The following is a 60,948-nucleotide window of genomic DNA, read 5'->3' as shown; positions in this document are numbered from 1 at the left end:
TAGAGAATCCAGTGACTGCTCTGGTCTGTGTGCAGCTGGGGCCAGGTGTGTGGTTCCCTTCTCAACCTACTTCACTGAAAGTCTCTCATGGGCAGTTCTACCCGCATCTGCCAGAACTCTACGGATATCTTTCCAGTAAGCTTGTTTATGTGTGTTTCAGCTCTCTTTGATTATAAATTCCTTAAGTGCAGGGGTCCTAGTTTTCTCTTTGCTTTGTCCCCAGTTCTGAGGCACAGGAGCACTTCACAGAAATATGGCATTCTGAAAACTGAAAATTCTGAAGCATGAAATGGGCACAGGAGTTCTGCGTGGAGTGATCTCCTTGGATAGTTCTCTGCCCATCTGTTGTCTGAATTCTGGTACCTGGCCCCCCCAAAAAAATGCTGCTCGAAGGCATGAATTGAAGGATCTCAGGTTTTCCAAACATGGATCAGAGCTAAGGGTGTGTCAGATTTGTTTGGCTGCCCCCGTTGCCCAGGGGATGATGAGCTCCGAGCTTTGTGTGGAAGCCTTAGGAGGTCCCCTCCCTGCAATGGGGTCACAGGACTATGGTGGCTGGTGAGAGGGCCCTTGGGTTCTCAAGGTCACGACTTCATTAAATAAATAGTTAACGACTCAGTTCCTGTGTCATCCTTTGTGGGCCTAGCTGCCATGGTAACTGGGAAGTGATGAGAATCCTTCTTCAGAACCAAGAACAGTCTCTTCCCGCTGCACACCTCTCCGGGTTGATCTCCAGCTCTCATCTGCCTCCCAGCTCAGCTGGAGACACATCTTCCCCAGCTGGGAGTGAGACACTTTCATCAGAGCTCTTGGAAGCGATTCAGGGGGCCGGGTACTGATTTCAGATGGTCTGCTCGCCAGCACCTTCATTATTCACACTCCACATACTTGAAAGTGCTATCAGGTCACCCTCTACTCTCTGCAATTAACCACTGGCTTTGAACATCCAGCTGTGCTCAGCATCTCACTGGTGATTGCAGATTGTCAGGGGTGGGGGGAGGATGGAGGATGGAGGAAGAGAGATAGCTACAGAAAGATGAGTGACTGGATATTGGGGATAGGAGATAGGAGATAGGAGCAGAAGTGAAGGGGAGGGTAGGGGAGGGACAGGACAGGACTCACAGGGAGAATAATGGGGCAGGGAGGGAATGAGAGGTAAGTGTCAGGGATGTTTATGGAGTCCCAGAAACACAGCAAGGTCCTTCAAGTGTGCAGTCTTCCTCAGACGCACATGTACTCGGCACATTCATTCCTGACTTTACGAATGAGTGGCGGAGCTGGGGTTCAGGCCAGGTAGCCTGAACATCAAAGTGCTTGCATAGATGTCATAGGGGTGCAGGCTGGCTGTACTTGGAAGTAAGGAATGTGGCAGATGTGCTGGGGGCAGGAAGGGTGAACAGGGAAAGAAGGTGAGATCAAAGGAATTAAGGCTGTGAGCTCCAGATGACTTTGTGACTGATTGCTGAGAGCACATGGACCATTTTTGTGGATGGTATCAAGTGGGTCACAGTGCCTTCTAAAGACTAGGATGGAATCACAGCATAATTGCCCGGCCTTCTAGAGCTAATTCCTCATCTCAGGAATAGACAGAAGGTGGCTGGAGTGTGTGGAAAGTTAGTTTAAAGTGGAGACTTTGGTTAAACTATTCCTTCTCTGGCAACCTTGAAGTAGAAGCCTATCCCTAAAAGACAATGAAACTTGTTTGTTCATCCTTTATTCTGGGGAGCCCCACAGTTTTGTTTTGCCCAATCATGGAAAATCACAGCATTGTATTTGGCAGCTTTATGGTATATCTTTCACAAAAGGCACACAATTCACATGAACTCCATAACTACCAAGACACTAAAGAATAAAAGAGCAGGCCTGCTTATTGGTTGACATTTTGTAAAATGTAGCTGTGGCATTTATTTCTCTTGGCCAATAAGGTATTCTAGCACTTACTGAGAGCTAGGAAAAGTGCATCATCTACTGTCTTGGGAGACTGGATTGTGCCCGACCTCTCTTCAGCTTTGAGAAAGAGAACATATCCAGCTGGGGGAAGGGAGGAGGCTGGATGACTATGTTCCATCTGATGACCTTGAGAAAGCTGTTGTATCTAAAAATGGGCAGTACCTAGGGTGATGGTGAGGATGGGATGAGATCATGTTTAACTTGACATAAGCCCTCACTGTCTTCTCCCTCTCCCCTCTGCTCTACTGACAGTTTTCCTTCCCCTCCCCCTTCTTTCCCACTCCCATTCAGAAAAGCTCATGCCTGTAATCCTTGCTACTTAGGAGACTGAGATCTGAGGATCATGGTTCAAAGCCAGCCTGGGCATGAAAGTCCATGTGACACTTTGCTCCGATTTCAGGAAACCAGAGTGGTGCTGGGGCTTAAGTGAAGAGCTCAGGGACAGAGCCCAGACTCCAAGTTCAAGCTCCATGATAGACAAAAACAAAACAACAACAACCAAAAAAAAAAACCCCAAACCCCCAAACTCCTTCTCCTTCACACCCTCCTTGTCCTCCTCTTCTTTTTAAATTTTTTTGAGGCAAGGAATAGAGTCTTGCTATGTAGATTGATCTCAAACTCCAGGTCCCACTAGCTCAGTCTCCTGAGTCTAGGGTTAGAGTCCTGTGTCCCCACACCACCACACATCTATACCTAGCTGTCCTCTTCACCTTCCCTCCCCTCCCCTTCATTTCATTTCTTCCTCTTCCTGTATCCTTTCTCCTCCACCCTTCCTCTTTTACCCCTCCTTCTTTTCCTCCTCATCTTCTTCCTCCTCACTTTTTCCTTCTCCTTCTCCTTCTTCCTCTTCCTTTTCTTCTTACTAATTTTTTCCTCCCAATACAATCTCTTTTTTCACCTATATAATCTATTGTGAGAGAGTTTGATCAATGATATTCTATATCAAAGGCTGTTTGTTATAATAGTTGTAGTTCTAATCACGGCTGGTATCAATCAGTGTCTTGGCAGAAATGATGACATTATCCTATTAGGTAAATGGAGGAGGCATTGGGAAAGGTTTGGGAAGGGGATTGAGAAGCCACCAATCAGGAGTATGGCAAAACTCTGAAAGTTGTAGCAGTAGGTATTGGTAGTGTATGCAGCACTATCCATATCTGTGATATCTCAGCATCCTAGGAGTTGTTCTAACATTCAGTTCTCATGTGAGTTTCATGAGGACTGTAGGTTGTCTGTGATTCTGCTTGATTTTCCTGTTTGACAACCCCAGTGATGGTGGTCCCTTCTTACAATGGAGAGCACTAGTGAGAGAGGCAGAGCTGAACGATACAGAACACACTTCAAACTTTAGCTTCCCTAACCCTACTTGCCTTCCATGGACCAATGCAAGTCTAACGGGTACATGCAAAATCAGTGCAGTTGTATTCTGCCTTGACAGAGGATGAGAGCTTTTGTGACCCATACTGCAGTTTTGTGCCAATAGTCCCGTTGTCACAATAGGAGTGAGTACTGAGGCAGAGAGAAGGTTGCCTGACAGGAGCCACACTTGGTGCAAAGTAGAACAAGAGCCAGCCAGAGTATAAAGACTAGATCTGGAGAAAAATGACCTACATCTTCCCTCCAGGTAATCTCTGGTCAGATTTCTTTTCATTTCAGCTTTGGTACAAGCGAAACAAAGAGCTTATTCTGTGGTTCTTCCAAGCCAGTTTGCTGGGATGGGGAACGGGGTGACAAAGAGCATTAAATGGCTTCTGGAGAGGCAAATAGATGATGTAGTCATGAGCTGATTCACCATAAGGATATTAAAACTGCAGAAAATGTACCACAAAACATTTCTTAAAGACCAGCAACTCTTCATTCCTAAATGACCTAGGAAAAATTCCAGGCTGACTGTTCACAACGTTAAAATGGGGAAAATTAGGATGGTAATAAATCTTCCATGAGATCACACTATAAATCTAGGAAAAAACCCTTTTGGGTGACATAAGGCCTAACCTTTAACAGCTAATAGTCTTGAAACTGTTTGCATCTGACCGTAGTCTGTCCCTAAGTGGTTTCCATTCCAACATTGTCATTTATCTTGTGATATTTACTTTATTGTGGTAAGTTGCAGTGCTTTTTTTTTTTCTCAGTAAGTCTGTGATAAAATAAACTCACTAGAGTAAGATGAATGCCATTTATTAAGCAGCTTCCCTTAGGAAGGAGTGGAACTTGGTTGGCCCAGCAAGGGGTAGGCAAGTTTTGCATTTTTCATCCATCTGTAGAAGATGCTCATCTGGTGCATACGTTGAAGTATTGTTACAGCTAACCCGACAAAAGGCCTCCACATTCTGCAAGTCTTGAGAAAAATAGTGAAGAGAGGAAATGGAATGGTTCATTTTTTTCTGGTAACTTTTGTGTCTTTTTCCTTGGGTGCAGTACATTCATTTTGCTTTCAGTTGTTCAAGCATTTTATTTTTTTTTTATTTTTATTTTTGCCAGTCCTGGGCTTGAGCTCAGGGCCTGAGCACTGTCCTTGGACTTTCTCAAGGCTAGAGCTCTACCACTTGAGCCTCAGCACCACTTCCGACTTTTTTCTATATATGTGGTACCGAGGAATCGAACCCAGGTCTTCATGCATGCTAGGCAAGCACTTTAACCACTAGGCCAAACTCCCGGCCCCGTTCAAGCATCTTAGACTCTAGGATCTGGAGGTTTTTTTTTTTTTTTTTTTTTTTTGGCATGCATGCTTTACTGGGGAGGAACATGCTTTGTAAGCTATCTCCATATTTTCACTGTTGCACAGGCAGGAAGCAGAATTCTTCCAGTGCCTTCTCTGGGCATATGAGTGAAAGAGCTGACAAATCTGAATGCAGGAGACATTCATGTAACTCTCTCTGCTTTTTGTGCCCAGGCTGGGTTTGAACCTTGATCTTAATATCTCAGCCTCCTGAGTAGCTAGGTGCCTGGCTACACTTGAGCTTTCACAGCTACATTTGTACAGGGAGACTTGATTGTCCCATGATGACAATAACAAATAGCAAAAGCAGAAGGGCATAAAACCATACCCATAACATAATCCTGCCTTCCAAATCTCATGCATGGTCTAATGTTTGAAACCTACCACTCTAACCCTGCTGTAGAATCACAGCACCATGGTTCTTAATCTTATCTTAGGGTTCTGGAATAAACTCTTTCTACTGTGCTTTAACCATTGCCATTGAATACCTTTTTCTTAAACATTTTTCATCACTAGATTTTCATATGTTCCTCAGCTTGCTCCATTGAGACAGCTTGGAAGTCAATGGGACAACAGCTTAACTTCACATGTGATACTCCCAAGACTGGCAGACTGGTGGCCTAAACTTCTTAGGGAGTTATAGGCACTTCTCCCCACCCCGCCTCCCTTAGTGACAACCTACTTTGTTCAGAACCAGCCAGTACTATATGAAGGTGGCAAAGGCTTTGGGATCAATTGGCTGAGATAGGAAGAAGTGTCAGTACCAGCTGGTGCTGCTGCCCCACCTCTGCTCTGGCTTCTGAGCCTTGTGAGATGCTCTAATTGCCAGGAGGAGGGAGTCATTACATTACATCCAACAAACATTTACAGTGCATTGCTTAGATGTGGGCGTTAAGGTACTAGAACACATGGCTTTCGTCCTCAGGAAGCTCACAATGAGATGCACTAATAAGAGAGTTAAAGCCAGCTTAACCAGGCAATGTGAATTGAGTGAGAAAGAGAATGTACATCTTAAAGTCAGAGGAAGAACATTTGACTCATGTGCAGGGCTCAGGAAAGAGTTTACAGAACAAATAATGTTTAACTCTTAAAGGGGAAGCAGTTTACCAATTATAGTCTCTGAGGAAATCGCATCTGCATACAGTAAATCACAGCAGTTTGTGCTGCTGGAATAGTGGCTCTTGAGATGAGGTGTTGAAGATCTTTCCAGGACTTCATAAGGTCTTGCTCTCATTCCCTTAATAGAATTTTCCAAATGCTGTAGGAAGTGTGATAGTAGAGTGGATGAAATAAAGAGACAGATGAGAACCTAGCACTCTACAATTTAGCCAGACATTTAGGGGATTGGAACAATGGTAACATGATGTTATCTTTTCACTCTTCATGTATTTTTAATTTGGAAAATACAGCTACTTTTCATAAACCACATGCCATTAAGTTAACGTGTGATGGAGTTATTCTTGGTCATTTAATTTGCTGGAAATTAAACTTCTTAGTTCAGAATTTCTGCCTCAATAAAATAAATCAACAGACAATTCAAATAATCAATAGCTCTGTAGAATTCTCAATGAATTTGTTTTGCAAAAGAGTTTCTATTATATTGGCAAAGGGAATGGGTATGTACGGTGTACTATCTTGATAGGTTATAGATTGTATAGGTGGCCCCCAGGGCTCATACAAGAGGGACATAAGAGGGTCAAAGTCAGAGAAGAAATGAGGCAGTGGAACTGAAGTCAGAGTGATGTTCTTTGAAGTTGCACGAACAGTCTAGGAGGAAAGAATTTCAGGTGGCTTGGAGACACTGAAAAAGGTGACACAACAGCCTCTTGCTTGTAGCTTCGAAACCCCTTACCCCCCAAACCAGTTGTATGTATCTCCATTTTAGTCCATCTCCATTTTGACCTCCAGAGCTGTTGGATAAATACACTCGGGTTGTTTTAAATGACAAGGTTTCAGTAATTTGTTACAACGGCCCCTCATAGAAAACCAAACCAATGCACTTGTCTTCTAACAATCCTGTAGTTTCAGCCCAGAACTGAGTTGAATTTCTCTTAAGGAAATATACTACAGTAGGGCTGGAGGCAAGGCTCAAGTGGTAAAGTGCTTGATTAGCAATAACGAGGCCCTGGATTCAAACCTTAGTACTATATGAATTGTGTATATGCATATGGAATAGATATTGCATATGTATATGTATGTATCCACACATACTAGTTAGTCTCATCTGGTCTTTTCATAGAATCTAATGAGAATATGCATAAATTCAATATGATATCATTGTTGTTCTGTCCCCACAGTTACTTGCATTTCTCTTTTGAACTTCTCCAATTTTAATAATAGAGGAATGACCACGAATCCCATTTGTAGATTAATATGTACATTTATTTAACAGTTTATTGAACATTGAATAAATATCTCTGGTACTATTCAAGATACTTAGGCTAAATTAGGAGAAGCCCTTTGGGTTATAGTCTGGTAAGGAAAAGAAATACTGAATCAAATGAACTGGTGAATCAGTATACAAATCATGTTGTGTGAGATTCTGATGAGCTTCTGAGAAGGAATTGAGTATTGTGATGTGATTGGGGTGGGGATTGGGGCACCACTGTGATTAAGGTGGGCACGGGAGGCTTCTCAGTACAGGTTACATTTGCATCAAGATCTTCACACTGAAAAACTGTCAGTTACTTGAACTGAGGAGAGTTGGTATCAGTATTCCAGGCAGAGGGAACAAGTAAGGAAATCTGAGAGCTGGAAAAGAGACTACCATGGAAGAGTTAGTGAGGAAAAAGGAGCATGACTGAGCGAGAGAAGCAAGTGGCAATTGGATATGAAGGTCTTGGATAATATAAAGACCAAACCAGGAATTTGGATTTTCAAGGTAGTGAGGAGTTGCTGGAATTTTTCACACAAAAGAGAGAGATGATCTGAGCTTTTTTTTTTTTTTAAAATGTTCCCCTTGTGGCTGTGTGGAGAGCGAGTTATGGGAATGGAGGAATGGGAGCAGAGAGACTCATTCAACTTGTTTATTGTAGTCCAGGGAAAGATAATTGTGGTCAGCATCTGGAGAGATTGATATAAATTACCCACCTCATGACAGAGTTTGGAGAATGTGCTGATGGCTCTAGGTGACAAATTGAATGTGTGTAGGCAAAAGTTGTAGGAGAGTGAGAGAAAGAGAATGAACTGGGATGCCTCCTTGAGTTTTTGACATGTGGGGGGTTTCTTTTATTGAGATGGAGAGAGAACACATTTTTTAAAAGTCAAAGAGGAAATCATGGTCTCCCAGTTGGAAATTCTGAATTTGGAGTTGGCTGCAAGAGATACAAGTGGAGAGATGGAGAAACAGTTGGAGATGGAGGAACGACTCTGTAGCTCTGAGGGGAGGTCAGAGATAGAGAATAAATTTGGAAGACATGATGAAACTGTCATATAGAGTTTGGATGAAGAACTGGTTCGTCTCAGTCTACCTGGATCAGACCACCAATCCAGTGGTTGATAGTGTAGACAAAGAGGTGAGGCTATCATAAGCCTGGGTGTGATGATGTCACAGTTCAGACAGAGGTGCTGAAAATGTGCCAGCATCTGCTTATCATGCCTTATTTTTATCCAGGCATTTCTTTTCTCTTCCTCCTTCCCTCCCTCCCTCCCTTCTCTGTCTCTCTCTACCACAATTAGGTCATCCAGTCCAGAATTTTCAAGCATTTTCTCTTGCAAAAATGACGAGTCTCTTATGACTGACTGAATGTTCATGTTTGACAGCTGCTTCCTGGGACTTACTGTGAGAAGAAGGAATCAAGACAGGCCACTGTGGGAGAGAGTGCAGCATCTGACTAAGAACAAACTGCCTTATCCCTCCTGACAGAAGACTTGGCAGTAAACTTGTCTCCATGGAGGAGCAAATCCAGGAGCCTTGTTTCTTGAGGTATTTGGGGCATGCTGCCTTCTTCAGAATATTTGATTAGTCAAGTCACTGAGCTGACACCAATACAAGGCTCATTGTATTATGTGTTATAGATCAGGAAGGCAGGATCTCTGTCTTTCTATATATCACTTCAACTTTCTGCCAGCCAATCACAATGACACTCCTCAATTATAAATATGTAACTTTGCCCTTAGGCATATTCTACAGCTTAGACATGGAGCAAATCACCTTGAAATACACTGGAGCAGACTCTGTATGGCAATTTTTCCCTTCCAGGAGACCTATGTAGTGATTGCCTCAATATGCAAAGAATGGTGCTATCCATCAGGAAGTGGTTAGAGAACGGATGCTAACCTCCAGGAACATACTCCATTGTGGATGGAGTAAATACCAGATTTTCCCTACAGTCTCTTCTTTCCTTATGCAGAACATTAAAATTTTAACTTGTGGCCATTATTTTGTAACCACTTTAATGCAAAGATATATAAGTTTTATGGTTTCACATAGGGACCTTCTGAATTTCTTATTTTTTTCCAACAAATTCTGAACTCAAAAATACAATGGTTGGGTTCTAGGTTTTTCTGCTCATGCTAGTTGATGACCTTGGGCAAGTCCTGAACCTTTCTGAACTTCAGTTTCCTTATCAGCTAAACTCAAAAGCTATGTGCTTATGGCTACGTAGGATGAGGCTAAGAGAAATGAACTGTAGGATACGGAAACAAGAGGTTTATCTTTGTGGTTGCTGTTTTTAATGTACTATATGAAATTATTTCTTTTCTCTTTTTTCCCCTTATGGTTTATCCCCTGCTATTACTGTATCTGACTTTGATACCTGGTATATTGTATATACATTTATTTGTTTATTAGAAATAGGGCCAGGCATGGTGGCCCATTCCTATAATCCTAGCTACTCAGGAGGCTGAGATCTGAGGATCATGGTTCAAAGCCAGTTCAGGCCCTAAAGTCCCTGAGTCTCTTATCTCCAATTAACCTCTAGAAAACCAGAAGTGGCTCTGTGGATCAAGGCGTAGGGCTGTGGCCTTGAGCTGAAGAGCTCAGAGACAACACTCAGATCCAGAGTTCAAGTCCCATAACCAACAACAACAACAAAAAATAGAGATGGAAAGGGGAAAAACAAGTTGGTTTGGGAGGGAGTGATAGGAGGTGAAGTGAGAGAGAAGCATGGGAAGGTATTTCAATGTCCAAGAAGTAATGCACCCAGTACCTGATGAATGTAACTATAACCCCTCTGTATATCGCCCCCACAAGAGATAAAATAAAATAAAATAAATGGTAGGGGGCTAATGAAGGTAACATAAATGTTAGAAGATTCTAGAAAAATTTGTATACACAAATGAATAGATGATCTTTATAAAGAGAATGGGAAGTTTAGAGGTTGTACTGTTTTGGATTAATGGATCAAATATTCTATCAGTGAGTTGGTTTAGGTTATATATTATATATTGTCATTAGGAATAGCACATTAGTATATTTTTCCAAATGAGTTCCTTTAATTGAAATAATGGGAAAAGTGGAAAATTTAAAAAAGGAGTCATTCCTTACCCAAATCCTGAGTTTGTTCATGTTTTATTTTCATACATTCTTTTAAATTCCAGATAGAATAACAAAATTGGAGCACTGATTCCACAATGCTTATTGAAGACTTACTATGTGACAGTGTTCTAGGTATGAGAGAGCAGAAGGAAATTATGTTAGGCAAGGTTTCCACCTTCATAGGGATCAAGTCTGGTGGGAATTATGGTCAAGGAAAGAGGCAATCATGATAAAAGATGAAACATAAGCTTCCACAGAGGAAAGAAAAGGAAAACAAGCCACGGCCTCCTTGGGCTCACTGCCGTAGTCTGAGGCGCATGACAAAACGTCATAAACTCTACAGTCTAAACAGAGATTTTCTGACAGTAGAAATACAAGGTGCCAGCCAATTCAGTTGCTGTGGAGGATTCCATTCTTGACTTGTAGATGATGCCTACTAAAGGTGTTCTCACTTGGCAGACTGTAAGGTAGTTCTGATGTCCCTTCCAATAAGGGCACTGATCCCAACCCAGGGCCAGGACGCCATCCAATAACATCATTTGTCATGAATCACTCTCTAATGGCTCCACCTTCAAATGCCATCACATTAGGCAATAGCACTTCAACTGTAAATTCTGAGAAGGTTCAATTGAGACCATTGCCACAGGCTTCCAAAGGAAGTAATGTGAAATATAGGGAAGTAACAGGAATCTAGGTAGTGTGTTTAGGGAGTCCTGTCAATCCGTGTCTCTTCTGCTTATGATGAATGCAAGGCAGTTACTAAATACTTGCTGAATGAATAAGTACATAATTTGAAGACTGAAATTGGTCCTGGTTCTTAACCGAGAAATGGATTCTTCCAGGGCAAGAGAGAATCCTGTGGTATGTTTCTCTCTTCCTATCTCAGTTTGGACTGATTGTTCATAATATATTACCTGTCTTAAATAGTTACTGCCTGGGAATGAGACTCCCTGGTTTGCATTATTCCTCTCCATCCTGGTTTGCTGTGCTGGATGATTACCTCTGCAGGTGATGGATTCCATGTCTTTTTTTTTTTTTTTTGTGGGTCGTGGGGCTTGAACTCTGGGCCTGGGTGCTGTCCCTGAGCTCTACAGCTCATGGCTACTGCCCCTACCCTGGGCCTAGGTGTTGTCCCTGAGCTCTTCAGCTCCAAGCTACCGCCTTACCCTTGAGCCAAGCCTGTTTTCTACTGATTAATTGAAGAGTCTCACAGTCTTTAGTATCTTTAGTTGCCAGGGCTGGCTTTGAACCACGATCCTCAGATCTCAGCCTCCTGAGTAGCTAGGATTACAGGCGTGAGCCATTGTGCTCAGCTTGGATTTCACATCTTTTAGGAACTGCTACTCTCATTAATTCCTTCAAAAAACATGAAGGCAGGGCAGGGAGTTTGGCCTAGTGATAGAGTGCTTGCCTAGCATGCAGGAAGACCTGGGTTCAATTCCATGGTACCACATACATAGAAAATAAAGCTGAAAGTGGTGTTGAGGCTCAAGTGGTAGAATTCTAGCCTTGAGAAAAACGTCCAAGGACAGTGCTCAGGACCTGAGTTCAAGCTCCATGAGTGGCAAAAACAAAAACAATGCCCCCCCAAATAAAACAAAACAAAACAAAACATGAAGTCTTTGACAAAGGGCTTCTCTCTTGCCTGATCATAGAATTGACAAACCCAAATCTTCAGGGATCTTGACTGCCATACTGGAGAACCCACCTTCAATTAATCTCTCTCTCTCTCTCTCTCTCTCTCTCTCTCTCTCTCTCTCTCTCTCTCTCTCTCTCTCTCTCTCGGGCTTGATCTCTGGGCTAGGATGTTGTCTTTGAGCTTTTCAGCTCAAAGGCTAGCACCCTACCACTTGAGCCAGAGCACCACTTCTACCATGCTTAATTTCACAGACATCAACTCAGCACTCCAGTGGGTCAGTTCCTCATTTCCCCTCAGAGTCCACTGCCTATTGCCTGCTGCCTAGCTGAAAAGTAGACCAGAGCAAGTGACAGAACACAGTGCTGTGTTAGGCATTACATCTGCTTTCCTGTGACTCAGGCCTTGTCATTGGGCCAAGTTTGTCTGCTGACTTTCATTCCTCTTAGGGCGAGAGCCTTCCCAGGAGGATTCTCATTTCTTATGCAAATGTGCTGTGAGCAGTACAGCTTGTTAAATCTGCTTAGGTATATTTGAATCCCAGAGGTGGACATAGCTTAGAGTGAGGCTGGGCTGCTCTGGTAGGTCTCAGGCTCACTCTTTTCCACCTTTCCTCCCCAAAGCTTTGTTCTTTCTTCATTCAGAAAAAAGGAGAGAAAGATATTTGAAATGTAAACTGTTGGTGCAACTAACAATAGCATTTGCCTCTATAAGAGACATGGCTGAAAGAGAGAGACTGACTCCTTATACATAGAAAGTGGGTATTTGGTGTGTGAGTGTGTAGCAGGGAGAATGATTTGAAATCATAGGAGATAGGCAATGCCCTGTTTCATCCAGACTTTAGTTGTTCCTCTGAGGCATTGCACAGTAAGTAGAGCCAAGTCCAACAACAGTAGTAGTCTAAACTTTGATCTGTTACTCAAGTCAAAAAGTAGTTTGGTTGCTCTGTCCATTCTATTTGTCAGTGACAACATAACTTGGGTTCTGGAACCAGGCCTAACTTGGTGTAGACTCTGGTGTGATCACTTGCTAGATTGCCTGGCCTCCCCATACATGCCTTGACTTTTCCATCAATGAAGTAGGGAACAATCATTCTGGGTTTGACTCCATCATTTGCTATCTTTGAGAATCTTAGCAAATAGCTTGATTTCTCTGTGCCTTACTTTCCTCATCATAGCTGGGTACTCATGCATCACAAGGCTGAGATCTGAGGCTGGAGGTTGCAAGCCTCAGATGAAACCATGAGACTCTTCATTACCAGTTATTTCAAATCAATTAGCAAAATCTAGGAGTCAAGTATGGCTCATGGGGCAGAGCATAGCCTTGAATGGAAAAGCCAAAAGAGACTTCAAGGTCCTACACTCAAACCCAGTACTACTGGTCTACCTCCTGACCTGAACTGATTGATAATAATAGTAGCACTCCCTCACTGGCTTGGTGTGAGGATTTTATTTGTTGCATAGAGAATGTTCCCAATAGCAGGTGGCTCTCAGAAAGTGCTGCATGACTAACAGCTGTTATTGTTGATACCTGTACTACTCAGCACCCAGCTTGGGAAGGTTGAGGTGGCAGGGAACAAGGATAAAGTCTGAGAAGAGCTCTCTTGGCATGTGGTGAGCTTCTGCTTAGTGTTCCTATTAGCATTGCAATGCTGTGTTCTTAATATATTCAACCCCTGCTCTGAATTCTGTGGGAGCTTCTCAAGCTGCAGTTTATAAATTTAGGTAAGAAAGAGCTCTCAAATCTGCCTTTGACTTACAAAATTTTCCCTCATGACCTAGTTCTTTCCAGGATCTTCTAAGAGGAATATACAAAGCTCTCGAGCATGAAGGATCTGCCCTTCACTCTCGATAAGGAGAAATCAAAAGGAGGGCCCAGCTTAGCTATTGTACAGCCATGCGAAGGAATGTTCCAATGCCATGCAAAGGCTGTTCTGATTTCTCTGCTCTATAAAACACCCTGTATAAACTATAAAATAAAATATTTACATTTTTACATACCCAGAAGGCCTGGGTAGATAGAGTGAAGTGATTTGGTAGATTTCCAAACCAAGGAGGCTGTGGGGACTCTGGTTTTGCTTCACCTGCTGTAAGCTGATACTCTGGTTTCCAGCGAGAGCACATTTTTATGCCTCGTTTCTTCTTGGTGGGGGCAGAAGGCGGCCCTAGTGCTAGGAGAACTTGAACAGAGCCTGCTGTGGCACTCGGTGTGAACAGCCACCTCGAGTCCATGATAACTGGAATGAAGGAGAATTTATATATGTATAACATTAGTTTCTCTGTTTATAAGAAAAGGAATTTTAAAGGCACATACCTTCTCAAAATTTCTCCTCACAGCTGGTTTCTTTTCTGAACTGCTACAAAGACAGAGCAAACACCCTGTCAAAGTTTAATCCTAAACTGATAGCCGCAGCTTGGCGACGAGGTAAAAAGGTCTGATTTAATAAGCCAAGAGATAAGTCAAACACCCACAAATGGTCATTTATAGCTGCAAAGGGCTGCATTTCAAAATCAGCCAAGTGAATTATGTTTCTGAAAAAGGAACTATGTATCTGAAAAAATATGTTCTTTGGTAACACTTGAGACAATATTTTTTTGACCATTTTGCTCCACTAATGTTATGAGCAACCTAGTTTTATTTTTTTTTCACCTTAGTTAAGTGCATATGTACGTGAGGGACTGCTTCTGGTTACACAGGAACTGTGCTCTTTCTGTTCATGGTCACTGCGCGAGTAGGCTTTTCGGGTGTAAATTACATTGGCCCATGTGAGAGTTTTAGGAGCCTCTCTTCGGGTCCCTCTGTGACTCTGTTCTATCTTATACTGTGTTTAATGGACAACAGAATTGTTCTTGTCTATAATTCTTGCTCATCAATTTGGTTAGTTTCCAGTTTGAAGGTTTGTCCCCTGCTGGGGAACCTGGCTAGCCCTCAAGCTGTGCATCTACCAGAGAAAAAGGCCTCTAGTGTAGCTCTAGAATGTTCCCCAAATGCTCATGCCCTAAAGGCTTGTTGCCCAACCTCTGCCACTAATAGATGGTGGAACCTTTAGGAAGTTTTTTTTTTTTTTTTTAATAAACCCTGGCATGGTGGTTTATACTTGTAATCCTAGCACTTGGGAGACTGAGGCAGAAGGATTGTGAGTATTCAAGACTAGCCTGAGGTACACAGTTAATCTTAAAAAAAAAAAAAAGAGGCTTTCAGGGAGGAAATTAGGTTACAGGCAAGCACTGTGGAAAGGGACACTGGTATCCAGCCACCATGAGGTGAATAGCCCTCCCACCATGATGTGATCTGATACTCCAGGCCCAAAGAAACTGCTCTAAGCCTCACTGATTGTAGCCTTGGATACTGTGAGCCAAAATAAATCTTTCTTCTCCATAAGTTGATTACCTTAGGTATGTTGCCACAGTCTGGAAGAACAGATTCACACAGGCTTCTCTGAGGAGCTTCGCTGAAGGATCATGGTTAGGATGGTTTCGGGGCCGTGATAGAACTTTTGACTCAGGATCCATCTTAGTCTCCCTGCTGTTTAGCCATCAAACACCAGGGCAGTGGGATTTAAGGTTTGGGGAGTTTTCTGCATTCAGCAATGACAGCATTGGTGACAACCACCAAAACAAACCCAGGAAGATTTTATTTTCCAGTGTTGGCCGTCCCACTGTTGTCTCTTGTTGTGTGAACTTGTCACCTTCTCACAAAAGTCAGAAGGTGGAATTTATGTACTCTCTGGAGTCCCATCAGTGCCTTGACCAAGACAATATGGAAACATGACATTCACATTTCCAGGAGCAAGTCTGACTTCACCCAACAGTTTGTGATTTCAGCCTTTTGAGGGTGTGTGGCTGGGGCAGAATATTTTGGGACCACCACCCCCTGTCTCAAGAGGCTCAAGCCATGTGTGAAGGCCCTGGTGGATGACTGGAATTCCGTAGGAAGAACTTTGGAGCTGCATGCCCCTCCATGAAGGAGTCGCCTTGGACAGGCAGCCCAGTTATTGAGCAGAGTCCAGCCCCAGACTTCCTATGAGTGGATCTTCATGAAAGACCCAGATGAATTCTTCCTACTGTGGCCAGCCCATCCACAGGACCACAAGAGGATTGGTATTTTAAAAGCCCTAAGTCCCAAGGTGGCCCCTTCTGCTACAAACTCCAAGGCAACTCCATGTTTTCATATGAATTTCCTTTTGGTTTCTACAATTTTATAGCCAAGGACTAGAGACAATTCTATGTGATCTAAGTTTTATTGCAGCACACCACTGGCAAATTTCGTCCTTGGGTTCAATTCCCTTATTATCTTCTTACCTCCTGTTTCTAGCTGTGTGACTCTGACATAAGATATGAGAGGACATATGAGCTGCACTCCTCCATTCATTGTAGTTGCTTAGACACAGCTGCCTGTGGCTGAGAGTCCAAGGCTCCTGGCCCTAGGGATGCAAAGGAAAGGCCAATGCTTCCTTCCCTGCCCTTGTAAGATGCTCCTCAGGAAGACTTGAGCATGGAGTAGGAATGCCTTTGGTAATGCCATGAAGTAATCTGGAAGCAAGATAATTCCAATATCCGTCTCCTAGTCAATTTGCCTAAGAAAATTCCAGAAGAGCTACCTGGCTGAGTCTATGCTGTTCTGCCCTGTGCATGCCATACTCTGTAGGAAGAACCAGTCTTGTTCTGTGATCTGTGAGAGTAGGGTATTACATGCACTGATATTTTAAATGAGCACAGCCTGCTGAGCAGCACAGAACAGGCAATGTACTTCTATGTGAACTGTTCGAAGCCAGTGGCTTTCCCTCCCTGCTGACTCAGCTCTTAGTTTTCCCACTTGTGTTTTTCACTGTTTCACAATGTATCCTTGTTGCCCCTGTAATTACCCTGCACATTTATTGGGCATCTCATTCTTCTCTTTTATTCCTCACACAGTTCTTTTAGGTCCTTGGAACTCAGTGGCCACTCAACACTCTGGTTGAAGAACTGAACTAGAAGGATAAAAACTCAGTAATAAGAAGTTTAGGCTATTAAGAACAAGTCTTAGAGATTGTTAGTGGCAGAAATATTTTCCCATATTTAGATCTGGGCTGAATATTTGTTTTCTTCATCTCTTCCTTTCTTTTATTTGCAATTGTTTTGAGGTAGGGTCCTATTATGTAGGCCAGGCTCATCTCCAAGTTGCAATTCTCCTGCCTCTACCTTCTGAGAACTGGAATTATAGGTATGTACCACCATATCTGGGATAGGCTGAGCATTTTCTAGTCCTTTACACCACTCAGTAAAACAGGGAACATGATTTTTTTTTTTTTAACAGTTGTGGGGCTTAAACTCTGGGCCTGCGTGCTGTCCCTGAGCTTTTCAGCTCAAGGCTACTGCCAAAGCACCTTGAGCCAAATCACCACTTCTGGTTTTCTAGTTGTTAATTGGAGATAAGAGTCTCAAGGACTTTAGTGCCCAGGCTGGCTTTGAACCACAATCCCCAGATCTCAGCCTCCCAAGCAGCTGGGATTACAGGTGGAATCAGCAGCCAGCTATGATTCTTATTTTGTAGCTGGAAAAACTGAACCCCAAAGGGAAATTAGGCCAGCTAAGATCATGTGGTGATTAAGTTTTTAGGCCTGGGTTTTGAACTGATGGCACTGTAGCTCTGAGACTCGTATTCTTTTAGGGCACTATATTGCCTTGTCTCTGGATTGGCTGTCTGTCTTCTATGATGAAGTTTAACATTTTTATTTCCCCCATACATTCATGTTTTAAAGCTTATACCCGCCCCTGACTTTAAAATGAGCAATCTCTAGTTTCTTCTAGCCAGTAACTTAGTTTGGATATTATATTAAAAAAAATTGGATCCAAGTACGTGTATATTTTTGGTGGAAGCAAAAAGTGCAAACCTTCTAGCATCTGTTACTTATAATTGCTCTGCATTAAATTACAATTTTGGATTCAAATTTGCAAAAGTACATTTCAGTACCAAGGTTTTGATGTGGAAATGAACAATGGTGGGAAGTAAGTAATACCCTCCATTCTTTTAACTAGACAGTAATATGCAAAAATAATTTCTAGTTTTAACACTGGTATCCTTGTGCTTGTTCTAAATGTTTGGAGGGTATTGTGGAATTTTGTAGTTGTGTTGGTAATGAAGTCTAGAATTACACATACCTTTGGACTATTTAAGCCTGAAAATGTTACCTTCAGCAGTGCCTGATTTGTATTTCTGTCCTCAGTGGTTGGAAGACCTGAGTAGAAGCCAATGGCACACACCCTCATTTCCAAATCAGATGCTTTGGTTAGCACGTTCTGTCCTCATACATTACCATTGGCTGAGAAAAACCCACACAAATATAAAAAGTATAACTGGATGGAAACATGAGCAAAATAAATAAACAGGATGTATTAGTTTTCAAGGGCCAACATAACAAAACGTCTTGGACTCAGGAACTTCAAGGACAGAAATTTATTTATCATAGTGTGGGGGTTGAAAGCTCAAGGTCAAGATGCTGGTAGAGTAAGTTTTATTGTAAGGCCTCTTTTGTTGGCTTTTAGGTGCTTACATATGTATATGACTACATGACTTCTTTTGTGTGTGTATGGAGACAGAGAGAGAGAGAGAGAGAGAGAGAGAGAGAGAGAGAGAGAGAGAGAGAGAGAGAGAGAGGACAGACATATATACACAGACACTAAAAGAGACAGAGAAAGATCTGATATTTCTTATAAGGACATGAATTTTTTTTTCAGAGCTGAGGATTGAACTCAAGGTCATATATGTATATATATATATGTATATATATATATATATATATTTGTCAGGCAAGTGCTCTTCTGTTGAGCTAAACCACCAATCCAGGACACTAATCTTATGGGATTCTATTTTCAGATGCATTGCATTTAGCTTTTATGTTCTTAGTGACTTCCTGTTTCAGTTTGAATGGGGAAGACTCCTCCATAGGTTCCCATATTGAACACTTGGCCCTTTGCTGGTAGCCCTATTAGATGAGGTTGTGGGAACTTGAGAAGGTAGGGCTGACTGAAAGAAGTAGTTCATTGGGAGGTATGTCCTCGGGGCTGTTTCTTGCTCAAGTCCCTGTCTCTATTTTGATTCTCTTATTCCTGTCCTCAATGAGGAAAAACACCTCCTCTGTAGACTCTTTGCCTGCATTCTGTTTGGCCTTCTCATAGACCAGACTGATAATCAGTTGGGCCAAAAACTATGGATAGAAATCTCTGGAGCTGTGAGCAAAAATAAATCCTTCTTCCATTAAGTTGCTTATGCCAAGTATTTTGTCACAGTATGAGAAAAGTAACAAATCCATTTCCATTTCCAAATATAATCACATAGGCACAGCTTCTATGTATAAAAATTACAAGAGAATGATAAGCATCCAGTTCATATCATTTTTATTATAAAAATTAATATAGCCAATAAATAAATATCATCAACATTAATTTGAAGCTTACTGTATTTCAAGCATTGTTCTAAGCTTGATATCTATTAACTCATGTACTTCTTTTTATTGTCAGTTGTGGGCCTTGAACTCAGGGCCTGTGTTCTTTTCCTAAGCTCTTTTGCTCATTCAAGGCTAGTGTTCTACCACTTTGAGGCACAAGATCACTTCTGGTATTCTGGTGGCTAACTGGAGATAAGAGTCTCATGGACTTTCCTACCTGGACTAGCTTTGAATCGCAATCCTTATATTTCAGCCTGCTGTATAGGTAGGATTACAGATGTGAGCCACCAATGCCTGGCTAATTCTTGTACTTCTTTCAAGAACATTGAGATAATTTTCAGTATTACCTTATTTGACAGAGCAAAATCCTGATGTACAGAGTAGTCAGGCAGCACGGGACTTACACAACTAAGAAACGAGAAAACCAGAGCTCAATTGCTAAGCCTGGCTCCAAGCCTGTGCTCTCTGCAGCTCTCTACGATGCTCATATGTTTTACGTACACACTAGAACATACACGCTTTAACTTTTGGGTTAGAAAAATCCAAATGCTTGATAGATATAATTGTGGACTGTCTCTGTGTGTGAATATGTGAAAATGTTGTTTGTAAATGTAAAGACATTAATGGCAGTACTATTGGAAGTCATCAAGATTTCAGTAGACAGGGCAGAAAATGAAAGAAATTTTGATGATGGAACAAAATGGTTCACTGATATGGACATATTATAAATATATCCTAATGGATTGTATTAGCTTAGAGCTTCTTTCTTTAAACTATAACTTAGTATTTACTGACGAAATTAGACTTTAAGGATTCTCATTTATCTTACATATAGCCTCCTGACAAACAAAGGCACTGAGTTGCACGTGATTTTTTACTCCAGAAATACACACTTGAGACTTAACCTTTCAGATACTTTCTATGAGATAGATAGTAAACTCCATACAAAACCAATGATACTGATTTTACTACCATTTATACCATTGTGTTGAAATAGTATTATCTTGGTCACTAAACTTACAAGTGTTCCTCCAATTCTCTACTTTAAATGAACTCTGTTCAGTGTCCCCACTCTCTTCACACACACACACACACACACACACACACACACACACACACACACACACACTTAACACTCAAGACCTCAAGCACTTGCTGGCTTTCTCTTTCAAGGCTGGTACAATACCATGTAGCTGCTCCTTCTGGCTTTTGCTGGCTAACTGGAGATATGAGTCTTGTTGATTTTTCTGTCCTGACTAACTTCAAACCATGATCCACAACTCTCATCCTCCTAAGTAGCTAGGATTATGGGAGTGAGCCATCAGTACCTGAGTAAGAGTAATAGCATTAGAGCCATTTATTCTTCCAGAGCACTTAGGATATAATTCTTGATTTAATCATGTTAATCCTCATAATTTTCTTATGAGATACATTTGGTTCACTGTTTAGTTGATGGAAAACCTGAGGCAGCAAGGGTTACAGTGCCGAGGGAAATCTAGCTAGAAAGGGACTAAGCTTAGATATAAAGCCAGGTAATCAGGCTCTGAAGGTGTGTTCTCTAGCCCACCATAGCTCTTTCCTCTCTCTTTGTAAAGAACTGTTTTGTTGTTGCTGTTTTTTTTTTTACATTAATGTATTTTTCTTACTAGCTAATGGGACTGTTCACCATCCTTGGATGTTCAGAATAGATGGAAATCACAAGGAAAAACAAATCCACAAACACAAAAGTCTCTTCACCTCATGTTGAGGAATAGGGTATGTAGCCCTGTCTTTACCCCTTTGACTCTACAGGCCGTCTAACTCCAGTGGTCTTTTGACATCTCAGCCAAAGCATTTCTCTTCTGTGCTGATGCTCTTATTTTGAAGGCAAAGAAAGACTGGAGCCAACAATCTGGCTGCTGTGTATGCTGAGCAGGACACCTCTTCACAAGCTCAGGGAAAACATTTGGAGCACAGATTGCAAAGCACCTGAATTTGAAATGTTTATTTCTTGGCTGGCTTTTATTTTCTTCCAACTATCAAAGGAACTCTGGCTGAAGTTGACGCATTAATCACTTGTCTAATTTCATTTCTTAAATCCTAGTTATTTTTAAATGATAACTAGCACGAGTTACTGCCCTTTTTGATTTAGAAACCTGTTCAAAATTTAGAGTGGTGTCTACCTTTTTGTTAGCATAATCTTCAGATGCTTTTTCTTTCCTTTTTTTCCTTTTGCAGTAATTAAAAGCGTGTGGTTCTTTTTCTCTGAAATGTGCATGCTTGTTATTGATAGGGTTTAGACACTCTGGACCATTTAATTCAGGTATCAGCTATTTCTAGTAGACTGCAATATGCTTGGTGTTTGTAGATCAGTGGACTGAGAGGAATACCCTGACCTCTTGTGATGGTGATGCAATATGCTCCCTTTCCATGTGTGAATGGTGAGCAAGTCTTGCTAACAAGGCCATCACACCAACTCAGTTCCTATATGGCTCAGTTCCACAAAGTCAAGGCATACACCTTTCAATGAAAAGTCTGACAGGTAGGGCCCTGATAAAATGTACAGTAGTTCATGCAGGGCATATGCACGTATGTGTGTATATTTGCGTGTATGTGTGTGTGCACACATATGCACATAGGTGTAACAGTTCAAAGATTTCATTTCTTCTTGTAGTGTGCATACATAGCTGCACAAGCAAGAGTAGGCTTCTTCAGGCACCAGGTGGTGAGGACACATTGGAGATGGTGTGTGTGCCTGTCCCTTTGTGATGATATGGTATTTTGAGGTGGTTTGTGTCCTTCTCCAAATTTAGATTGGTAAATTGTAACCCCTAATCCCAGTAACCCAAAATGTGAGTGTATTTGGAGTTAGAATCTTCAAGAGGTAATTTACCTCAGAAGAGGTCATTAGAGTGAGGTTTAAGCCCAACTTGACTGATATCCTTTTAAGAAAAGAGATTGGCACACGTACAGAAAGGAGGACCATGTGAAGACACACGGAGACGATACCTTCTGCAATCCGGAGGGCGAGGCTGCAGGCAAAAATAATCCTACTGATCTCTTCATCTCGGCTTTCTAGGCTCACCAGCCATAAGAATTGTTATTGAGACAATGAAAATGTAGACACAGTTATATAATGAATTAGCATCACAAACTGGAAGCCCTAGAGCTACATAGTTTATTAATTATTTATTCTGGAGGGAGATAGCTATTAATATAATATTGTTTAGATTTAGGAACATTTCATACAATGAGAAAAAGTGATGTACATTTGCATGAATAATAATTATTAAGCATGGGAATGTATGTCATGTGCTTACATGGACTAGTCCATTTGTCATATGTGACTTTGTAATAACCTATAGAAAAGCAACAATTAAAATAAAAGGGTGTCCATGACCAATAAAAAAAAAAGAATTGTTATTGAAGTCACCATAGTGTGGCTATTTGTTATGGTAGTCCTAATTTACATGCAGCCAGAAAGCAGGTACAGTGAATAAATTTGGACTGTTTTGGTGTGCCTCTTGAGTTTGTTTGTTTGTTTTTTTTTGCTTTACCACTTTCAGCTAGAACTCTACTTTTGGCTTTTTGGTGGTTAGAGGTAAGAGTTTCAGATTTTCCTGTCCAGGCTGGCTTCGAACCATATTCCTCAGATCTCAGTCTCTGAAGTAGTTAGGATTAAAGGCATGAACCATGGGCACCCAGCTGAACTTGGACTTTTGAAAGGAAAACATATATTTTTGTTAATCTGGTCAAATTAAAGAGCTCATTAGTTTGACTGTTCCTATACTTTACATACTTGTAAATAGCTTGTTTTGAATTGTGATTTCCCATATAATGATTAAATAACTTTGTGTAGTCTGACAAACTATGGGTGGATGCCTGATGACTGATGAAGAGGTCATATCTTGATAAGCCAGTCACAAGTTGAAAGTATGGAAAGCGCAAATGCACTGGATGTGACTAACTTCAGGCACATCCTTGCTTAGGAACACAATACACAATGAACTCACTCATTTCCCCTACTGATCTCAGGGCTGGCTAACTGGGAACTTCATACAGCACAGTAATAGTAATTTAAAGTTTTGTTTTAAAATTGTCATTATAAAGATGATGTGCAAAGGGATCCAGTTATGTAAGTCAGCTAAAGAGTATGTTTCTTTATGGACAATGTCATCCCTTCCCTTGCTTTCTCCTCCTGTCTCCACCCACAAGTTGTCAAAATATAGCATTTAGTACCACTGCTGCATTTGTTCATCCTTTGCCCCTCAGTTTGGGGCCCTCCATACTCTCTCAAAGATAGATAAATTAACAAACAAGACAAAAGAAAGCAAAAGCAGTATCAAAGCAAAAACCTCTTGTTTCCATTTTTCTGGTGTTCACTTTGATAATATTACTCGATAGGATCAGATAGGCATTGTGCCTTTGTATTCCTCTCCTAAAAGTTCTTCCTTTGGTCTGGTTGTGTGTGAATGCCTAAAGTCCTGTATAATTGAGCATGTTAATAGTAGTCCTTTCATATATAATTGACAGTTGCAATCAGTAGACCTTTAGGTAAGTAGATTACATCCATAATGTGGGAAGACCTTGTCTAATCAATTACAAGCCTTAAGAGTGGAGTGGAGGTTTATCTCAAGTGCCACCATCTCTCAAGGCTGCTTTACAGAAACTAACCTGCATTTCTGCCCTGTTGGCCTGCTTTGTGGATTTCACTCTAAGCGGGAACATCATTTTTACCTGAATTCTAGCCCATTGGCCTATCCTTCAGATTTCAGACTTGCCAGCCAGAACAATTTTGTTAGCCAAATTACTAAAATAAATCTCATTTCTTTCTCGGTTGTTTCCTTGATCAATACAATCTTTAATTAAATTACAGTCTTCAGCTTGGAAGGCAGAGAGTTTTACTATTTCATTAGCGTAGGTTATCTGCTGTAACAAAAAGCCTCAGATCTCAGTGGTTTAGACAATGAAATTTTATTTCCCATTCATACAATGGCCCCACAGAATATTGGCAAATTGGCTTGCCCAACAGTGATTAGGGAAGCAGGACTCTATGATCTACAGGGTTGTGTAGGTTTTCCGCACTGGATTTTCTGTGTCTGTCTTCCACATGAAGAGGAAGTGAGAGCGTGTGGATGCTGTCAGCAGGATGACAGAGGTCAGGGACCCAGTTGGCACACAGCTTTCTCATGCTCCACAGCTCAGGGGGCAGCCACAGACAGAGCATAGCTACAAGTGTACTGGAGTAGTTAGTTTGTGGTGAGAGACCCAGAAACACTTGTAGAGAAGAAGCTGCCTTTGCCATACTTTCGCAGAGGTCAACATGGGCTCCATCCATGAGAAGGGCAGAGGTAGGAAGAAAGATCAGTTAAATAAGTAGCTGTTGCAATCCAGAGTCGTTCAGTATGGTTGAGAGAATGACAATGAATGACTACTACTTGGACTATTACAAGTACGTGGGCACTGGGGATTCACCCCAAGGCCTACCACATGCTAAGCAGGTATCCTGCCACTTGAACTAAACCTTCCATCCTCTCACATTGTGTTACTATGTTTCTGAGACAGAGTCTCTCAACCATTTTTGCCCATGCTGGGCTCTAACTTCTGCCTCTCCTACTGAGGTGTTATGTTTTCTAAGGTAACTCAAATGAATTTATCATTTTAATTCATATACACAGTCTAATAAAATGGCTATGGGATCCTTTCCCTAGAAATCATGGACATTTTTCAGAAGATTTATTTGGAAAAAAATAGAATAACCAATTACAATTTTAAAGAAGAAGAACACTTAGGATGAGAAATCCATTTCTATAAGTTGCTAGACAGGATTATAAAATAATACAAACTGCCCTTGAGATGACATTTAATACCAACCAAAGACTTTCTAGAAGTGCAAACTGGCATTGCCATTTTGTAGGAGATATATGTGAGCTGTGTGAATACAATGTATATATATTTATATTTATATATCAGTGTGAGAATACTTTACACAATACATATATATCATAAATATTATGTCTGATATTATATATTAAAATCAGGAGATAGAAAAATGTTTCTGCATTTCAACTGAGCAATACTGGAGCTAAAGACTTTATATATCAAGTATGGAATTTAGCTTAGAAAGTCTATATGTGAGGATATGTTCTTTGTCTTTTAAAACTTAATAGGTCAAAAATTGGTGCTAAGTTCACAAGTACCTAATAATGATATCCATCTTTTTAAATACCCCAGTGTTTTATCCAGACATTGCTAGAATAAAACCAAACAGAGCTTTTGTTTTAAAATAACTAGGAAAAGCTGAGGCTGAGCCTGGCTGTAACTGAGCATCTACTCACCACTGTGGAATTATATCATTTTTGAAGATCTATACATCAGTTTCTTTTTCTCCCCCTAGTCTGAAAAGCACACTATGGTGATTATTGAGATAAATTTTCTAACTCTAAAGAACCTCAATCCTGCTTGCTTTTGGAGCTTCTCTTGGGGGAAACTAGAAGGAGGAGAAAGAGGAGGAGGAGGAGGAGGAGGAGGAGGAGGAGGAGGAGGAGGAGGAGGAGGAGGAAGATGAAAGTAAAAGCAAGTTCGCTAAAGTTTGCCTCTGGCAAACAGAGAGATACTCTGGAAGGAGACCAGGTGACTTGTCTAAATAAATATATACAATGATGTGTGTGGACTATCTTAGTGGCTGCTCCGCAGGAATTACCGGTATCTTTGTTGGCAGAGCCTTTGTCCTATGATGTGTGAGACATTTTGTTCTGCCCCTCTGCTGGGCATAGAGACTCAGGGATCCATTCTTTCCTGCTCATTTCCAGTCTGAAAATAAGGTAGCCAAGGTTTTCAGCCTATGTGGATACCCTCAGTGTGTAGAGCTTTTGAAGTTGTAAATCCACTGGAGGGAGCTCATGAAGTAAAAGGGACAGGCAGAGGAGGGAGGAGGAAAGCCCCTTGAAGTACTGGATGGCTAATGTGTAGGTCTTCCCTGAAGATGGCTTGCTGTCCTTTAGCTACCTTCCCTTCTGAATTTATTGTCTTCATCGCTAAGACTAGAAGTCAACCCAGTTTTCATATAGATTTATATGTGTGTGCATCCAAATCCAGTATATACAATATTTATATACATATAAACATGAATATAAACAGACAACATAATATTATATGGTATCTGTAGAGGGCACACATATACATAGATACATAAATACATACACCTGTATAACATAAACAGAATTTTTCTGGCCATAGTGAGGTTTGGATTCGGGGCTTTGGGTTTGCTAGAGAGATGCTTATCAGTTGAGTATTATCTACAGTAGCTTTCATTGCTTCATGATTAATTTGTCAGATGTGGACTTTCTTGGGTGATTTTCTTCTATCTGTGCCTGCCATGGAGTGGGAATGACTGATGCTTAGCATCATACCTACATTTTGTTTTGATTGGAACCCTGTGTGTGGCGCTCCTCACCCATTTTTCCTCCACCAGTGCTGGCCGCCTTTCATAAATCCTCCCTGAGTAGCTAGGGTGGCAAGCATGAGCCACCATGCCTGGTCCTACTATATATAATATTAAACACACACACACACACACACACACACACACACACACACACACACACACACACACAAGTGGGCACAGATTTACCAAGAGAAATGGCAACAGAAATCATAACAGCTAACATAATAATTACAGGATTGGCTAAAGACACAATAACAAGTCTCTCTCAACGCCTCCCACTGTCCTGGCCAGGCTCTCTGTTTCTGGCCCCTGGCCTGGGCCCCAGGGGCTCTGCCTGGAGTCCTGGGCCCACACCCCATCGTGGTGGTGGGAGCTTTAAATAAACACAGCCAAGGGAGAAGAGGAGAGAAATAAGAAGCCTGTATTCACAGACCGCACACAACAAGGCTTCTTGTGGCTACAGCCGGGAGCTCCCCTTCCAGCTGTCCCAAACATTTTCTCTTCCAAGAAAGCACTTTACAAATGATACCTCAGACTGCAGCACCGGTTCTGAGTCACCAACCACACAGTGCACTAAGCTGAGCTGAGCTGGGCTGGAGGTTTGGGATAGTCCCCCTCTCCCTGCACCCTGCCACTCAATGCTGGGCCAGGGCAGGCAGCAGCCTGGAGGCTGGGACAGGATGTTCCTGTGGTCTTCAGGTGTGATCCTCTCTCCTCTTCTCAGAGAGGGCTGGCTGTGAGTTCTGGCTGTGGGCCAGTGTCCAAGTGGACTTCTGAGGTCTGCCATTTGAGCCATGCACTCTCGTCCCCTTTCCTATTCTGAATCTCTGTCTGGCTGCTTCCATATAATTTATGTTCACCGAAGATTGACTATGCATTCATAATTACTGGACATCCTCTAGGAGGCCATAGAGAAGCAGATTGATTTGCTACCTTCCTAAGATCTGAGAGCCTGGTGTTGGAAGTTGTAAGCAGGACTTAGGGTATATGGTTCATGGTTTCATGATGTCTCTGTCACAGATCATGGGGTCATGAAAGATTTGTGCCACCCTTTCCTAAAAGGAAAGTTTTCATGGAATGAAGATGCTAATAAGTAAGTACCTTGGTTCATTAAGTAGAAGAGACAGCTTTCCGGAGTTCTTAACAGCACTCTGCTCGAAGAGATTGGACATGAGCTAAAACTGAAAGATACACAAGGATTGTTATTGTTATTATCATTATCACCATCATCATCATCATCATTATTGAAAGTGTGGGGAAATTTAATTGGAATGTGGAAAATTCAATTTTACAACAATTATCAGAATTATAGTCAGTCCAGTGAGGAGACTGTTTTATTCACTGGATGCTAATGTCTAAGTTGAGACTGAAATATATAAAATAACGTTTTGGAAGAAGGGAGATGATAGGTTACTTCGGAATCCAAATAAAAGACCTCTCCTCAGACTATACAACCCCCAAACAGCATGTAGTTCTAGGTGAGGGTTCCCTAATACCTGGTGGGTTGTTGGGGAGCCTTTCATATGTACTTTTTCTGGGTCCATTTTCCTGAGTATAAATGAACATAATTTCCTGTGCAATAAAGCTTAAAGGAGCTAATACAAATAAGTGCTTAGAATCAGGTTTAACACATGGTCAGGAAGCACATAGAATCTGGTATCTGTTGTTGTTATATCTTGGTTATCATTATAACATGATTTTTGTTAAGGAATGTTTATTCTCTGGACAAAGGCGTTCTCCCCAAGTAATTACTGATTCATTTTATTCCTCTTTTCCTCCATTCATTTCTTTTAGGTTCTGAGGAACCAAAAATGGCTAACATTGATAGGCATGGTGGTATACTCATAATTCTGAAGCTCAAGAGTCTGGGCTTGTCAGTGAGAGACAGATCCACATAAGCAAGCAGACAAACATTATCATGGCAGTGTTTGCCATGGAGAAATCTGCAACCTGATGTTAACACTTTTTCAAGTGTAAGTAAGCAAAATGAAAGACAATTGGACCAAAAGACATTCCTGTCGGTAAGATTTTAGAAGGTTCAATATCATTACTGCGTGAAGAGCACACATTTGAAATCTACTAATTTGGAACCGATAGAAGTGGAATGAAACTCTTAGTTGGATAGCATCGCCTTTTACTATTTCTAGAAATGGGGTTTGTTAAAGCAAATTAACAATACAAAGAGCCCCCCCAAAACTCATCGAAGTGCTCTGTGAAGAGTCTTGTTTTACTATTGTATGTTGCAGCTATTGTTACGTAAGCATTTATGCTGAAATTAGATATGCACAGGCAGAGGACAAAATGTAATTCATTCCATTTGTGCCTAACTCTAGGAGGATAGACGACATATTTAAATGGAAAGCAACCTTCCTGTTGTTCTTTCATTATTTTAGCAGAACACATTTTCACCGACCTCATTAAAGGCACAAATACCCATGGTTATCTGTTCATTAAGATGCCCAACTGACTTTATATGCATATATGAAAATAGAACAATGAAACTGTTCAAACTATTCTTAAAATGGAGGGGGAGGGGATAAAAGAGAATGATGTAAGGGCTGAGTTTGATTGTCTGCAGTTCATTGTGTGTATGTATGCAAATGTCACAGAGAAGCCCCTTGTATAAGTAATGTATACTAATAAAAAATCTTAATTAAAGAAAAGATGCCAACCTGGCAAACTCTTTGCCACTCTCTGATTCCTATTGTTCTATAAAAGTATAAAAAGAACATTAAACAACTGAACAATTCAGAAGTTTGACTAACTTGGAATGGCCATACAAATTAGATTAAATTTCCCTAATGCTAATATTTATTCTTTTAGGAAAGCTTTTATCAGAGAGAAAGAAAAAATGGAAGAAGCCAAGAATTAACTTACCTTCGGAGTCTGAGGGGTTAAGGAGAGGCTTCATTAGACATTTTTAAAATTAAAATTCCTTTGAAATAGTTTTATGAACCACTTGAGTCCTATTATGTATTTTTTTTTACATTAGAGCAGAACAAGCTTCTGAATATAAAATCAAACTGGGATTTGCTTCTAAACAATTTGAAGGGAAAAACAGATGTTTTCTTTTTGTTTTTCCATTATTTTATGTGGGTTTAGTAGGAAAATGTACTTTGAGTTAAGGCATTTTTCACAAGCTCTGAAGACAAGGTGCTCCATTCTTCTTGGTAAGGTAGGGTGTGGAATAACCCCAAAGTTGGTCTGGCTTCTTCAGACAGGAGGGGCTCAAGTCCAGCCTACTCCCTGTCCTTTCTTTCCATGCTTCTCTAACCCTGTGGTCCGTTCTAACCAGACACATCTATTGACACACCTCCAAACTTCAGTCTGCTACTGAAGCTTTCACTGCCTTTGCAAATGCCTGTCTGCCCCTGTAGAATTGGACCCACGGATTCTGTGTTCAGAAAAAGCCCTGCCGTCTTCTGTGAATAATTCCCATTCCTCCCCAGGGCTCACTTGCCCATGATTCCCCCACCCACACTTCTATTTAATGAATGGTTCTCGAGCAATTACTCAGGCAGGTCATGGTGCTAAGGGCTTTTCAATCACCACAACCCTACAGGGGGAGAGAGGTAACATGATTAGTCCCATTTCACAGGCAGAAAAGCAGGTTCTGGATGGCTAATGAATTTTCTCTAAATTCATTATCAGATGGATAGGAAAGAGCAGAACCAGGAAGCCAGCCCAATCCTATCTGATTACAAAATGTGGGTTCTCACTTACAATGCCCCATGCTGTTCAGCCTCCTCTGACACTCCCACCCCCACCCTTGCCACAGTATACTTTTATTTCATTTCTTTATTACTCGCATAGACTTTCTTTTATTTGGATAATATTTTATATCTTCAGGTTTTTTTCCCCTGTAATTTTCTGATTTTGAGCTGGTTCATAAAGCTACTTTTTCTACATTCCTTTTGGCACAGGATCTTAAAGACAAAGTAACATTAACACAGTCTGCCTAGACACATATCGATTTCCCAAGTGTTGAAGTCATTTGCCATTGAGCAAATGTTTGTGTTCCTGAAAATTCATGGCTTCAGGCCCCAACACCCAGTGTGATGGAGATGGAGATGGAGACAGAGGACATTAGGGTTAGATTGGGTGTTGGGAGTGAAATCCCAGAGGTGTTTGTCTCTCCATTATGTGAAGGCACAGTGGGACAGTAAGCTGCCTGTGAACCAGGAAGAATTCTTCATTGAGCAGGAATCATACTGACCACCACATTTATCTTGGGCTTCTAATCTTTAGAACTGTGGAAAAATAATAATGCTGGTTACTGAGGTCCAGTCTGCGGCATTGTTACAGTAGTCGGAGTGGACTGATGTATAGAAGTAGTGTTACAGGCCTGGTCTTGAAATAAAATATTACAGTAAATCACAATGACATTGGGATTCCTGTTCTATCTACCCAGAATGGCTTCATCAAGAAACAAACAGTCAAGCAGGAGAAGCCATGTCTAAAAGGAAACCCTTAAACATTTTTTATGGAAATGTAAATTAGTCACTATGGAAGTCTATATGGAGATTCCTTAAAAACAACAACAAAAACAACAACAACAACAATAACGAACACCATAGCTACCATACATGATCCTGCTCTAATCACTGCTGGGCATATATCCAGAGGAATGTAAGTCAACATATAATAGAGATGCCTGTACCTATGTTTATAGCAGTACGAGTCATGTAAATATCTAGATAAAAAAGAAAATCTGGAATATTATTTAGCAATAAAGAAGAATGAAACTGTCATTTGTGGAAAAATGGATACAATTGGAGATTATCATACTAAATGAATTAAGTGAGACTCATAAAGGCAAATGTGTTTTCTTTATGTGGAATCTGAACCCCCAAAAAGAAATGGAGCCAGAATTCAGTGGCTTACTCCAGGTAATTTTAACTACTCAGGAGACTGAGATAGAAGGATCACAATTTGAGGCCATCTTGGGCAAGAATGTCCATGAGACCCTTAACTACAACAAACCACTGAATATCTAAAAGTGGAGGTATGGCTTAAGTGGTACAGTGCTCGCCTTGAACATAAAAAACCTCATGGACAACACCCAGCCCCTGAGTTCAATCCTTCAAATCTCACAAAAACAAAAACAAAAACAAAAAACCAACTTTTAAAAAAGAATAGGAATCAAAAGAGAGTTTGTTTGGGAAAGAGCTGGGGAAGGCAGAAGGTTATAAAGAGGACAATCAGTCAATATGATTATAGTACATTGTAAGGATGGATAAAAACAGAATAATGAAACCCATTAAAATTGCCAAATAAATGAGACACAAGAAAGAGTAATAGAAGGAATGAATTCAATCCAATCATATTCATGCAAATATGTTCACATCACAATGAAATCCCTTTGTACAGTTCACATACATTGATACAAAAGAGAGAAAAATTCTACCAGGATCACTACCAACGATAAAGGATTACATTGATGAATGATGTCATAGCTGTCTCAGTGTGCGTGGGAACACTTCCTAGTGTTTTCACAATAATGAAATTACCAGGTGACCTTTTACTCACACCATATCTCCTTCCTTGGTTGACATTGTGGGATGAGAGGAGGCCCTTAAAAAACTTAGGGCATGTTCAGATAAAACACCAGAAAGGCATCTGGCAAAAGAGGGGCTTGTAAAGACTCTCACTGCAAGCCTAGCTCCAGAAAGTGAGCTTGCCTTCTGAGCATGCTTTATACTGGGCTAAATAAAAATTTGATATCTAGTCTGACAATCAGTGAGAATCTCAATTTCAGTCTCAGCTAATCAATGAGAGGATCACAGTGGATAAATTCCACCCACCTAGTTCTTCACTATCGTACCGGGTCAAAGCATAACAGCCTCTCAACTTGTTCTGCCCAAACGAGTTCACATTTACCTCTCTTGATTCCTTGTGCTCTGCTGCTGGGTAAGTTGAGACGAGTTATCCTTGGTGTGAACACATCATCTTCCTTAGAAGGCAAGAGAATGTTGCTTCCAAGCCATTTGTAGTGGGGGTGAAGTGATTCTACAAAGTCTGATGAGCAGTTGGGAAAGATTGGGGAGGTGACTTTGGCTTTTGGGCCACTGGATGAATTGAGTTCCCTGGACTGGCTTTGGAAAAAGGATATGGGAGCCATGAAATCATTCGCAGACATGGAGTGATGGCAAGATGATAAGATACCCAGAGTCTGGGACAACCAAGGGAGCCTTCCTCTCTCACCAATGCTGCCTTGTTCTGCCTGCTCCATCTCCTTTGATTCCTCCAAGGTACCCTGGAGAACTCCCATTCTGCAGGTGAGGATTATGGAGAGTAGAAGATAGAACTAGAAGCAGAGTTCAAACTGACTCTGAAGTGTATACTTTCAGCCCCTCTTTTCTTTAGCTTTAGAGTTGAGACAATGGATACCTCCCCACTGCCCCAGAACGGAAACATTGTCAATTTTTTTTTAAGGAAAAACTAGTTAGTTTGGATCACAAGAAGTACACATTTGCATCTTCAGATTGCCTGGTACATTTATACAGAAGGAAGATGAACCATTTTGGGTGGTGCAAGAGAAGGTAATGCAGTGTAAGGGAAGGTAGGATGCTTCTTGTGGATCCAGGCTGGGTTTGGTTAGTTCTAGAACAACTGAAGAGTATCTCAGTTGCTCAACTGAACATATTCCATTCCTATGCTACCTGGCTGTGGAGGCCAGCAGGTTACCTAGGGTCTCAAAAGGATAAAGTTCCATCACTGAAAGCACAGATATACTTGGTGCATGGTCATTGATGTTTCCATCTGGAAATGATTTCTATTGCTTTGTTGACATTTCATTAATGCAGGTAGAAAGTGCTACTACATCGGCAGTCTTGGGAAGAAGAGCCAGAAAAAGTTGATGAATAGTATCTAACCTCTCCCAATGCCTGAACAAGCTAAAGGAGAGTGAGACTGTATTTCCACTCTCAGGTGACACGTGTACCTTCATGTTACTGGTAGACATCACACACACACACACACACACACACACACGGAGCTGTCACATGCTCTTCCCCCAAGATGTGTTCATTCAAGTTGGGGAAGGCAAAGATTACCTCCAGAAGATGTCCAGAGAAAACATCATTGAAAACTATGATCACCCCGCTTGTGCCAAATGAGAGCAATTATGTGGCTGTGTGGTATCATGAGAGACAAACTCTCCTTGTGTTTCTGTCCATGCTTGGCATGAACAAGCTTTTTTTTAAATTTTTTATTGTAATTAATAAAAGGGTTACATGATATTTGCCAGATAGAAGGTGCATTAATTCACATACATTGATATTGGCATGAACAAGCTTTATGGCCATTTTCATCTTCCCAAACATTCAAGAATTCTTATTCATAATCCACACTTCATAAAGTTTTATCAAGTGCCAACACTAAAACCCAATTTACTTATTTCCCTTGAAGTACCATTTTGTGTGTTTTTTTCCCCTCACTATAGTTTGGGTTAAGAGCCCTTTAGATTGATAAGAAAGCTAGTATTTCACAATTTGATTAACAAGTGCTCCTTCAATTATGCTCCTTTAGAATTGGAAACAAACTTGCTTTAGATAATTTCTGACACTTCTTAGCTTGTCATGAAATTATTCAGTAGGCAGATTTGAATTCTTTCTCTCTCCCTTCCTCCCTTTACCTGCTTTATCTCCATTTCTCCTCCCTTTACCGTTGTTTTCCTTTCTTCTCCCCATCTATCATCTTTTCTCCTCATCTCTGTCTCTTTACTTTCTTTTTCTGCCTCCTTTCTTTCTGTGTACTCTTCTCTCTTCCTTTCATCTTTCCATTCTCCCTCCTTTTATTCCTGCCTTTCTCTCATCAGACTCTCAGCTCCATGCCCATCCTCTGTCTCACCAACTAATCGTCTCATTTCTAAAGTCAGTGCCATTATCCTTATGCGATGGCCTTGGTGAAACCTTATGTGTGCCTTCACAACAGCTGATGTTATAGTGTCTGATATTTTCTCTCCAGGGCTCTCAGGAAAATACATTTCTGTGGCCATTTGTGTAAAGTCTTTTCTGTGTCCAAGCAAGTGTCAGGGTCCTTTTGTTCATTAGCGTGGCTGCAGGTCCTGACACAACACCTTTGCTATGACAGATGCTTAACAAATATTTGTGTCTTCCTTCTTACGTTTAGGTGAATTGTTGGCTCTTTATGAGGCTGACAAATGCAGGCCAATTGAGGGAGGAACGAATGAAGTGGAAACAGGGAACCCCTGTGAAAAGGAGGGCTGCAAGTTCAGCAGTAACTTACACACTACACACACGGTCTTGCTTGCTGAAATGTTGATGTTTTGAAGATAGTGGTTAAGTGACACTTTAGACCAATTTTAAGTACATTACTTTTCGTTCTGAAGCTTGAACTTCGTATGGATGGAGTGGTAGAAGGGGGAAACAGGAAGAAAAGTCCATTTTCCACCAGTTACATCAGGTCCCCTTCTGCTAGCCAGCATGTCTGATATGATAGACTGAAATACCATTTTCTTGGTAAAACAAACACAGCTTTCTTTCTAAAAACACCTTTTGATACTTTATGAGCAGGGCTGGTGTATGTAACTGATCAAGACCAACATATGGCTTATTATGACATTTAGCTGATTAAAATAGTCTAGACATAAACTTGAGATTTCAGAAATGTTTAAGTTAGTAATACATTTTAATGTACAGTAGATGTGTACTTAGTTCCTTGGCCACCTGTATCCCTACAGGAATTACAGAGCAGGAAGTACTTTTGACTCAAGAAGTGTGTCTGAAAATTAAGGTTGTAAATTAACAACAGCTTGTCTATTAGATTATTTCAGCCATAAAGGACTCAGTCTGTTTCAAAATGCTCACGATTTTTCAATACAGGTCTATGGTTCACTTTAATAAAGGCTGATGCTGGGAAAGCCTTTGGCTTGATGGCCTGCAAAAGCATATTTTTAGAAAATCCCAGAGAATAAATAGTAGCTGCGAGTTAGGCTGTGGCAAAACACACCTGTGGCGAATGGAAAAGGAAAAGCCCAAGCCACTCCTTGGCTCAGGGCCCCTGAGCCCTACTCCTACTGGGAGTGGAGAAGAAGTGTGGCTTCTGGGCCACGAAGGGCTGGCAGGTCCCTGTGTCAGCAGGCCAGCATTCTCCTCTGCCTCTGAGCCCTGGCTGCAGCTTATACTCCTTCTGGCTTTGTTTTCCCAGTGTGTAACTCATGAATAATGAGGCCTAATTAACACACCCGGTGGCTGTGAGGATTAATTGGCTAATGTTTGGGACACAGCACTTTGAAGTAGAGTACATTATGATGAGTTGTTAGAGCAATTTTGAAGCTTGGTTTAGGTGGTGCTTTTTGATTAGCTTTCCTGTCAGTCTGACCCTTTGAGGTGGTGAAGTCACAGCATGAAGAATGAGGTGGGTACGTGGCCCTCTGCTAGATAAAGAAAGAGAGAAGGAGAAGGGAAGGGGGAGATAGGAGATGAAAGGAAGAAGGGACAAGAAGAGAAAAGGGAGGAAGAGAAAAGAGCATTAAACAGCAAAAATGGGTTTGTCTGAGGAGTCTGGGGGCCGAGCTTCCAGGTGGTCTGTGAGTTTGGGAAATCCTGGCATTGCCTGTGATGGAACCAAGACAGGACTGAATGTGGTATTTTTCTCTTTCTTTCACAGCCAAACTACTGAGTTGGCAGAAAGACGTGGAGTTCATACTGACCTGAAGCCCATTCACTGTCCGCGCTTTGCCAAGGTTTCAGAGTGTGTGTGTGTGTGTGTGTGTGTGTGTACTGCATTAACTTTTTTCTTTCTGAAACATGTATGACCATGACAAAGGGGGATCCTTAGAATTAGGTTATCTCTTTGGAGTACTTCCTTCATCTCATGGTTTACCTCATCTTCGCAATGGACAGGTTTAGCTAAGCCAGAAATATGTATCTTTAGCTTTTGCTGTGTGACAAACCACCCCGAAACTTTGTGGCATGAAGCAGCAAACATCTAACTTGCTCACTGTTGATAGTTGGGACTCCATCACTGCCCTAGGTGACACAGCCTGGGCCAGGCTAGCCTCAGCTCGGCTCTATGTCAGTGGGCAGCTAGTGGGGTTTAATTATGGCTGTGTCCGATGATGGGATGTCCTGGAGCCTTTGCACTCAAGCTTCATATTCTCTAGCTGGGTTAGTCCTGGCTGATTTCTGCAGTTGTCAAGGCTCTGGAAGACCCAAGGCCTCGGGTCAGGATTGTCACCATCAAGTCCCATTCCAGCCCAAAGGCAGTGGGGTAAAGTAGATTCCAATTTCTGACCAAGCAGCTGCAGAGCACTGGGGCCGGTGGCTTCTTCACACTCCACACAGGGACATTCCGGTTCCGGGGACCATCAACACAAAGTAGGCTAGTAGGAGAAAAGCTTCTCTCTGTTTTCTTTTCTTTTTCTTTTATGGGTTCAGCTTTGAGAACCTGAGTACACAGCCTAGCTACTCTTTTGAATTCATTATATGGCTTTCAGTAAGCTTTCCAACTTTTCTGTTGATTTTCACAATTGGACTAGGTTTCTTTTGTTTATATGTTACTAAAGAAACAATGAAGTAGTTAAGAATAAGAGTGTTGTAATAGGTTTTACATATTTTACAAGGCTTGAATAGTGAATAGTGGGTCACTGAAAAAATAAGATGAATGCAATAATAAGTTTTTTAAAAGTTATTTTTAAATATAATTTTATTGTTATTATTAAGATGTTGTACAGAGGGGTTGGCATTTCATAAGTCAGGTAATGACTATAATTCTTTTTGGACAATGTCACCCCTTCCTGTGCTTTCTTTATATGTCTTACTATATAGCTTTGTATTATTACATATGTTTTCATATATATGGCTAGATATACATATTACAACATACTTTTTTCATATATTTTTATTGTAACTAATAGAAGGGTTACATTACATTCACCAGATAGAAGGTGCATTACTTCCCATACATTGATACCCTTTCTCATGTCTTGGTCCCCATTTCCCTCCCCCCAACCCCCCATCTTGTTTTCCACCCTTCCCTATCCAATTTCAAATAACCAAATCGCATATATACAATATAGCAGATAACCAGGAGAAATACTGTAACAATATGAAATAACCATGGGACAGCAAAAGAGATGAGAGATAACATAGTACATTAAGGACAACAATCACTCATTATATGGCTTTTGTTTCTATATCCTGGAGGTCCTTTCATTTAGCATCATTCTATATGGCCTTATGAATCTATGGCCTTATGAATCTAGGTTTTGTTCTATTGTAAACCATTGCTAGGAGAACCCAAGGTTTCTACTGATTAGGACAAATGAGGGAACCCATTGAGCCTATGTTCCTTTGAGTCTGGCTTACTTCACTTAATATGATTTTTCTAAGTCTTTCCATTTCCTTACAAATGGGGCGATGTCGTTCTTTCTGACTGCAGCATTATGTATAAATACCACATCTTATTGATCCACTCATCAACTGAAGGGCATCTGGACAACATACTTTTTTTTTTTTTTTTGCCAGTCTGGGCTTGAGCCCAGGGCCTGAGCACTGTCCTTGGACTTTCTCATGTCCACTTGAGCCTCAGCACCACTTTCGTTTTTTTTTTTTTCCCCATGTGTATGATACCAAGGACTCGAACCCGGATCCTCATGCATGCTAGGCAAGCACTCTACCACTAGGCCAAACTCTTGGCCCATATTATGATATACTTTTTTATATTAATACATTTTTAGATATTTGAAACTACTTTAGCAATATAGATTTTTATTCATAGAAGAAAGTTAAAAAAGGAATATAAAGGGATGAAAATAAGGATTACATTTTACTACAGTCCCAGAAGTAATAATGCATAAATATAAATATTTTGATGTAATTCTGTCAAATATATATATGTATATGTGTAATATGAGATCAGATCATAACATTGCTTTCCTAATCTGGTTTGAATCCAATAAATACTCAAATTTTGGTAACAGCACACAACTAATTAAACTTATGATTGGACATTTAAAACTTTTGTTTCTAAAAATTAGTTAAAAGAATTATGCGAACATGTTAGTGCACATTCTCAAATAATATTTCCTTGGGGTTTTCTTTTTTAGAGGAGATGTTGCTATGCCAAAGGATAGTCATGCTTTTAAGACCTTTCAATTCCTTCTAATATACCTCAAGGAAAGCCACACCATTTGCTCACAATTACTTATTGATAAGAATGCTTATATTCTTTGGTCTATCACGTGCAATACAAATTTATAAGTGGTTCAGAATCCCTCTAAGATGGCTCTATATCTTATCAGAAGTTATAAAGCTCTCAAAATAAACATATTGCAGAACTGGAAAAAAAGCTGAAGGTCATTAAAATCTAATTCCATAGGTATAACCCAACTGCTAACAACTTTCCACTGCAGTCACTTAAAAGTATTGGCTTTAAAGAAATACAGCAGACATGGCATTAAGGTATATCTGACAAATGTCAGTCTCACCTAATGCTGTTGAGTATGACTGCGTTCTTGTGCTTTCTAGGACAAGGGAAGGAGAAGAGTAGATGTCTTAATGGTTCTCCTTTCCAAAAGGGAACAAAGAGTAGCTGAGCTGCTCATGTGTCATATTGCACCGTGCAAAAATAATTAGCAAGATCTCTTCTTAGTGCTGGAGTTTGGGAGTTTGGAAGGAAACCATAACTGTAGAGCTAGAACATTTTTCTATCAGAAGGAAAATTGGTGGAAAAAAATTACAAACATGTGCGAGAAAAAAAGCCCATAAGAAGTAGATTAATTCCAGTAGTATTTTATTTTTCTGCCATTCTTTAAAAATTTGAAGCTAGCACAAATTAGTACTGTTTACTCTTGTTTTTCTTTTCTTTTGCAGTATTAGAGACTGGAGTTTGTGAGCTCTCTACCACTACAGCGAAGCCTCAATTCATTTTTTTGCTTTTTAAATTTGTTTTTCAGAGTCATTTTCAGATTAGTTTTGCCTAATTCTCCTATTTCTAGGATTGAGAAGGTAGGACTACAGGTGTGTACCAGTATACCCCGCAAGCTAGGTTTTTGGTTGTTGTTTAATTACACACAGTAACTATTGCCTTTAGTGGTATGCAGTTCAAGCTCAGTGGGAGGGGCTCTTATAAACAAGCAATCAATCAAGCAAACATTTATCCATGCTTCAGCCTTATTTGCCTGGATCCTACTTCTCCCCAAAAGAGGATAGATTCCAAACTGATGTCATATCTGCTGACCATTCTATTAACGTATGGGATTGCCTAAGTGGTAAGTGAACAGCTTGTGATTACTCATTCTTCCTAACAATCAAAGCAATTTCATTGGGCCATACTTCTTAGCCTACCATAAATTATTTTCTAGAAGGTCCTTATTCATCATCTTTTAAAAAATGGGTCCAGCTTATGAAACACACCACAGTAGATCTAACTTGTGACTGGGAGACATGGCTTTCACTCAAGTGAGTACTCTGATGCCTATTCTAAAAATCACATTTATCAAACTCCCCGTGTTCTGGCTCTAGTCCTGTTTTCTTCAGAAATTCCCAACAATATTCACATTCAAGTTCTCTTAGTTACCTCATGACACTTGTTGGCACATGAAGATTTGAATAATGTAGAAAAGCCATGCCCTCCCCCTTTTAATAATCTCTCCATTCTTGATTTATCATTCATTATTTAATGGGGAAGATAGAAAGCAGCCTCCACAAAGCTTTATTTTCCTTTCATCTGGAACACCTTGGGCTGCCATTGTCTCTGTGTCTGTCTGTCTGTCTCTTTTCTTTCTTAAATGTGATAGTGAGGCCCTTTTCTTTTCCTGAACATTTGTTCCTACCTTTAATTTATGCTGTCTGCGTGCTGTGATGGTGGAAACATAATCCTCATCAACAGCAACAATAACAACACAAACCCACAATTTCAGCACTTACCATGTCCCTCTAGCTCATTAACACAAAGAAGAGAGTTCTGTCAGAAAAATGTCAACATTAACAGAAAGTATCTGTCAGAATTTCACAGTAGACCTGATATGGAACACATATGAGTCAATCACATGGTCCAAATATTTCCCAGGTAAGTCATGTGATTCAAATGTATTTCTCAGAGGTTCATATGTTGGAAAATAGACCCCTAACTTCATTTTTTAAAATGGCATTTGGAGTTGGAACTCTTGGGGGAAAACTGATTTGATGAGACCATGAAGAATGCGCCCCGTGATTGCACCTACTGGTTTCAATGAAGAGAATTAGAATCCTATTGTCATGTGTTCTCTTGCAATGTGATGTCTCCGGCCATGCTATAACCACCCCAAAAAACCTGAACCAGAGACCAGCATCTGGATATGGGATCTTTAAGCTGCCAGGACTGTGAGCCAAACAAACTACTATAGTTTAAATTACTGAGTATATATTTTCCTATTATGGAGACATAAAATGGAGTAAGACAGTAAGGACAATGCCATTGTTTGGGAATTTAGAGAATACTTATGCTAATTTATGTCATCATTCAAGCACCCTTTCTTCTGGGAGGAATTTCCCTGACCCTGCATTCTGGATGGTTTCAATTGTCTGCATTTCATGTCAGGTAGTGATCTTTCTCTACTTTGTTTCCTTTTTTTTTTTTTCAGAACATGGTTTAAAAACTCTGCTGTATTGTTAGTTCTTTGAACTTGGAACCTAGGCTCATTTACTTTTCTACCCTACCCTCTTCACCTGATGGTTGCTGCACAGTAGACAGGCAGTACTGAGCCAATGAAGGAATGGGACTGAGAAGGGCGAATGTCTTGCTAGTACAATTTACTCAGATGCAAGCTCTTTAGATCACATGTAGGTGTGCATGAAGAGAGAAACTCAGCACAAAAGAAATAGGAAGAGTTCTTAGAGTGGTTACATCTGGCAAATATTGGTTCAGTTTGATTTAATCTAATGTCCTGTATGAAGCATCATTAGTGATTAGGCACTATGAGAAGGATATCAAGAAATATAAAATCATGCATTGCTTTCAGAGAGCCCACCACTTGGCAGATCTGATGAATGTGTGAAAAATAATCACAGGCACTCATAATTAGCTCTACACAAGCATCAGACTGGACAAGGGTGGGACAGGGCGGGGGAGTGGGTTACTGAACAAAGTCCTATACAAAAGTTGGTGTGCAGTAAGTTTTGTTATCTGCATCCGAAAGAATCTTGGACCACTACAAGGAAGTCACAGAAACAGTGCCACAAAGTGTGCTTTGCAAGCTGCATGGTATTCTTTTTTTTTTATTAAAAGGTTTTAATTTTTTTTTAGAATCCTATTTCAAATGTCGAATTTAACAAACAAATATTCAAGAATGGAATCTCTATATGCAATCAGCAGCACATAAATTTAAGAACAAAATTAAAATTAAGCTGAGAGTTTGTGTGTCATAGATACATATGGATCTATATATTTCATCAATATGTCTATATTCCATCATAGGTTTGTATGTCTATGTAGTTATATTTATATCTCCAAGTTCATGTCAATTACCTCGAGTCCTGAGTATTGAGTCATCGCTCTTGTACTGTTAGGATCTAATATCCACATATCAAGGAGACTATGAGACTTTTGTTCCTTTGGTCTTGCTTATCTCACTCAACATGATTTGCTTTAGTTTCATCCACTTCCCAGGCAATGCCATTATTTTATCTTGTCTGGTGGCTATGTAGAATTCCATTGTATATATGTACCACATTTTTTTTGTAGTGGGACATCTGGGTTGTTTCCATCATTTGGCTATTGTGAATAGTGCAGAGATGAACATGGCTGAGCAGGTGTCCTTATCATATCCTGGGTTATGATGCTCAGGGTGGATGCCCAGGAGTGGTATGGCTGGGTCAAAGGGAAGGTCTATTTTTAGTTTTCTTGAGGAACCTCCAAACAGCCTTCCAGAGTATGTGTACTAGTTTACATTCCCACTAGCAGTGCAGTAGAGTTCTTCTTTTTCCACATCCCCATTAGCATTTGTTATTGTCTGAGTTCAGAATATTGGCCATTCTGATTGGGGTAAGGTGGTTGGTATCTTAGGGTTGGTTTATTTATTTATTTTTTTGCATTTCCTTTATGACCATGGATGATGAGCATTTTTCTCATATGTTTCTTTGCCATTTTTATCTCTTCCTCTGATAAGTCTCTCTTTATTTCCATTGCCTATTTAGTAATTGGTTTGTTGGGTTTGGGAGGATTAAGCTCTATGGTATTTTTACAGGAGGTAGAGCCAAACAAGGGGAGGAGAGCAAGGTTTGTCTTTGAGTTCCTCTCTGACTGCTGAAACCTCTTGAGGAAGAAGTCAGGGATAACAGAAGACTGAAGAAGGCAAATGAAGGCAAACTAACCAGTGTGGTTACCTTTCATCTTTAGTTCCTTAGTTTGTTTTCTCCACTTCAACCTCTCTGTTGTCATGATATGCCTAGCTGTGCATTTACCGTCAAGCACTGCTCCAAGTTCTCTAGGTATCCAATGAAATCATTATTATGTTTACCTTACTTTACAGATGGACATATGAAATATTGAGAAACAGAGAGATTAAATTCGCCAAGATGGGGTCAAGTTGAAGTCTCAGGTGGTTGACGTCTCTGGTTTTCAAGATGGATCATTTAAAGCTGGGTGCTGGTAGCTTATGCCTATAATCCTAGCTACTTAGCAGGCTGAGATCTGAGAATCACAGTTCGAAGCCAGCCCAGGCAAGGAATTCTATGAGACTCTTTTTTTTTTTTTTTTTTTTGGCCAGTTCTGGGCTTGAGCTCAGGGTCTGAGCACTGTCCTTGGATTTTCTCAAGGCTAGAGCTCTACCACTTGAGCCTCAGCACCACTGCCAGCTTTTTTCTATGTATGTGGTACCGAGGAATCGAACCCGGATCTTTGTGCATGCTAGGCAGAGCACTCTACCACTAGGCCAAACTCCCAGCCCTACTATGAGACTCTTATCTTTAAATAACCACTTGAAAGTAAAAAACAGAGCTGTGGTTCGAAGTGGTAGAGTGCTAGCCTAGAGTGAAAAAGCTCAGGGACAGTGCCCAGGCCCTGATTTCAAGCCCCATGACCTACAAAAGAAAAAAAAAAAGGCTGATAATTTCTGTTGTTGATTGTGCTATGGTTCTTTTAATAAGCAGTCTATTTAGTGTACATGTGATGCCATCATATGCAATTATTATTTTTATTATCTTTAAGTAGTTATACAAAGAAATTGACATTTACCAAAGCAGTTTATGAATACAATGAATTTTGATCAACATCACCCCTTTCAGCTTTCATCAACTGCTGCCAATCTTTTCATTTGGTCCAGTTTCTCAGACTGATTCCTTGAAACCAGTAGCCTTGTCTTTTCCAGTGATCTCTGCCCCCACCAGCAGAAAGGCCAAAAGTCCTCTTGATACCTAAATTCTGTGATCTCATAAGTGATACATCCTAGATACGCCACACAATAACATATTACCCAACTTTTGGGGAAGGAGAGTTGAAAAGATTGGTTTTCTTCTTTCTTTCTAGTTTATTTCTGACACTTCAGCAAACAAACAATGAGCAAGTTCTTTTTTTAAATTTTCTTTTATTTATTTTTGGTATTTCGGGGTAATATATACAAGGGTTACAGTTACATTCGTCAGGTCGTGGGTACACTTCTTCTCTCACATTAATACCCCTTCTCATGTTTTTGTCCCCATTTCCCTCCCCAGCCGCCCCCCATTATCTTGCCCCCGCCTTCTCTTTCCTATTACCATGAGGAATTTCTGAACAGCTTCTCTCTTCTCTTGGCCACTCTCTTTTCCTTGTTGATTATAGCCCACAAAAAATACCCAGTTTAGTAATAGCACCATTTTACAGGCTGCCTTTTCAGGATTTAATTAGTTAGGGCCTGCCTAGTCTGGGGCCCACTGTGGATAATTTCACTGTATGACCCTCTGTTTATTTGCACTGTGGGATCAGAAAAGAAGCAGTTAAGAGATGTTTGCCCTTGAAAACATGTTAGAGAATTAACTGCTGGTTTGAGATGTTATCTGCCAAATTTGAGCCCCCAACACATTTTATACCTGAATTAAGTCTCTGAAAACAGGGTTTTGATAACTGAAGCCATGGCCTGATGTTATCTGGAAATATGCAGACAAGCCCTGTTATTGTAGCTGGGAACACTTGATAGGGTACTGAGCAGGCCTAGCAACACTGGAATAGCAGAAGATTTCAGGAAACATTTATTTACATTTATCTCATGTCCATGCTCTTAGTAGTATGAAATAGTTGTGTGGAGCCATTTCCATTTTTTTAATCCTCCTTTGGGCATGTGTATATATATATATATATATATATATATATATATATATATATATATATATGAATCTTCATCTCAAAATCATACCATCCAAAAATAAAATTCAGAAATCTACTCACCAAAACAGCAACACAAAGGTGTGATTGATGAGGAGGCCAAAGGACTGTAGTTCAGTTACAAACTTTTAACTCTAGGACTTTTTTATTTTTATTTTTTTTAAATGTGTGCTTTTACTTCTCTTTTCTCATAGTTCCCCCTTCCCTGAAACTAAATTATATCTTAGCCTTTTGAAATAGCTTCAAAGCTCAAGCCTGCATTCTTTAAAAATAACTCCATCATCTCTGAAGGTGGGGCATCAGAGTTTATTTTGGGTTTTGAGGTAGGACACACCTCCACCACAACGGAGGAAGGAGTCCAACTGACACTGCAAGCTTGTTCCGTTCTTTTTTTTTTTTCTTTTTGTAGATCAGCTGTAGTCTTTATTAGTATTACTTTTATCTTTCGGGAGTTGTAAAGAGGAGTTACCATTCAGCTTATCTGTTCATGAATGTAACACTTCTTGATCGATGGCACGCCTTTTCTCATCCTTTTTTTGTTGTTGTTGTTTCCACAGTTGTCCACTAGGCCTCCAGGGTCCACTCCCCATCAATTCCTAGCATGAGAGCTTTGGGAGAATTGCCACTCCAGTCCTAAAAGACATGCTAACTTCAGCCTGGGCAGTCACCAGCTCTGTGTGTTTTCATTTGTCTTAGTGTTTTCTGCTTCCTCAATGACATCTTGGTGGCAGACACTTGCCTCTCTCCTGGGACCATTTAGCAGGTCGGTTGTCTCTTGCCTTGTTCCCTGCCCCTAAGTGCTCCTCTCTGCTGGCCTCCCAGCTGCCCACTGGAATGTATTTTGTGAGCCAGGCTAGAAGAAACTCCAGCTGCCACCTCAGCCAGGCTGCTGGCCAGAGGGACTGAAGCAGAGCCCAGCGGACACCAGGTTTTCTTGGTAACAACTTCACACAGAGGGAAGGCCCGTAACCACCAGCCTCAAAATGAGACCATCCACACAAACAAACAAATAAAAAATGCCAAATACAAACACAAATGAAAGAAACCACATGCACTCAGAAAGACACAAAGCCCAAATTCAAGCATACCGCTGTCTGGGGCATTCATGAGCCATGAGCCTGGCGTCCCTGAGAGCTGGTGGGATGGCTGATGATTTGGAGATTCCTGTGGTTTGAACATACACCCTCCTCATGACCAAGATGTGCCTGGAAAAAATGATCATACTCCAGGCCTCTGATTTATTTCCTGATAAAATAACCTTCATTCACCCAGGCTAAACTTGCCATCTTACTTTTTGAGAGCCAGTCTTTATTCCTGCCCACTAAAGTCTTTCTCAAATTAGGTCATAGTCTTGGTGGTCCTGGAAATCCTTCTTGAAATGAATGTTGCTTACTTTCTCATACGAAGTGTATTCTATGTCTTACTGAGGGGCAGAGATGAAAATTCACTTGAACAGGGAAAACATGGGTAATGTCTCTTCTTGGCTCTGTTTGTCTCCTTAGGCAGAAAGACTTATATGTGCTGGTATTGGGTAAGCTGTGTGCAAAACTCCACCATGTTTATGGTGCAAAATTAACACTTAAAAATGCCACCATGCCCTCTTTTTAATTACTTATGATGTTGTCTATGAGCTCCTGGAAAAATGCTAATTATAATCTCCTAGGACCTCTAAGCAAGGTTAAACTTGGTCCTGGAAGACTCTTTGTTGAATATTTACACAATATGGTACTCATGGTTGGGAAAATTTGAGTATATGTATATTATACTAGAAAGGAAGAAATATATTTAGAACTCTGGTATATGACATGAGAAAGGACATAGACTGTGTGGTCCAGCCAGAGAGATGGGGAGAGGTGCCATACTGAATGTCCAAAGTTGAATTCCCTATCCCTAACCTCAGTCTCTGCTTTTCTCCTTTACCCATGAATTCCACAGAAGACTGACCTTGTCTGCTAATGCTCTTGGAGAGAGTGGGCTGCTTTGATGGAAGTAAAAGCAGTCTCCTTGCACAGAATTGATTTGTTCCTAGCTGCTGTCTCCCCTCTGTTTGAGGTTTCTGCTCTCTCACTCCCTGTTCAGCTCCTCCCAGCCCTTCTCTCTCTGCTGAGTTGGAGGTTCTGGGTCATTAAGTCATGCTTCCTAAAGTAAATATAAAGTAGGACCTCAGGGCATATAAAGCCAAGGATGGTAGATAAGTGTAATTCGTTTTTTAACAGGATGGTGATAACTGAGAAGAAAGCAGAAATGCATTCAGAGTATTTGTTTTATAAACTGTTTTGAAAGAGACTTGTCTCCTGGGGAAGGCTAATTGTACTCCAATGACATTGATCTTGGGATGATATAGAAGCTCAATTGTCAAAGTATTTATTGAAAAAGTCAGGACTTCAAAAAAGTGGGAGAATGAGAATTTTTATGGTGGTCCCATTATATTGTATCCTTGGTCCTATTTTGCACTCACCATACAAGATACATTCTCTGCTCCCATGGAGGTGAGTGAGGAAGGAGCTGTAGTGAAATCTACCTGTGACTGGGTAGTCCAAGAGCAGACGTCAGACATCCTGGAAATAAGGAATGAGAGAAACTCCAAAAAAAAGATGGAAATGCAAGGTGACCTCCAAGGTTTGTGTGTCATGGAGAATGCCCGTAATTATAGCTACTCAGGAAGTAGAGGTAGCAAGATCTTGGTTTGCTGTCCACTCAGGCAAAGGCACTTGCCTAGCAAGTGTGAGGCTCTGAATTTAATTCCCAGTAAGGGATTCATTTGTTATTTGGTCCTAAGTATTGCTAACTAATCTTACTCTTCTGTATGCTGCTTCTGAAAGGACAAGACAACAGTGAAAGCGAGGCCAGCATGCGGAAATTTGAGATCAAAATGGTAGTTCTGGGGCCGGGAGTTTGGCCTAGTGGTAGAGTGCTTGCCTAGCATGCATGAAGACCTGGGTTCGATTTCTCAGTACCCCACATACATAGCAAAAAGCCGGAAGTGGTGCTGAGGCTCAAGTGGTAGAATGCTAGCCTTGAGAAAGTCCAAAGACAGTGTTCAGGCCCTGAGCTCAAGTCCAGGACTGGCAAAAAAAAATGGTAATTCTTTTTCCCACTAGTTATATAAGCTTCAGTCTTCACAGAATACTTGGTATAGAAGTATTTATTTCTTATAAATGCACGTCACTTATGCCCCATTAATATTATAGATTTTAACTATGGCTGTGGAAGTAACAGAATGGTGACAAATTACTATTATCAAAATATCAATACATAACTTTTAGAGCTTTATTTCAGCTAGAAATTTATAGATTTTTTTCCCCTGAAGAAAGACTTATTGGTCAGCACAAGAAAACTGCTGTCTCTGAAATGTTTTGCAACAAAGCATGCATTAAACAGCATGCTAGTTCTCATGTGCTACCACTCTGAATAAGGCATACTTTGAGTAAGAACGAATGCTCAAATACCCTGTAGTAACAAGGACTTTTCTTCTAAATGTAAAGTACTTCTGCCTTCTGAGTTAAATTGAGGATAAACGACACAAAATGCATCCTTGTTTATTCTTCTCTACATACATGTCATTATTGAACCTCCTGGGAACTGAGACTTCACTGAAGATCCCTGTTAATTCATAAGGCCTGTTTTAAGTCCAGACCCTTAGGGATATGGCAGAGTTGAAGGTGCTACTTTCAAAGCTGGATTTTATTCTTCTAGAAAACTGGTCTAGAGTGGGCTCCTTATCCTCTGTAGCAGGTAAAGTCATGGGGAGATTTCAGGTCCAACTCATGAGACCTATTTGATGTGAGAAATGGGGGTGGGGAGGGCAGACTTCATCAGTTTGAACCAGTTATACTAGAGCTAAGTTAGGTACCTCCTTGCCTCTAGAATAGGCCTCACAACCCACCATCCTCATCATGACAACTTACCTGGTTTTCCTGCGGAGGCAGTCATTTCTAGCTTTACCTCCATCCACACTGTGGTTGATCCTGCAATTGTTGCTGGCACGACTGACTCCTACCTTCTTCAATTGCTTATTTTCCTTTGTAGCATAGCCACATGTTCCTTCCTCAGAATCCTTTTCTGGGTCCACTCTGAAGATTAGATATCATTTTCCAGACACCACCCCACCCTGGGGCTTGGGCAAAACAACAACAACAGAAAAAACGGAGAGCATTGGAGATAGTCTAAGTGAGAGAAGCCAAAGTGAGTGAAACAAACATGACCTGTATTTTTTTCTCATATACTCTAGCCTTAAAAAATATCATAAATAGGACCAGGAGTCTGGGCTGCTGGTAGAGTGCTTGCCTAGTATGCACAAATTCCTCAGCACCATATACATAGAAAAAAGCTGGAAGTGGTGCTGTGGCTTAAGTGGTAGAGCTCTAGCCTTGAGAAAGCTCAAGTACACTGCTCAGGCCCTGAGTTCATGGCCCAGGACTGGCAAATAAATATCATAAGTATGATGTTACATTACATAGGATTCTACTCATTCATGCACAGTGAAACTAGAGATGGATATTCTTAGGGGAAGAACACAAAGGTATAATGTCTCTGTGCCTTTGATCATATAAAATGATATTTCTTGAAATGAACTCCAGGAAATGAAAAACAAGAGTGTTTTCTTTTTATCTTATTTGTTCATTTGTGTGTTGTTGCTGGAAGAATGTAAAGAGGGGACAGAGAAATGGAGGGACAAAGGGTGATCAAATGCAGCAGTGAAACTCACTGGGCACCATGTTGAAAATGAGCTACATAACTTGCGGGTGAAGATGGGATGGAACAATGGGAAGAACAGGAGGGAAGGGATGGCGTTGTCCAGAAGGAAATGTCCTCGTTACCACACTTAGGAAATGTTGACCTCCCTCTGCCACCTTTATGATAACAATAACATATAAAACAAACAAAATATCACCTTAACGTTCATGCAATTAAAAATATCATACATGTACAAAGAGGACTGTTTGGGGGCAGAAAAGTCATTGAGAGGAGAGTGGAAAAGATTAGAATGTGATAGAGTGTGTGTGAATATGGTTAAAGTATACAATATGCAATAAATGGAAACATCACAGTGAAATCCCCTCATGTAATTAATATATACTAAGAATGCTAGAATTGAGTTTTTAAGGAACAAAATATAAAAGGAACATGTTTATTTACTTCTTGTTTTGCCAGTCCTATGGCTTGAACGCAGTGCCTGGGCACTGTCCTTGGGCTTTCTCAAAGCTAGTGCTCTACCACTTCTGCATTTTCTGTATATATGTTACCAAGGAATTGAACCTGGGTCTGCATGCATGCTAGATATACACTCTACCACTAGGCCACACTCCTGGCCCAAAAACGACATGTTGTAAAAGGTAAAAATATAAAATATTGTCCAATTTATCAATTCAGCAGTGGGTTTTGTTCCTCCTTACGGCTGAGTAGTTTATCTCTGTATAACAACACTGCAATTGATTTGTAGTTTTCACTTCTTCTTGACATGTGCATCTTTTCTAAACCTTGGTTCTGGCACATATGCACATATTAGTGGACTGAGCACTTTTCTTTGAAGGGCTTAGGTCCGGCAAATTGTTACTAGCACATAAGAGCTTACCTTTAATGAATACTAAAACACGTTTCCCAAAGATATTTTACACCCATTCCAAAATAGAAGAATTTCAGTTGCTTTACATTCTTGCTGACCTTCAATATGGTTAGGGTTTTACATTTCCTACATTTCTGGTAAGCGTGTTGTGGTATTTCATTGAGATCATGTGGTTCTAATTAGATTTTCCCCTGATGACTAATGAAGATGTTCACATTTTCATTTGTTTACTGTACATGTTGATATTCTTTTTTTTCCCCAGTCCTAGGGCTTGAACTCAGGGTCTGTGCACTGTCCCTGAGCTTCTTTGGCTCAAGGCTAGCACTCTACCACTTGAGCCACAGTGAAACTTCGGGCTTTTTTCTGTGCATATGGTACTGAAGAATCGAACCTGGGGCTTCATGCATGCTAGACAAGCACTCTACCATTAGCCACCTTCCTAGCCCCTTATATTCTTTTCTTGCACATGCGTGTGTGTGTGTGTGTGTGTGTGTGTGTGTGTGTGTGTGTGTGAATTGTCTATTCAAATTCTTTCTGGGCCTTATATTCTGAATCACAGTGTCTAGGAATGTCTATTTAGTTCTGGCATCTACCAAAATATTACTCAGAAAACTTTTTTAGAGGCCGGGAGTTTAGCCTAGTGGTGAAGTGCTGGCCCAGCATGCATGAAGACTTGGGTTTGATTTCTCGGTACCACATACATAGAAAAAAAAAAAGCTAGAAGTGGTGCTGTGGCTCAAGTGGTAGAGCTCTAGCCTTGAGAAAGCCAAGGACAGTGCTCACGTCCTGAGCTCTCAAGCCCAGAACAGGCAAAAACAGAAACAAAAACAAAAAAACCTTTTAAAACAGACCTCATGCATGAATATAGGATATTTACAATTTGCTATATATTAAGCATAATTAGATATAACAAGTAGAGTGAGGGTATAGTATTGATTCCTAATCTCATCTTTCTTTGAGTCTGCTGAAAGCTGTCAGCCTGCAGACAAGAGTTGGGTTTAACCTGCTCCAGGTTCCTCTTTCTTAGGGTCCACATTATATATATCCTCACATGTATAATTTATGATAGTTATTATCATAGTTTAGATCAGCTTTAGTTTTTGTACTGGTATTTGTGTTGCTACTGATCATTCTGTTTCGGTCTCTTGGTCTGCTGCTGCTCACATTGATGTTTCAATTCTGTTGGAAGATGCTTCTTAGCTTAATGTGCTTTGTAACAGTGGTCTGTCCCTGGAATTTATGGCTGTTGTGGCGTGCTGCTGCCATGTTCTTCTTTGTGTCCTATGTTCTGCCAAAGGTAGAGCTATGGAAGACAATCTTATTTCACTCCTGATTTTTATCAGAGAAGCTTTATGCTGGACTGTGTGTATGACAGATATTTTTCTCCTGTTTAGTGGAGATTTGAATTCCATGATTTCTTCTCTTTCCATACTAGTAGGCAATCTCCCTGGCTGTAGCTGAACAAAGGCTGTGTTTTTTAGCTACTTGGCCCCATGAGCTATTTCCTTGCACATGATATTCAACAATTGCTGACTTTTAGACTAGGATTTAAATGCTATAGGAAGTTATTGCACTGACATTTGCTTGAAGGGTCCAGTTTCATAAAAGAGCAACAGGACCAGCACGGACTTCTGTGACTGACTCAGTAACAAGAGCTCACCTGCTCTAAATACTCATTTTTCCCAGATTTTCATTGGCCTAGTCATTCTCAGTACATTCTTTGAAGATACTGCCTTCGAGTCAGTCATACTGGCTCATGGCTATAAACGCAATTAATCATGGAAATTAAGACCAGGGGATTTGAGAGTAGAGGTTACAAGGTTCCTGAATGCCCCATCTCAATAGACAAAGCTAGGTGTGGTGTCTGTCATTCACTCTTGGTAGGAAGCATAAATAGCAGGACTGTGGTCCAGGTTAATCTAAATAAAAAGCGAGACCCTATCTCAAAAATAACTAGAGTAAAAGGGACCGAAGAACTAAGAACTGAAGGTATAGCTTAAGCAGCAGAGAGAGAGAGAGAGAGAGAGAGAGAGAGAGAGAGAGAGAGAGAGAGAGAGAGAGAGGGAGGGAGGGAGGGAGGGAGGGAGGGAGGGAGGGAGGGAGAGAGAGAGAGAGAGAGAGAAAGAGAGAGAGAGAGAGAGAGAGAGAGAGAGAGAGAGAGAGAGAGAGAGAGAGAGAGAGAGAGAGAGAGAGAGAGAGAGGATAAAGAAAAAAGGTATTGGCTTCAAATAGCCCTTACTAAATTCTTCTTATGATATTTTGAAATATGATAATACAAACTCAATGGCACATGCTAGCATTTACTAAAGAGTTGTTAAGTCGTGTCAGAGAGAAGGGTTGTGTAGAAGAGAAGTCCCCGGGTCTGGGTGAGGAGGGCATTTTTCCCACCCAGGAGAAATGCTGCCAGGACAGATGTATGTCATAGTCTTCCAGAGACACAGCACGGGGCTCTTCTAATTCCTGTAGTCGGGGAAGGTGTACAAGTCATAGGTGGCTTCCCTGCTGTAAAATCCTTAAATGATTTACTTCTCAGTGACTTAGCCTTCTTATCAGTAAAATGGAGACTGTCCCTCCTCTGCTGAGCTCACGGAGCAGAAGGGAAGGCTGCTCCATGGAAAGTGGAAAATGCTCCACGTAATTGAGAGCACTAATGAGACATGTTCACATCCTTATAAGGATTGTTGCAATGTGGTGCAAAATAAAGGGGCATGGGAGACAAATCGCTCACTTTGCAATTTCACTCTGGATGGTCATTTGTAAAAGTAATGACTAGTTTATGGATCCTTGTTTATATATCACTTAGGTTATTTTGCAATAAAAGCAAAAAAAGATTAAAATGTATGTGCATAAAGGGAAAAAATAAACCCATTAGTGAAAGATTATTTTTATTCAAAGTCAAGTTAAGAAATTGGATGGTCCATTTTCCTCCTTTGGAATTGATAAAGCTCATCTCTTCAGGCCTGGAGTTGATTCTGCAGAAAGCACATGTGCCTTAGGCTGGGGAGTTAGATTGGGCTGGTATTATTTTTGCTGTTTCACTTTATCTCCTTTCAATTTAGTTGGGACATAGTTGATCTCCAGGAGACAGGAGTACTTTGAACTAGTCTAGACCTGTATTACTGGTCTATTACTGGTTTATTATATATCAGTCAGATAAACTTTAATTGGGTAGACAAAGAGAATAAATTTCAACTGAAGAGATCTATCTTTTTGACTGTTTGTTGAATGCATCTTACTTTTGTTATGAAGAAATATCTCTGTTGCTTTCCCCATTTCTGGCAGAATCATTGAATGTTGGAGTTCTAAGGCAGTACAAAGCACCCAGTCCTGTGCCCTTACTTTATTTTTAGGGAATGTGAGATCTCAACTGATTTAATGACTTGCTGAAGGTCCCATTGCTTGGTCTGGTAGGGCTGGAATAGGAACCAGGTGTTCCTCCCTTGACCATGGCACTTTCTCTCACTGTCTGGTGCATCAAGGAGTGGAAAAGAGAGAAATATTTGTACGCAACAATTAACCACCTTGTAGATTTCCAAACAAATGATTATTTACTAGTTTTCATGGCAATGGATTGTATTTTTGAAAAGACAAGAATTCTGTGACTCCTTTGAAACTTCTCCCAATCTGGAGGTGAGGGAAGGCACGGTGTTCTCTTAGCACAGTGAGTGCCGGTTACTGGGCGCCAGTCAGGACGTCTTGTTAACACCTCACCCTGTGGCAATACAAACTTGTAATCATATCAGAATGCTCCCTCCCATCATCCCCTACCTTCTTTCTGTGATTCCCCTTCCCCTCTCCAAATCAGACAAACTTATATGAAAGACCAAGGGTACAGAGATCAAAAACAGTGACAAAAGGGAATAAACCAAATGGAAAGCAAGGAAAGAAAAAAGTAGTAACTGCAGCATGTGAGAGTATTAATCCAGATACAAGCGCAGGCTCCTCACGACTTAATCATTCCCCAAAGACCTAGTTGTTGTTGTTTTTTTTTCAATAGAAGTCCCAGCATGAATTTCGAAGGGATGCAATTCAACCAGATCAATCTCAACCCAAACATTTACATTTTAATATATGCAGCACTTCTTTTTAAATTTTGAATGATTATATATCCAAACAGATGGAAAAAGGGCATCGAAAGGATTCATAGTATCTATGAGTGTTCAGAAGTAATGCTATTCATTTTGTCTGCATAAAAATATACTCATTAATGGATTTAGTTGTTCTACTACTAAGACTTAATGTTTAGACAGTATTTCTTCTTTTGATTTATTTTCTGTTCTATTTTGTGAAGGGATGCACAAAAGACATAGTTTGTACAAGATACATGCGTATTGCAGGTGTGTGCTCAGAATGTACTGTTGTTTGATATGAGTTGTTAAAGATGTTTGAAGTCTATGCTTAAATTAATGAAGGCAAATGACTGAAGTGTGCCCCCGTGTGGTGGGGGGAGAAGCTCACAGCTGTCAGCTGCAAGCTTGAGGGCAAGACGTGTACTGTATTAAAACAGGAAGCAAGGAAACAATCTGAGCTGGATGGAAACCCCAGGGGCATAAAACTGAGGCTGAGGGCAATTGTGCCAAATGGAATCTGTCCAGCAGGCTAATGCCCCTCTTTGTATAGAAATGCCAAGGGACCTGGAAATGAGGAGGGAAGGAGAATAACTTGGAAATCTATCAGGAAACACAGGAAATTTAATTTTAAAATTAGAAAAAAAGTTTTCATTTAATGGGATTAAGGAGAGCATTGGGCAAGTACTGTTTAAAAATGTAAAAATGTGCAAGAATGGCAGCCTGCCAACTACCTATAGTAAGTCTCCTCCCTTCCCTGTTATCTAGAATGGCTCTTTGTATTGGACTTTCTCCCCCTCTGAAATATTAAACTTGCTGGCTAGTTAGTTCTGTTTTGCACATGCTTTCAAACTAAAGAGATGCAAAGTGATGGTGTGTTTATTCTTTTGTTTAGAATACAACTTTGATTCAAACTACTGAGGTCTGGCTAAGGGTTTGGGGGAATTGATTTTCATCCTCAGTTAGCCAGGGTGTTTACTAAGAAAAGAAAAGAGTGTAGGAGGTTCAAACTAGATAGGAATGGTGCCAATTCTTTTCTAAATTACTCTTGCCAGAATCATTTCTGCTAATGAGTACTCAGATGTGTGGCGTGTGGCCTTTGGAAGAACAGCAAAGGATAAGGTGTCAAAGAGAAATACTGTCTTTGATTGCACAATTCTCTTCTTCCTCCTGGCAAATATTTGCTTCTGTGGTAGGAAGAGACCAGGCAGGCCACTCTAGATAGCAGGATTTGCCTTTAGAACCTCTGTATGTTTAAATAAAAATAAAGAGATAGAGATAGCTTTTACTGCTTGTCTTTCAGCTAATGCTGTCTTGTATGTTTATTTACTTTTTAGTTCATGTTTGTATCTCATAATTTTTCCCCCCAACCCTATATTGTTGACTGTCTCCTCAATGTGCAATGGATGGAAGGCAGTGTGGGATGATAGAAGAAGCTGCCTCTGACGAAAGGTTTTGAAAAATGTATGAGAACTTCAGTCATGGCCTGAAGGAGGTAGGGTGGCTGCGGGGAATCCATCTATCTTCCAGATATACAATGTGTCTTTGATACAGGAGAATGTTTCCTGGACCTCATCCACCTGTTTACAATGACCAAAAATCCACAGATACTCAAATCTGCTGGATCAATGCACATAATCACACCCACCCTCCTGTATGTACTCAGTCACTTCATGATTACTTCTAACATCTATGACATGTAAATGCCATGTAAATAGTTATTATGCTGCATAGTTAGAGAATAATAAGGCTCTTCACATTGTCAGGACACTTCTGATGCAATTTTCTTTCTTTTTTTTTTTTATTTGAGGTTGGAGCACTGAGGTGGAGCCTATAGATTCAGAGTGCCAACAGCACCAGCACATCTGAAATCCTACCACTTCTCCAACAACTACTATTATCTCCATATCTCTTGGCAGTTTTCTCTGTTCCTATCAATGCCCTAATGGAATCTGTAGTCACAGTGATCATTTGGCTAAATTAGATCAGATCATGGCCCTGCCCCTTTGCTGTGCCTTTTCGCTCAGAGTAAAAGCCCCGAAGTGCTTCTAAGCAGGGTTGGCCTCCTGTACTTTTCTTATCTCCCTTGCTCGCTTTCTTCCCGTCTTGGGTCTTCTGGTATTTCTAAAATAGTCTAAGTGCAAGTTTTACCTTTGCTGCTCTTTCTGTCTGGAATTTTCTTTCATTAAATATCCATGTGAATGGTTCTGCCCCCTACATCCTTTGCAAGTATCTGCTTATCAGTTGCCAGGTATAATATAAAAATATAAAAATATGCAGTTCGATTTTCTTTTCAAGCACCTATCTCCATTTAGTACATACAGTATTTTCTTTTATGTTATTTGAAGATTTGAAGATGCATGTCAGAGAAACTGACCATAGTATTTATGCTTGTTGGGACCAGTGGTGCTACCTTTTTTTTTTTTTTGCCAGTCATGGGGCTTGAACTCTGGGTCTGGGTGTTGTCCTTGAGCTCTTCAGCTCAAGGCTACTGCTCTACCCCTTGAGCTACAGTCCCACTTCCTGTTTTCTAGTGATTAACTGGAGATAGAGTCTTTTGTTCTTTAGAATGTAACTAATTAGGGTAGTTAATTCCTAGCTAGGGTAGTTTTTAAAGGAGATACTTTTGTGGAATTAAAGGCTTTTGCCATAAAAGATGTCAAATCACAGCTTGAAGAATATATATATATATATATATATACATATATATATATTGGTGAGGATAGATGGGTTGTAATGGCATGTATATTAGCCCAGCCTTCCATTCTGTTAGAAAATACTTCAGGTAATCAGTTTACATGGTAATCAGTTTATCTTGGCTTGTAGCTGCTGTTGTGGCTTTGGAGTCTATGGCGAAGTAGCATATCATAGGATATGTGTGTAGTAGGCAAAGCTGCCTAGCTCCTGATTGTCAGGAATGTAGGGAAAGGAGAAGAGGAGCCAGAATCACCTTTATGGCAGACTTACAATACCTCCATTTCCATCCAGTAGGCCCTACCTCTTAAAAGTTCCATCAACTCTCCATGCAGCCACAGACTAAAGACCAAGCCTTGAGCACCAAGTCGTGAGTGCTGTGTGGTCACCTTTTTGTCTTTCAATCTGGATGGACAGATTGACAAAAGAGAAGTGCATTGACATGTGCTGGACGGATTTATTTAAGAGACTTCCCAATCCACACGGAATGATGTAAGGGTTTTTTCATGGGGTGGGAAACATGCTACAAACAAATGGCCTTCTTCTACAGATCCAGATTTGACACTTCAATCTATAGACATTCCAATATAAGCCCTTGGTGGACCCTCTTGCCCATCTTTTTTGAAGCTGCTGCAGAAAACTCTTGCTTGTGCTTGTGACCGTGAGGTGTATGCCCATTCTCAACCACTGTACCTGTCTCAGAAATATGTGTTACTCATCAGTGTTGTGAACCAACTTGATTAACCAAAAAGAACAAGGTGATAGTTCAGAAGATGGTGCACTACCACCAAAGACCAAAGTGTTAGACTGAGAATTATATGTGCACCCATTGCCTGAGGAAAACAATTCAACTGGAAAAATTGGAAGGACTTCAGCTTTGCTAGACTAGCTCTTACTTGATTCACACAGCTTTTCCTCCAACATCCTCAAGAAGTAGTTCTTAGAGTAAGAAAATAGTATAGTAGCAGAGTATTCTTTTCTTGGAAAAGAAAGTCCTTTATATTGAACACAGACTGTGTTTTGATTCTTTCTAACTTCTTGTCTAGAGCCAGAGAATTAATCTAGAATGTCTTCCATGTGTACAAATCTTTTGATTATCTAATGGCACATGGTATAAGTTCCTTGGGTACTCTTTATTTTCCAAGCAGTCCACCACAGTTCTATCAAACATTTGTCATATTTTCTTCAACTTCAGTGGAAGAAATGATCCAGGAGGGGGCTGAGACTAATATTAGGGATGGTGTCTTAAAATGCCACCGAAAACCAACTGCACAAGAGGCATATAAAGGCCAAAATGAAAAACATAAAATTTAAAACCCATAAGCATATGTAAGAGGGTTGCTGTAGAATTAGGTCAAATCAGAAAGAAAACAGCAAAACTCAGGAGGCTGAGATCTAAGGATCACAGTTCAAAAACCCCCAAAGCCAGTCGGGCAGAAAAGTCCCAGTGAGACAATTACCTCAAATAAACTACTCAAAAGAGCCAGAAGTGGCGCTATGGCTTAAATGGTAGAGTGTTAGCTTTGAGCATAAAGAGGCTCAGAGGCAGTGCCCAAGCCCTGAGTTCAAGCCCCAGGACGAGCAGGAAAAAAACAACCAAACAACAAGCTTTCAGTATAGCTTCACATTCTTTTCTTTTCCCCTGTTATTTCTTAGGAATTTTGTTTCCAGCCACTGCAGTTTTTACATGAAATAATACATAGTCCATTTGTTATGAATTGAATTTCATTACCTAAAATGTTGATGTCTGAAACTCCAGTAACTATGACTGTGTCTTTATTGAATGTAAGGTCTTTGCAGATATAATCAAGGTAAATATATCATTAGGATATATCCTAATCCAGTATGAGTCTTGGAGTTACAGAAAAAGATTTTTTTCCAACTCATTTTTTCTCTTCCTGTCAGATAATGAAGTTTTTTTTTTTAACCACAGAAGGTGATGTATTGGTTGTGTGCTGATAGAGAACACATCATGCTATCTTAAAACATAATAGCTTAAAAGTGGAGAAAGCAGTGTAAGTGGAGAGGTAATTTTACTTTCCCCTTTTTTTTTGTATGAGCTGAACATAAAGGAATTCTCTGACTTCTTACCCTGAAAGTAGGTCATAAGACCTTCAAATGACAGGTGTTACATAGTCTTATACACAGAGGGAATGCATACTACATAGAGAAGCCAAGAAGTATCTCCAACAGATGGGTTTTGCTGAATACCTCCAATTTTATTATTGTGAAATCACATCTTTATTTCCATTTGCATTTGTATATGATTATTCATTATTCCTTGAACCAGAGGTGAAAATGACAGTTTTCTCTTAGTTTTTGACTCCTCAATTCTGAAGGGTCTTGTTTTACATAAACTTCTAACTAAATAAAAAAAAAATAAAAACAAAACAAAACAAACAAACAAAAAACATAGCAGAAGATTCAAGTCTAATACTTTGGGTCATGGCAAGTATTGGAGTGAATTCCAGAAGAAGGGACAGTTTTAGGTAACAGGGTAAGGATCAGAGTTCAGTAACGCTCCCAGAATCAGGGCCCAGGACAAATTTCTGGAGTTCAGGTGAGCATACAACTTTACCTTTTGTAGGTTGCCTAGACTTTGTCTTTAGTGGAAAGTAGATGTGGCCTTTGATAATAAGCAATAATTTTGTAGTTTCTCATCATCCTACCAGCTTTGAGTCTAAGTTACTTTAGTGTGTACCTAATATGTAGCCTACAAAAGACAAATTTTTGTTTTCTGCCAATAGATGCTCTAAAAATCCCACAACATAGATAACATTTTATTGAAACACAGCTAGATACCATTTTTATTGGTGGATTTGTATCTGCCAGCTTTTTTCAAAACAACATATACATAAATAAAATTCCTAGAGAGATGTGGCCTGAAGAAATCTAAAACTATTGCCTTTCCATTTTAAATAAAATTTCCTGCTGGTCGAAGCTTTTATTTCTTCCAATTCGGTTCAATTTCTTTGGAATGGTGTTCTATGGAGTACAGCTGCATTTGGGACTTCACTCTATATCTACTTGCTTGAGTCTTGTCATATAAGAAGATGATTCTCATTTTGCAGTGAGAGGCTGACACCTTTGCTGAGAAGACAAGTAGCTCTGGGCTAACTTCTGCCTGAGCCACTTCCAGCCAATGAACTAATTTAATAATCTCTCTGAGATATTCATGACTGCTGTGATTTAAGTAGATGAAGTATCTTGAGTCAGCTTGAACTGCAGTAAGTAGCAAATGATCATGGGAATTAATGGCTTAAGCAATAAAAAATTATTTTTTACAGTTTAGGACATTCAAAGTCTGAGATTAGGGTCTGCATAGATTCTGGGAAGAGATCTTTCCTTTTCTGGGCTAAGACTGACAACTGAGTCCTCCCTCTTTTCTCACCTAGTGGAAAGAGTGTAAAGGAACTCTTTGGGGTTCTTTTACAAGCACAGATCCCATTTACAAGGTTTCTATCCTCATGATCCAATACCTCCTGTAACAGTTTAATATGAAGAGTCCCCAACCGGGCTCCTTCATTGTTTATTTTCCAATGTATTATTCAGAGGCTTTGAGGAAGTGACTTGATCATAAGGATTCTGACCTCGCGGTCAGTTAATCAATGGATGAATCTATTGGCAAATTCTTACTTGAATGGACTATTCAGAGTTGGTGGAAACTGTGAAAGGTTGGGCCTGA

General features: G+C 40.4%; 1 long non-coding RNA gene across 2 annotated transcripts; it reads left to right on the top strand.

The window, feature by feature from the left end:
- Positions 1–837: 837 nt before the first annotated feature.
- Positions 838–21,328, top strand: LOC150059156 (uncharacterized). 2 transcript variants are annotated; one of them, XR_016536599.1, is made up of 3 exons: positions 838–970; positions 8,429–8,591; positions 20,857–21,328. It is a non-coding gene; the product is annotated as an uncharacterized LOC150059156 (long non-coding RNA). The 2 variants fall into 2 exon arrangements; XR_016536600.1 differs by lacking the exon at positions 838–970 and adding an exon at positions 3,504–3,571.
- The last annotated feature ends 39,620 nt before the right edge of the window (positions 21,329–60,948 follow it).

This window comes from Megascapheus bottae, chromosome 9, assembly GCF_031878675.1.
Source record: "Megascapheus bottae isolate mThoBot1 chromosome 9, mThoBot2.hap1, whole genome shotgun sequence".
NCBI classification, from domain to species: Eukaryota; Metazoa; Chordata; class Mammalia; order Rodentia; family Geomyidae; genus Megascapheus; species Megascapheus bottae.
Note: the sequence above shows the minus strand (reverse complement) of the source record. Positions and strands in the feature narration are given on the sequence as shown.